Source organism: Pelmatolapia mariae, linkage group LG23, assembly GCF_036321145.2.
Source record: "Pelmatolapia mariae isolate MD_Pm_ZW linkage group LG23, Pm_UMD_F_2, whole genome shotgun sequence".
NCBI lineage: Eukaryota > Metazoa > Chordata > Actinopteri > Cichliformes > Cichlidae > Pelmatolapia > Pelmatolapia mariae.
This window is the reverse complement of record NC_086246.1, coordinates 45,928,463-46,000,551: the sequence shown is the minus strand read 5'-3', so window position 1 is coordinate 46,000,551 and position 72,089 is coordinate 45,928,463. Positions and strand designations below refer to the sequence as shown.

General features: G+C 39.7%; 3 protein-coding genes across 5 annotated transcripts in view; 1 reads left to right on the top strand and 2 right to left on the bottom strand.

Annotated features, from left to right (window-relative positions):
* Positions 1-15,315: 15,315 nt before the first annotated feature.
* Positions 15,316-19,096, top strand: si:ch211-212d10.2 (uncharacterized protein LOC557710 homolog). 2 transcript variants are annotated; one of them, XM_065469720.1, is made up of 4 exons: positions 15,316-15,928; positions 16,253-16,368; positions 16,909-17,022; positions 17,179-19,096. In XM_065469720.1, the coding sequence occupies exons 1-3, from the start codon at positions 15,739-15,741 to the stop codon at positions 17,005-17,007; spliced, it is 405 nt and encodes a 134-aa protein (XP_065325792.1). In that variant the 5' UTR covers positions 15,316-15,738; the 3' UTR covers positions 17,008-17,022; positions 17,179-19,096. The 2 variants fall into 2 exon arrangements, with proteins under 2 accessions (XP_065325792.1, XP_063322341.1); XM_063466271.1 differs by having other exon boundaries at positions 15,319-15,928; positions 16,909-19,096.
* Positions 19,097-21,528: 2,432 nt separating this feature from the next.
* Positions 21,529-37,901, bottom strand: cilp2 (cartilage intermediate layer protein 2). The gene is made up of 10 exons (XM_063466907.1): positions 37,838-37,901; positions 31,361-31,438; positions 29,682-29,951; positions 29,333-29,515; positions 28,710-28,865; positions 28,293-28,610; positions 27,772-27,880; positions 27,256-27,413; positions 22,878-25,306; positions 21,529-22,786 (listed from the first exon to the last, which is right to left on the bottom strand). Exons 1-9 carry the CDS (start codon positions 37,899-37,901, stop codon positions 22,899-22,901), a joined length of 3,744 nt encoding a protein of 1,247 aa, XP_063322977.1. The 3' UTR covers positions 21,529-22,786; positions 22,878-22,898.
* Positions 37,902-43,129: 5,228 nt separating this feature from the next.
* Positions 43,130-72,089, bottom strand: part of yjefn3 (YjeF N-terminal domain containing 3) — a 48,294-nt gene continuing 19,334 nt past the window's right edge. Inside the window, exons 2-6 of one of the 2 annotated variants that reach the window (XM_063467309.1) lie at positions 56,795-56,903; positions 49,570-49,680; positions 45,504-45,617; positions 44,107-44,257; positions 43,130-43,878 (exon numbers count right to left, since the gene is read on the bottom strand). In XM_063467309.1, the coding sequence (XP_063323379.1) occupies positions 43,682-43,878; positions 44,107-44,257; positions 45,504-45,617; positions 49,570-49,680; positions 56,795-56,903 (682 nt within the window). In that variant the 3' untranslated portion in view covers positions 43,130-43,681. The remainder of the gene's footprint in view (positions 43,879-44,106; positions 44,258-45,503; positions 45,618-49,569; positions 49,681-56,794; positions 56,904-72,089) is intronic. The other variant, XM_063467310.1, reaches the window with a different exon arrangement.

Genomic DNA, 72,089 nt, shown 5'->3' with positions numbered 1-72,089 from the left:
TATAATTGAAAGTAAAGCATTCTTACATCAAGCAAAGGGTTACAACTACCCCCTGGAAACCACAGTATTGTTTGTAGTACTTAGTTTGGGCAAAGGGGTTTGGATGCATAGTCAAAGTATCCACTGAAACAATAAGGTCATACTTAATTTAATGAGTTTCTTTATATTGAATGCAAATGATACTTGTGGTTACAAAAAGATGCCTAGTCCTATAGAACAGCGGTCCCCAACCCCCAGGTCATGGACCGGTACCAGGCTGCGAGAGTTGAGGCTCGGGTGTGAAACTTATGGTTTTCAGGGTTTTTATGTTTAACTTGGTTTCCCTGGGTCTTTTTCCGTGTTGTAGTTGCGTGTCTTGTTTTGAAAGAAATATTTACGTGTTACCATAGCGACCAGAGAGGACGATGTTACTCTGAATGTTGTTGGCGCATTTCAGGAGGACGCTGCTAATAAAGTTACACAATTACACAGTGAATTTGTGTTTCAAGATTCAAGATTCTTCATTTATCACATGCAGAGTTATACAAGTACAACACCCAGTCAAATGTATCCTGACACGCTCCTCGACTGTGCAAAAGGGGAGAGAAGAACCTTATATACATTAAGTGAATATATACATGGGGGACATTATCTGCAGTAGTAGCATTGTACGCAGCAATGTAGGTGAATTTTGTACATTAAATGAATTCAATAAAATAGACAATCTGAAAATTTTAAATTAAAAATCTGAAATGTACATTGTGCAGGTGGGTGCTAAAGTGTTGCTGACGTTCAGCTGGAGGTGATTATCCTGGCACGATGATGCCAGATTCTTCACTTCATCAATGTAGGCTGCCTCATCATCATTGTTGCAGGTGGCGCCAAACACCACTGTGTCATCAGCAAACTTCACAATGGTGTTGGAGCCATGGGTGGCCACACAGTCTGAAATATACAGGGAAATATTCACACACTCCCGTTCTCTACTAGCCATCGGGGCGGGGGGGCTGGGAGGAGGTGTTGGCTGTCCGATTGGCCTCCCTGCTGCTGCCTGGGGCGGTCTGCTTGCCTCCACCCCGGGGGAAAGGGTAACATCTCTTGGGTCTGGGTGCCGTTTCCCCCTCTGGGGGCGAGGGTACCTGGACCCGGGGTACAGAGTATGTTTGGGGAGTGTGATTGTGTGTACATGTCCATTTATGTCAATCCTTACGTTGGGTGAGTGCTGAGTGTTTGTATATGTGTGCATGAGGGTGGGAATGCATGTTTGTGTCTGTGTGTGCCTGTTTGTCTGTGTCTATATGTCAGGTCGGGTCTTAGACTCCACCTCTCTGGGAACTCCCAGGCACTCCAAAGTGTGAAGGCCCATCTCTCCTCACCACACTCCCTGCCGGTGACTGATGCCCTCAGGGGTCGGTGCATTGGTGGTTCTTGGTGTCCGGGGCTGGGCGCTCAGGTATGTACCAGCTCACTCCCAGTGGCTACTTGGCAGGACCATTACATGGGGAAACCATTTGACTACAAGCACGCTGATCCACACAGGTGTGCACATGGGTGTTTACTGTTCGTAGACTTAAACTACACCTTTCTTGGCTGCTACTTCAAAGCACATTGTGCGCTGTCTGTCCTGCGTGCTACACAATAACATTCAATATTTAGTATTTACTGCTGTTTACACTTAGCTAGATTAATGAGATGGTGTTGTGTTTAGTATGTTGCTTTGTTTTTTTGCTTGTTTTCTAGTCTTTCTCTCTCAACAGGTGATCCAGGAGATTTTTTTTCCCCCTTTCTCACTGTCCCTCTTCCCTTCTTTTCCTTCCTCTCTTTCTTTCCCCTTTTCCTATCCCACACTCATGTCTGTCCCGTCTGTAACAACTGAAAATAAAATAAAATAAATAATAAAAACAAAGGTCGATCAAATGGACCAATACGGCAATGCCATGATGATCCATTTGGCAAAATAAATCCATTGGGTATCCTTGTTGGTCGTCAGACAACAATTCTGATGGCTAAAGAACCAAATGGGACAGGCAAAAAAAAAAAAAAAAAAAGAAATATACAGGGAGTAGAGCAGTGGCGAGAGTACACACCCCTGTGGTGCTCCCGTGTTGATGGTGATGCTCTTAGAGACGCATCTACCCATGCTCACCACCAGAGTTCTGCCAGTCAGGAGGTCCAACACCCATGCACACAGACGGCTGTTGAGTCCTAGATCCCTCAGCTTTGTGGACAGTCTGCTGTGCACTATTGTGTTAAACGCTAAACTGTAATCAACAAACAGCAGTCTCAAATAGTTACCTTGTTTCTTGTTCACGTGGCTGAGCGTGGTATGCAGGACATGGGCGATGGCATGCTCTGTGGATCTTTTGGGTCGGTAGGTGAACTGGAGCGGATCTGTGCTGTTTGGGATGGAAGAGGAGATGATGTTCTTCAGCAGCCTCTTGAACACCTTCATTACTACTGAGGTCAGTGCAACTGGCCGGTAGTCGTTCAGGCATAAGGGCTTATTGTTCTTGGACACAGGGATGATGGTGGATCTTTTGAAGCATGCGGGGATGACAGACTTCGCCAAGGACTCTGTCAGAATTAATAATTTAAGATTGTCATTTGTGCTAAGATATATGCAACCATTGCTTTTATGTGTCCTAATATGGTTGTCATTGTGCAGAAAGAGCTAGATCAGCTTTAGTTCCATTGCTTGTATGTGTGCTGATTAAAATACTAATGTATCTTGTGCAGACAGGAAGCAGCCTCGACGTTATAATTTTCCATTATAGCTTTAGAAACCAGACTGTTCTGTTCTATTAAAGTGCAAGACTTCACACCTTTAAATGGTCATTTGAGATATGACCTATTGCAAGTTCCTGTTTTTATAAGTTTAGCAGGACTGCTACTTCTGCTTTTGTACAGGTCATGCTCTAAATGAAGTGACTAGAGATGTCATTGAGAGGTCACCGCCATGTATGGTGTGTCAGGAAGTGTCACACACACACACTTTGCTTACAAATGCTTGCCTTAAAACTGTCACGTGGTTAACTGTATTATGTGTAACCTCTGTTGTCAATAAAAGACTGAGGCAGATGCAGAGGAGTTGGAGTTGCTTGGACAGGCGAGTGACAACACTGCTCTCCAACGCTCCCCTTGCAAGTAAAATGTACAGTAGTGTCTATGTGGTTGCTTTCAGTAACAGTTTCTGTTTACCAGCAGGGTTGACTTAAACCCAACAGACTCACTGAAGATGGAATTGAACACACCTGCTAGCTGGTCAGCAGCCGGTGAGGCCGTCTGGCCCCACCGCTTTCCTTGTGTTCACCCTCCTCAGTGCCACTTGGACGTCATGCTCCGCGATGCTGTGTTTATTATTAGATTTATAAAATACCACAGTTTTTGTCTTGGTCATACCATTTTATTTTGTTGTATTTATCCACAACACCTTAAAGGCCGATCTATGAAAATATTTTCTGACATTAAACCAGCAAGTGGTGCAAAAAAGGTTGGGAACTGCTTGCTATAGAAATCTGAGGGAAATCCAAATGCTTTCTTGATTAAAAAAAACAAAAACAAAAAAAACAGCAACAGTGGAAAGTTACCTCTCTTCTCCTCACAACAGGACTTCACAAACCAATGGGTGACAACATGGTGGCTACATCCATCTTCAGGAACAGATTAAAGTACAGGCTACATACAGTAAAATGAAAAAAAAGTTTTCACAGGACTCAGAAAAAATGTACTGCTTCAAAGGAATATAAAGAGTAAACAGCATCCAGGTGCTGCTAATCAAATGCACTTGATGAACTAATCATCAATAAATCTGACCACTTTTGGTAGTTTGTTAGTCTGGATTGTTCAGGCGTGTGTTAATACAATGCCACGATCTTGCTCTAAGGGGGCCTGAACATGTACGGCTTGTTTGGAAAGAGCACCAAGAGAAAGCCTCGTCCCTCTAAAAGGAACATAGCAATATAACTGGAGTTTGCATAGTTGCATCTGTACAATCCACAAGACTTCTAGAGCAGTGTCCTTTGGAGAGACAAGAGCACAGTAGAGATTGTTTGGCCATACTACAAAGTGGTACATTTGCAAAACCCAAACACAACATATCAGTACACACACCTTATACTAACTGTCAGGCACAGTGGATGAAAAATTATGATTTAGGCTTGTTTTGCAGCAACCCTAGTCACATTGAGTTGACCATGAACTTTGGTGTGGAAAGTGGACAGAAATGCAGCTTTTCAGACAGAGTGACATAAACTGACCTTTATTTAGCGAAGCTTGAATTCAAAAATTGGCAAAAACATAAAGAAAGCAAGCTGACAGGCAGACAGCAAACAGTATCATAGAACTAAAAATTGAAGGCAAACTGAGGGCTTAAATACCCACAAGAGGTAATTAGGGAGCGGGAACAAGGAACAGGTGTACTGAATCAAACTAAAGAGATAGATGGGAAGTAAAACCAAATACAAGGCACAAGGAAACATGGCTATCAAACTAACACAGAGAGTAGCATAGCAAAAGAATACCTAACATAGAGATGAAGGGTTGACAAGATGCAAAGAACAAGAGGGAAGTGGAAACTATAGCCAAAATTCCAGTGACTAAACTGAAAGCATAGCCAAGGAGATCTATTATGTTTTTTTAAAAATAGCAAAACCCACCATGTGAAGAATATATAATATATAACTCCACTAAGGACATGGCAAAACCAAGAACCAAGAACTGGAAAAAATTGGTGGTTAAGACAAAAAGTAAACAATAACTGTAAGCAGCTATAAAGCCATCCACAGCAGTTAAATACAAAGGAGAAAACGAAGCAGAAAACAGACTACAATGATGGTTTTTTATCATATAATTATGCTGAGTTTACTCAACATAATTAAGCAAAAATGGAACTTAGGAGTCCAAAAACACAAAATGCCGGATCCAAGACAATGGTAAATGACCTGCATTTGTATAGCGCTTTACTTAGTCCCTAAGGACCCCAAAGCACTTTACACTACATTCAGTTATTCACCCATTCACACACTGGTGATGGCAAGCTACATTGTAGCTGCCCTGGAGAGCACTGACAGAGGCGAGGCTGTCGGACACTGGCGCCACCGGGTCCTCTGACCACCACCAGTAGGCAAACATGGGGTTAGTATCTTGCCCAAGTATATTTGGCATGCAGCGAGGGGGCAGCCTGGGATGAACCACCGACCTTCTGATTAATGGTTGACCTGCTCTGCCACCTGAGCTACAGCCACCCAGATAATGACAGAAGCCCTCTGTACACTAAATTGTTTTAGAGCCAAATGTGCTGCCATCTGTCTGACAGCTAAAGCTTGGATGAAACTGGGTCATGCAACAAGACAATGATTCCAAGCACAGCAACAAATCTACAACAAAAGGCGCTGTAATGACCAATGATTGAAATGCTGTCATGGTACCCTAAGACATAGACAAATGCCCGCAAGCTTCAAATAACATGACGAATCAGTAAACTGAAAAAGTCATACAGAAAACAGTTATGAGTTCTTGCTGCTGAAGCTGGTTCCACAAGTTTCTAAATCATGGGGTGTACTTAGTTTTTCTCATAATTGCAGAGATTCCTGTAAAGGTTCCAAGTATCAACAATACTGGGAGTCTGTAGGAGCGAGACTGGTCACTTCTCTTGGTTGTTGTTGAAATCCTTGGTGTTGAAAGAGTTATTTACACTCTAGAGCCAATTAATGCATTTTTTGTTTGACGCATGTGAAGCGGTTTCTGTGCATATGTAAGATGATAAAATCATAACTGTACAAGCTTGCTGTGCAACATGTTGCTATAGTTACAAACCAAATGTGTTGCGAGTTCAAAACATAGCAAAATTGTGGTGAATTACAACCAATGGAGAGAAGAGACGCGTGTTAGCAACAGTGAAATAACACTTGCAACTTCCCTCCTCAGTGAGACTCCAATGATTACTTATGATGCATATCTTAGCAGTTATATATGGGTCTTGTTTCGATATCACCACACAAAGATGTAGGTGATAGAAAGTGAGCGAGTCGAAAGGTACCCTGCAGAAATATTTCAGTTTGAAAAGAATTGGCCGCATTTTATGAAGCAAAAATAGATATAAAATCAAACAAATCAGAAATAAGTTACCACTGGAACAGTCTGTTTTCTGATGATTAAAAAGAATTTCAAAAACTACATTTTGAGTAAAGTTTCAAGGGTCATATCAATCTATCCATCCATCTTCTTCAGTTATACAATTTAGGGTTGCACAGCCGCCATAGAGTGAGGGGCAGGTTACACTCTGGACAGGTCACCAGTCTGTCATAGGGTTGACACAGAGAGACAGACAATCATTCACACTCACAATCACATCTATGAGCAATTTAGAATCAACAGTTAACCTAACATCACTAACAGCATGTCTTTGGACTGTGGGAGGAAGCTGGAGTGCCCAGAGAGACCCTAAGAAAGAAGTCCCAATACTTTAAATATCTTGAATGTAGAAAACCATTTCGCCAACTATAATAAATCCAAAGCTGTGTGAATGAATAAAGCTGAAAATTTAATGAAACTGTAACTGAAATGAACAAATCTACTTTGAGCCCAGTAAGTGTCCCCAAAACTTTGGTGGAAACGACTCTACCGGTTGCCTGGTGTATCACTTGACCAGAAAGGTTTGAGAAAAGATTATAAAATTTAGTGAAGATGGAGTCAAATTTGATACAAAAGCAATGATTGTAAATGTATCCTCATTTGTCCAAACATTACATGACTCTCCCTGAAGATGCTACAAAAACAGTGAACATGCTGAGCTTCACACCATGAAACCTTTGTCTCTGAGTGCTCACTTTCCCAGATGGAGGGTCCCCCTTTACAAATCGATCCTTCCACCGTAAGCCCTGTGTGCTCTCACACTCTGTGAGACAGCTCGCTTGGAGGGAATGTTTGAACTGAGTGCTGTGATGTGGTTGAAAGCCACGGGCCAACGCAGATTACATCTTTCCTTTCATGGTCTATCAAATGGCCTTTTATAGAGCCAAGCTTTCTTTTCTTAAAACCTAACATTCATTGTAAAAAGCTTATGCATAAGATTGATGGTTATGTCTAGTTTGATGTTGTTTAGTAATCTTTTATATGTCCTCTGACCATTACACCATCATCTCTGATGGAAAACTGGGGAACATTTTAGATATATTGCTGTTGGAATGACATAGAGGCCAGTTTTACTGTGAATAGCTTCTGTTGATCTCCTGTGTAAGTACAGAGCAGAATATGTCTCACAAACCTTTCTTACCAAATGAACTATTTTATCATCTGTTCTATAAAACAAAGCACCCACGTACAAGTTCGATTTTTGTTTACTTTATGAGAAAGTCATTATCCGATCTGATCTATATTGTTCCAGGCTGTAATATTCCCTCATAAAACATCCTCTCTATTTTCGAGGGCAATGGAGAACAGCACGTTCCTGCAGGAGTGCTGTTATGGGACATTTGCACACTTGTGAGGCTTGAAGTATCCTAGGGAGGAAAGTTATAGTCAGTCCTGCTGATTGCAACAGACAGTAACAGACATAGCCTAAACAGCACGTGTGCATGGGTCACTTTTGAATGCAATGTTCCAGGAGCAGTTTCTTTGTTTTTCTTTTTCCTTACTTTTCCTTTTCTTTTGTCCTAACTCAGACCCACATCTGTTTGTGACATATTTAAATGAGATATATACTGTCTTTATAATATCCTACCTCTGGTAAAACTCCAGGAATTTATGTGGACTGGCTCCATGTCATCTGCACTCAAAGGTAAAAAGAGCCGAAGCTAAATTGGCAAATAGCCTCATGGTACCATGAGAAATTATATACCATGACAAATTACAGGTTGTTGGAATGGTACTGTAGAAGCAAAGTTATTAAATATGCTGGCCTCTGTGAGCCTTGGGACTGGAATTTAATAATATATCGCCTGATGTTTTTCAGAGGGTCCAGTGGTGTAGACATCTGTTGACTGAAAGGTGATTTGCTTTCTGTCCTTTTGTGCCAGAAAGTCTACTTATAATTGTGACTCTTGCTTTATAATTGTAGCTTATGCTTCTGTAATAGCAGTATACATGGGTTTATGAAGGTCCTGTTTTTAATACAGTCTGTTTCTGAGTGTTGTGGGATGTTCTGCATGAGTCAAAAGAATGAATGAGAAAGTTAAAGTGTGCATATATTTTATTGTTTTGAACAGGTATGCAAAAACAAACAAATAAATAAATAAAATGTATGCTTGAAGATTATTAGATATATTTGAGTTCAGAATTCAGATCACTAAATCTAGAATAACATAAAAGTGTGTTCATGTATTTGCATGTGACTGCAAGAAGTGACAAAACCAAGAATTTATCAAAACACAGGCAGCACGTTATGACAGCTACAATATGTAGAATATTTTAAATAAATGGAAGAAGAGTTGAAAACTCCTCAGCATGCTGTCTCACAAGTTAAAAGCAGAGATATTACACTCCAGGCCACCAAGGCCAACACAGCTCATTTAAGATAAGATAAGGTAACCTTTATTAGTCCCACACATGGGAAATTTGTTGTTAAATGGCTAAATTACCTCCTCAACATGTCTTGAAGTTCTCCAGAGGCCTGGTAATGAACTAATCATTTGATTCAGGTGTGTTGACCCAGGGTGAGATCTAAAACCTGTAGGACACTGGCCCTTGAGCCCTGGAGTTCCCAACCCCTGCCCTAGGCCAACGGCATACCACTTGGGATGGTGACAAATGGTATGCTGTTTTACAGCACTTTTAGCCTGGACAGAAATATCTCTTTCTATTTATTACAGACATTCATGGTTTTTCAGTGGACGAATCCTGATGACTTTAATGATCATCTGATATTTCCTTATATCTGGCAGCCTATGATGTTTGCATTTTATCATTCATCCATGACAGACACAATGTTTACCTGTCTTTTAATCATTTGGTTGAAGATTGATTTTATCCATTATATATTGGGTACTCTGCAAATATTTAATACGCCTGATGATTTGGCTTTCAGCCCATTAATTAAGGTGAAATTTATGTCAGTAGAGTCCTCATAAACTCAGATTGCAGGTTGCTAATCATAGTATCATTGATTTATGTCAATTTTCCATATTCTGGTTCACAGCCACCAACTGATTACATTCAGCACTGGCTAAAACTATACAAAGTATAGCTGATTTTATTTTCTCCAATTAGCACCATATGTCAACACAATTCAACATAAACCATATGGTGCACTGTAAAATCATCATCACAGAGGCACCCCCATGACAACTAAACATGTCTACATTTTCAGATGGTGAACTCCTGCCTCCCCTCTTCAGACACTACATCCTCAAACAGTCTGTGTGCTGTGCGCTAAGCTGGGAGCCTTGAAGAACAAGATGTATTGTGTCTGGTTATAATCAGGACTGAGGACATGAAGGAAGGAATGTAGCACACTCTGATCTCTCCTGCAGACACGTAAGGAGGTGAAGGTGGGGGGTAGGGGGCACAGACTTTACAGAGAGTGACTCAGCGTCTCAAAGTCATGCTCTTGTTGTCTCACGAGTGCAATTAAATGAGGTCTTTCCTCTACAAACCGGTTGGAGAAAACATCGTAAGATTTAAGATTTTTTGGAAGTTAAATAAGGCACACTTTATGAAGTAATGCCATTTGGAAATCGGTTTGACGCTTTCTCTCCCTCTCTCTCTCTATTATATTGTGTGACTGTTATTTAAGATCTGTGATCTATGATCTGGTTATAGTTATCACTTGAAAATAAAAAGCATGCTTTCTTTATATAAAAACTGCTTTTTACTTTTCTGCACCAATGGTATCACCGACATGATGAATACTTCATGCCTTAAAAGATCAGTAATTCAGATAAAGCTTTCAGTTTGTATCTATCTAGTGCACATCCTTTGTGTGTGGGTGTGTGGGTGTGTGTGTGTGTGTGTGTGTGGGTTGTTGTAACAGAGAGCCTGTTCATTGTCCTGTTTTCTGTAAGTTTCCACAATTCAGACCAAAATTTGGTCTGATGACTTAACTCGCCTTTCACCCGTTTTCCTTTCCTCATGCAGCTTTATGTTTGGGTAAAACCAAATGATGCCTTTAGTCTGCATCAGCTGCCGCCAGCAGTTTAATATTGTAAATCTGTAATGGCGTGAGCAGCCATCTCGTGTCATTAAATCTGATTATGGCTCTGCATGGTAATACAACAGCCAAAGAATGAGAATATTTTACCAATCCAGGTGCAGCAAAAAACACTTTTCCCTGACTATGATCCTGTTTTCCAAGACCCTGATGCACCCATAATGATTGTTAAACAAATCAAAGACCAGTCTCATGAACACTATTAAGAACAAGAATGTGGCCTCCACAGTAACCTTATTCAAACATCATCAAACCTTTATGAAATCTGGAGCAGAGAGTGCAGAGCTGCCTTCATCACAACCCTCAAGCTGAGGATTTCCTTCTTGAAAAAGGATCCAATATCCAACTTCTTTAACTTCAGGATTTGAGTGGCTTCTTTCCAAATACCATTTAGGCTGTTTTCTTTTTATTTACTGTTCTTGGACTTAAGACTGTGTTACACCCTGATCAGAGCTCTCTTGCTCTGTCTTTCTTGGTGTTTGAATCATTTTAGGCCTTTAATTTTTACACAAAGTCCAGTTCTAATTCAATCATCAGTCTGAAGAAGTGACTGAATGTTTGTAAATTATGCACATTTTCTTTTTTAAGAAGGGGTAAATGAATGGACAAATAATCAATTAAAAGACTGCAAATATGAAAACTATAAACATAAAATGTTAAAGACTGGACACAGGATTAACAGATAGCCTCACTCACTGTGAAAGTAACAATATTCACCAACATGCTTTGAACTCATTAAGATCATGTGACAGACTTTTTTTTTGACCAGCAGTGACTTTGTACTATTTTGTTGCCACCTGCTTGTTTTCAATCAAGCCACGACTTCAACTGCATGCACCCCAACTCAAGTGTAGTCTGGAGGATATATCTCCAGACCAATCCAGCCTGGCTCATTTTCCCATTTCCTTTGTACTAAGCTAACTTGCTGGTAGTAGATTAAAATTTAAATTACACATATGAGAGCAGTATTGACCTTCTCATCTAATTAACAGCAAGGAAGCAAAGAGTCTCAAAATACCTCATTAAAAATGGGACAACACAGGATGAAATGCAGGTTTGTGAGTCAGAGACTGAGACTTGGCTGAAGCGTCAGCTGTGGTTTCAGTTGCCTGTCCACTAACGATCAGAGCTGAGTCTGGATTTGCATTTGAATGGTTGCACAGTTATAGGGGATATCACAAACAAAAAAAGCTATACTGTAAATTTCAGGAGTTTTTTATAGGAAATGACACTGTTCTCACTTTAGGCACACTTGAATGACAAGCTCTATTAAAATAAGGAGCAGAGAAAGCAGGGAGTGGTGTTTTAGGTTTGGGCTAAGCATTTGCTTAGCTAATGAAAACCATCTTGGCTGGAGAGCTTGTCTTCCATCCATCCTTGGCGGATGAGTTACAAGTCTAGGGTGGGTGCTGTGTTGTGGACAAGATGAAGCTAATGATGGATGAGGTTTGGCTCCACTCTCAGTCTAGTATCCCATCTGAGCCAGACTTTCTCCACACCGAATTTTGCCCCAAGCAAATAGTTAAACTGTCCAGTGGTCGAAGTGCTGCAATGAGAAGTCAAAGAAATTTATAGACAGTGGAATGCTCCTGCGATCATTTTGGCCTGTTTCTCACTGTCTGCAGCTTTGTTTATTAAGCCCATCCAGCCTACTGATTCAGACTTTCCACAATACATCATTTTCATTTCTATAATTGTTATTTTTTTACTCTCCAAAAACTCAAATCACTTGGAGCTTATTTAATTTATTCCCCACATAAGCGCAGCATGTTTTGTCACCTTTCTCCATACCAAAGCGAAGCTGTTGGTTATGACTGTCAGTTTGTTAGAGCCACCTGAAACCTGCACACTGCCCGCTTCACTGTATGGCTTTTTTTGGCTGAAATCCTCTGCCACCTATTACATAACCTTAGGAATCCAACCTTTTAATAAGTAATTCTTGGAAGCACTGTTGAAAATAAACACCTTTGGTCATTTTCCAATCTACCCCTGCTGTATGAGGTGGAGGCTGCACAACTCAAGTCTACCTGTAATCAGCATGGCAAATTATTTCCAGCTGTGTTTTAATGTTGGGTTTGGGTTTTTTTGTTTTAAGCAGGGTATTTCCAGACAAATGCTGCTATGATTCACTGTTAAACAATCCCTGAAGTTAAATTAACTTGTAGCTGTGATGCTTTTTTAATTTTTCATGTTCAGTAGTTTTCATGTGGAAGTGATTAATTAGTCATGCTTAGATAAATTGGTCTTCTACCAGACTGAATAACAGAGTATCATACACTGTGATATCCTACTTCCTCAGTGAGTTGTAGTTTAAACATGGCACACAAATATTGCATTTGTCTAAATTATAGTTTAATTTGCAGAGAAGGGAAAACCAAATGTCTGTGCAAGTGATATTGAGAAAAAAGAATCAAAGAACACTCTCCATCCATTTTATTTCAGACTGTGAGACTTATGAGAATTATCCCATCTCTTTCCTCATGTGTAATATATCTAGCCTATTTACAAAGTTTTTAAAGTTCACAGCTAGAAAGTTGTACAGAATGGCTTATAATGATAATAATCTCTTTTTTTTTAATATATAAATGCTACCTTTGCCATATAATATTGCACCCTTGTTGTTTTAAATGTTCCTGCAAAGGTGGAGCTTATACTCAGTCACGCTCATGAATACAGACATCTGCAGAAACAGTCAGAACTGTTATAGTTCTTTAAAGTCTTCCTGAGGAGCACATGCAAAGGTGGTGCACTGTAGTGTAGTGTCTGGATGATTCTATTCTGTCACAAAAAGAAACAGAGATGTAATTTAGAGCTATAATACACTTTTAAACATAAAGTGGCAATGAAAATGAAAATTAATTCATTAAGAAATGCCAAAAAGCTACAGTTCTGTGAACGGCCAATAAAAGCTGGTTCCAAAAGAAGGCAAAAAACCAACAGACAGTATAAAAGATTTGGCTGTGTTGCACTGAAAAACAAAACACATTGGTGAAGCAGAGGTAACATTGACCTAACATCTTGTGGATAGGCAAGCAGTTGTGTAGAGAGAGGTAGAAGTAGGCAAAGTGTAGATGCTACCACCACTCACACAGTGCAATTAGACTTGGTTGGCAATATATAGTGTGTATATAGCACTGTGCTGGATGGAGCGCAATTTAGTGATTTTCCGACTACGTTCCTCTGTAATGCTAACATCTTGACGACGGTGCTCAGTTTAAAAAAACAAACAAACTCAGATGTAATGCGGAGCGGAAGGTCTGATTGTGAAAGTGCTTGCGTACCGGCTAATGTGTTGTCAATCGTTACTCAAACAATAAATCTCTAGCCAGTGAGCATTCCCTGGATAATTCTCCTTTTTGAAAATAATCGACCCGTATTTACAAAATAAACAGAATTTTTTGTATTCACTATGACAAAAAATGACTGATTAAACCCATAAACCCACCAGGAAAGTGTTTACAGGTCAATAGCGAAAGCCGTTTTTCCACAGTCTTCTGTAGGACCTAAAGTCTTTTGCAACCATAACTATCGCCATCTGGTGGCCTCCAGATAGGATGCAGGTTTTTAAGGCACACTGACTTCATTTCATTAATCAAAAATCTATGTCCATCTTTTGTAATGGCTATGGTAAAAGCCTACGGGATCCTATGTTAAAGTGTGAAATTTACAGCTTTCACAAACACACACACAAAAAGAATTTGTTCTCAATGGCTCATTTCCCACTTTATAATAATTATACAGTTGTTTCATTTTTGTTTATATATACATAATTTAATAATTTAAACTTTATTAAGGCTTGAAATGTCTCTACTTTGAGTGACAGGTGTGTTGTAATACCAGCAGCAGTTGCTGGTGGCAACTGCTCTTTCTAATATTCAGCGTAAATATGTCTGAGATATTTTTTATTTGCACTGCAGATACACAGTTGGTCCAGGCATATATTAAAGGTACAGATTTTACAGTAATCTAGAGGACAACGCAGCAATTTCTTAGGAGCAAGCAGGCAGAAAGTTTGCTTGACAAGGAATCTCAAACTTTATCTTTCAGTACGACTGCACACAAAATCTAACTAGTGATGTGACTCCGCTGTAGGAACACTGACAGCTGTTCATAAATGGCAGCTGGTAATATTTTTAAATATTAAACTGCAAGGAGAATGAGGTGAATCGTGACTTCAGGCACATTCCGTACGCAGTTTAGCTCAGATTTCTTTGCATTGGCTCTCCCTTGCTTTGCATCTACATTCACAGAGCACCAACTCTTGACAAGATGCAGTTCCATTAGTTCTTCCTGTCCCTGACACATTTTCACAGTATTGCTATTCTGCTCTTCACTCGTGTTGCGCACTTACATGAGTCAGTTTCGCAAAATCACGATTCAGAACAAGTGGCCTCTGTTTTGCATCACTCCAGTCTAGACACTACGGCACATTACTTAAAGGCAAAACTACCACCTGCATAATTACTGGCTCAATAAAGTGATTTCAACAATTTGAATAATAGTTAAAGAAATGCAGGTTATCATTTAATGTGTGCGTTTTTGCTTTTTGCACATTATCATTTCAACAAATTTGTAGATCACAGAAACCTCAAATTTGGTACTACTCTAAAGGTCAGCTTTGTACATAGTGTTAATCATGAGCCCTTGATCTTTGATCAAAGACAGATGGCTGATGTGGACTCACACAATGGTTGTCAGTGTGGTTAAACTGACAGACCAAAGTTGTTCTATATGTTTTTTAATGTCTTTATTTGGTTAAATTGTATATGTTCTTTGTCTGCTGCCGCAAGATCACAGAACTGACATAACAGTTAAGAAAATTGCACCGTGGAAAAAGTTAACCTGAAAATAATCAGTAGAAATACCTGTCTGGAGCACAGTATGGAATGTGCAGTGAAGGAACAATAACCTGCTTTGTACCAAATAACAGAAATTATTTCGAACTATTTGCACAGTACATAAAAACTAATGTTCCACATTTAGCACACTCCTTTGGAAGATGTCCAATACTTGGTAGGCTAAATTTAAGTTTTCCAATACACTCAACGGGCCACCAAGAAAGCTTCCATAATGGGATTTTTTTTTTCTTTGTGTGTGCATTGTTTGAATATAAAAGACTAATAAAAGAGCGACCTGATGTTACAGACTGTAATCAAAGAACATTAAGGCTCTGATCACCGCCCATTCATAATGCAACAGATGCATTTGTGATGGATTTCTGCATCTGCATTTTAAACTCCAATAGCTGCTGCTGCTGTTATTTTTAGAGCATCTGCAGTTCTAACGGATAGCCTGCAAACCTTTAGCAGATTTCGAGTAGCCTAGGCTAACTTTTCTGCTCATTCATCATTTAGGCTACAGTCATATTCATATGTAGCTCTGTGTTTGTGCGCTGTGCTGTCTCCTTTTTTTTGACGGGGTCCCGCGGTTTGCTGGCAGGCTGCAGCAGGGATGGTAGCAGCTCAATCAATCCGATCGGATGAGCGTTGTACCAGTCGGTCTGGTGGTTAATATGGAATATTTGCACAGAGCGATCTGCCAAATCCATTTGCACCGGCGGAAAAGGGAGGCCTGTAGTAGTGCAAAATAGAAAACAGGTCATTTCGCCGTTCTTTATGGCTTCTGGCTCCGGAGATGAAGAGGGAAACACGGGGGGCGTTTCATGGAGACTCATAGGCCCAGCCTCGGAGCTTTCCAAGAAGCGCTGCCGTCTAATGCACTCCTCTCTCGGCTATGATTCCGATGTCTGCCTCTTTTATGTGAAGGGGGAGTTTTTTGCAATGGATGCTCGCTGTTCACACTCCGGTAAAAACAACAACAACAAAAACTCATTCATACCCGCTTAGATTTAGCTTTAGCAGCGCCTTTAAAAAGCGAGAGAAGAGCGCAGTCATAAGTATAACATTGCAAACACGTCACGTAGCGTTTTTATATGCAGCCTATTGAAAATGTCTCTGTGGGTGATTAACTGTTAAAATAAGAGAAGGCTGAGAGGGGAAATAGCATCATGCCCCCTGCTGTCTTAAGTTTTAGTGTTATGAAAGCATCGCATTTTTCCAGAATAAAGATGGCAGCAGGGATTGTTATGAGAATAAACGGTTATTAACAGTTTCCCGTGTGGAAATCCAGGCGGTCCTCTGTGTGACGGGGACATTGAGGAGGCTGACGGAGTCCTGCAGGTCTTCTGTCCCTGGCATGATTATAACTTTGATCTCAGGACTGGGAGATCAGGGACATCACTGCAGGTCAGTAATAAAGTGTGTCCTGATAATGCTGCTTTAGTTTTACACCAAAAACGCTTTTTATAAGGAGTGTTGATTAATCACTGTATTTAACTTGCATGTAGGAGCAGTAAATTTAGGCACCTGAATGTCTATCAGGTTTTTTACATTTACTAAAAGCTGATACTAAGACTTGATTTAAGCATTCACATCAATTATCCTTTCATCTTAGACAGATGGCATGTTTTTGATAGACAGGACAGAAAAATCAAAGCTCGTCAGATGGAGTTCAGGTGATGTTCAGCTTGAGATCTTCTGTTTTGTTTTGTTCCAATGAAAAAATCAAGCTTGACATTTTATCCTCTTTTATATTCATCATTTTCCACATATTATTTAAATATACATCACTTTATGTCACTCATGTCAAATGCTAGAAACAACATCAAACTGTGTGTTGTGACAGGCAGGGTTTTTTTTTTGACTTGGAAGATTACTCCTAAAGTAGCTTAGGGAGTTGTGTTTCTTCTAACTTCTGTTTCTTTTTCTTTTTTTACTTTTTTACAGCAACAAGTGTATGAAGTCAAGCTGGAGGATGGAAATGTTTATGTGAAGCACAGAAGTCATCTGTCCTTACAGCCTTTTCATCCAGATTGGAAAAGCTGATCTACCTCAGAGCAGGTGCTTTGTCCTCCTGTCCATTTGTTAGACTTGTGTAATGAACCTACTGTAGTTTGTTTTGAGACTTGCTCCACAAACCCAAGCCGTCCAAAAACATTCCTAAGCCTTATCTCTCATTTTCTCAGTTTTGTTTCTCTTGGATTTCTGTATTCTCAGGACCAAATCCAGGAGAGTTTCTTGTGTTTTTCTTGCTGCTGGCATTCGAGATGGAGAACCATGCGCAGGCACTTAACCTGCAGAATCAGCAGGTTATTGTTGATTTTTGATAACACAATAGATGCAAGATAAAGGTAGTGGATTTATGCAGTTTCATGTTTTTAAAAGAAAATATCATGATTTTTAGTGGAAATATTGCAGAGTAAATTTGATGTGCACTTTAGTTTTTTGCCTTCAGATTTGAGCCATTTGCACTTTCCATTTCATTGTTGATCAAAACCCAGTAATTGGAGTGGATCTCACCATTTTTCATCTCAGTTCTCAAGCTCTCAGCCTCTCTGCCTTGTTGCACTGATATGCACTAGCAAGCAAAAACAAATCTGTTTAAAGAAACTGAAATGAAGAGAAATGCTGATGGAATTTGAAAATCCTTCCAAATGCTGTTTATAATTCAAATATAATTTACCAAAACTCTCCACTTGTAATCCGAGTTCTGTTGACCAATCGCATTTGAGCAAGCTTCGGTTACACGCAAATAAAGAAATCCATGTGGGGAGCAAAAACAGGAACGCATTCGCCAAACTGCAATCTTGAAACTATCAAGTTGTTGTCTGAAGATAGTTTAATTTTATATTTGCTTTGTTAACTTTATCTTCAGGAACAGAAACGAAAGGCTTGACCTGGATATCCACTGGTTGTACTGCAAGTCTTGAAAAAACGGTTATTGCACCAAGATGCTAAGTCAGCAGACTGACAGTTTGGTTTTCGAATCACAGAGGCAATAGGAGTATCCAAAATGTAGCACTATGAGTTTTTAATTCAATTAAAATTGATAAAATAAAGAGTAAAAATTGAGCACCATCGTCTTGATTTCTTGAAAAGAATCATCATATTTTGCATGTTAGCGTTTTCGAATAACCAGTACAGGTCTCCTTTAGTAAAGCCCACATTTTGCATCTAAGTGTCATTTTCTTTCATGGTTTACTATATTTCCTATTATTCCAGACTTGAGAGGCACACTTGTTTAGTTGTGCCCTTGAAGCGATGTCACATAGGAAGAAACTCTCTTCCGGGATTTATTTTCAAAACTTTTTTTTTAACCCAATTAGAGTTTAAGCAAATAGAAACACATCAAGGACACTGTGGTTACAGTTGGTGGCAATTCCACAGCTAACACGTCTCCATCAGCATTTCTCTTCATTCCTGTCTTCTGCACAGACAGGTTTGTCTGTTACTGACGCAGTGGGATTTACAAGGAACGGTTAGTAAGGCGCCGGAGGAAGGTTCACGACCTGAAATGCACCACTGACTTAAGAAAAATGTGTTTTCCTAGCTGTGCGTGTGTGAGTGTGAGCAGTGATGCCAGTGTGCTTTTTTTGTCTTCGTGGTGAGAGCAGTCACTCACTATATTTTCTGTCAGCTTTGTTTTCTGGCAGACGCACAGAACCCCGTCACGAAGGTGTCAATGACAGTGTGGCTCAACACTCCAGTTTTCCTCCCTACTGTGCTCCCTGTTGTGCAACTTTATTACAATAATAATTCCACTGGCTAAAAATGTTATGTGCACCAGACGTCTCACTGTGTTGTCTTACATTTCATCACCTGAAGGGTAATGTGCAAACAAAGTGGAGATACGGCTATTTTGTGTCAGTAGAAAAGTCAAAGTAACAGTTTGAGGCACATTGGGAAAATTGGGATTCTCATCAGAATTTTGTTATGTTTCCTAAAATGTATTTTATATGCTTTTGTATTTCTGGTGTATGTATCTGGGGTTCATGTTAATAGAGTTAAAAGTCATTCTGGAGACTGCATACACCGATGCATTTAAATTCACCCCTCTGTTGTAAGCTAGTATCATCAGTATCATGTTTGTTGTAAACTTTGCTTATTGCTGTAAGATGGAAAAAGTAAAACTAGATCTATGCATTTTATTTATTAAAAAATATATATGCATGTTAAATAAACTTTTTCCAATTTTCAGACTGTTCATTTGTTAAACTTATATACACAGAGGACAACATCAAACAAAATGTTTACACAAAATCATTTATTTACACTTGTTCGTTCGTACATTTATACCAAATTTAATACAATACACAATTTACACATAAAGACCTAATTCAGAGAGAAACAAAGCATTCAGCATCTCCATGCAATAGTTAGCATTACAGACTATTATCAAGAGCTGATTTATGTAATTCTTTTACTACTCAGGATTGCTTCCTGGGGTGCAGTGGCAAGTATGCAACTCTCTCCATGTCCTCCAGAAAGTGGTGGAAAGGTGTAAGGCTGACCGTCTTGTGAATAAATTATGATCTCCCTGAGACCCTGCTGGACTATACAGAAGAGAAAATGGATATGTCTGTTCACGCTTAAGTTTCTGATAAATTGTAGATGGTTTCTGGTGGATTCAGAGACTTGTGCTTTTCCGCTTTAAAGTCAGAGTGTGCCAGAAACATTTCAGTGACAGAGGCAAACTCAGGTCAAGTATTTTGAATAGAAATCCACTCCTTAGATTCTTTTTTTTCTAATATCAGTTGCCACAAAAAAACTCAAATTTTGCCAGATAGATTGAAATACACTAGAAAATATCCAATTTTCAACCATTCAAGAATTCTGCAAAGCTGTAACTATACCAATAGTATGCTTTAGACATTAGTTCCCTGTTTTGGGAAAAAAACGCTCATTCTCCTCCTTGCCAGAGTTTGGAGATGAGAATAGTGATAATACCCTTACATCAGTGGGTTCATTAAAAAATACAGCCAGTACCCAGCTAACGCCAAATGTCAAACAATTTATTTAGAAGTTTAAAACACATACATAAATCATATTCATGATTCTGACACTAAATAAAGTAAAAGGCTTGCCACTACTACTGCCAACGAGTCAAGATAAACAGTTTCTTTTAATTAAAAAAGGAATATTTTCATCTTCTTTTATCTGTTGGTTTCAGGCTCAAACTGTCTTTATTTGATTTTAAAGTATCTGGAAACTTTTTCGTGAGCGATTAAACCAAACATTGCAGAGGTTCTTTAATCTCCTTTGAAGTTCCCTAAAGACAAAGTGGCTGTTTGGAGAGCACAGCTTATTTTTCCATGCAAAGCCTTACATAATGGTTTACTCAGGCTATTATTGTTACCTTGTCCTTCAAACTCTCCTGATAACTTCTTCTCATGAATAAGCCAATTCTCCTGTCAAAGCATTCCCTGAAGAAAATCTGCATTCTTCCATGTGCAACCACTTTCAAAGCTCAAGATTCTGTAAGTGATGGGCTATGAGGCCAAAGACCACTAATATTTTCCCTTCCCTTTTTTCTTTTTCAAACCGTACCCTGAAATGATTAAACCCATCACTAGATAATCTTGCTTCTCTTCCTTCTGATGTCTTTGGTCTAACATTTCCTTTAGTTGCTCTACATCTGTTTGGCCTCTTCAGCTGACCTCACAAACTATTGCATTTTATAGGACCTATCTCTTCCTACACCTGGATTCAATCATCATCTTTCTTACGGGGTGGAAGCTGTATCTGCTGCTGGGACATGTTTGTTTCCAACTGGACATCTGAACTGTTCGTTCACACACAGCCCACAGGCCTGTGATTAGAGAGGTCAATGATAATGCTGAAGTTTGCACAGGCTGCCAATCTACAGATCTATGTTTGGAGTGCTGTTATGTGCTCCACACAGAAAGATTTACAAGTTTGAAATGATACCATTTACAGCATATTAAATGATAAATCTGTTGCACATCAGAACTAAAAATATAACAGCACAAATGAACTGAGATTAAAAAAAAAAGACATCTTCAAATGTTAAATGTGCAGAGAGCTCGGTAGCAATTTCAAAGGAAATATGTGTCCATAATACTCTTGTGCCCAATTTATTGCTGATTGCTTGAGTTCAATTTGGTTGTTTGTGAAAGTCAAACTGTTTTTACAGTCCTCAAGAGAATATGTAATTTATTTTCTAATTAGCAGCAGGCTTATATTTACTTGTCAGCCTCTTCTGGTTTCTCCAAGGTCCATAGTGCACCTTATTCATTTTGGGATTAGTTCAGCTCGAAGGGTTTCTCCCATGGGTCTGCAAAACCCCATACTGCAGATAAACAATAGATTTTATCGCTGAGTAAACTCCATGACTATTACTTAGTTCAGTTAAAGTAGCCAAATAGTCAATTCATGTGTCTATTTCCATATCCATATGGCGTTATAGTCTACATTTATTTGTATTGCTACTCATACTTTTACATGGCTTAATAAAAACGTGACTTGTAAACACAAGGTGTGTTTATTCTGAATTCTCATGCTTAAGAAATCATGTTTTGTTAATTAAGAAATGACAATGGAGTTTTTTGTCCTACTAACAAGATTGCAAACTGAAGCCAAAAAGATTATTGTAAAATCAGCAGATTCATGCTACAAAGAATGAAAAAAACAAAAAAAAACAGTGACTCAGAGAGTCAAAGAGTTGCACAACACAACTTCAGTTATTGGCTGAAAATCACACAACTAAATCAACAACAAGATTCTTGTGCAAGGTACAAATACCTTAGCCACACAACATGCAACATGAAAAACTTATTTAATTCACCAGCAGCACTTTTCATGAACTGTTATAGTTTGAAACATGCTGAATTTTATTCATTCTCAAGTTTAATGATATTTATTGCACTTCAAGATATAAAGGCAGCTCATAAACACTTTGCCCTAGAACAAAAACAAAGTTCATTTAGACCCTGAAAGAGCTTCTTGCTGAGAATGAAAGTATTGAGGAATAGATTATTATAAGTAACACTTTGTTTGGTGATGTTCTAATGTGGAATGTGCAGAGGGGGGGAAGGAAATTATGTCATGCTTCCAAAAACAGTTATCTTTATTTTGAAGTGCCGGTCTTGCTTGTCATGACGACAACCTCAGTCTTCCACATTTTAAGTAAGTGTGGAAGAACGTCTGTCTGAATCACAGTTGGCAATATGGTACACTAATGAAAAACACTGAGAAGCATGGCTGAAAAGATTCTCTGTTCACTGGGTGGTATGCTTCACCCCACTGTCTCTTTTGCATGTTCCTCCACTTCATGGAGAGTTTCTGAGTTTGTATAAAAAGGGCTCAGTGTCTGCTTCAGACAACAAGGACCTCATGTTGGTTTCTCTCTGATCTTGAGGAAAAGCATGAGTTCAGTGGAAAGCTATGGCCAATTACCAAGTGTTTGGGGTCTACCATAGTATTTATAGTTTTTAAATTTCTGGTTTCGGGTCAAGCATCGAGACATGTCAGCAAAAACACCCACTATGGAAGTGGAATGCCACAGATTAGCTCTATAAAAGTTCCAATTTCAACCCTCAATTTAGTGTATTCATTCATAAAATGAGAGCAAAGTCAATAAATGCCGGTCACCAAGTTATATAAAGACAAATGATACTTGTCTTTTACCGTGGATAGGAGAAATTAATATACCAAATTCTTCAAGTAAACGTCAGACCTAATGAGTTTTCTAAATTGATGTCTGTCTCGGGTTTGTGATTTTCATAGTAAAGGGGGAATTCACACTCATCAGCAGACAGACAATCTTCTGAACTTGATGCCATCATATGACTCTCAACTTGAAGACCTAACAATGTAAAGAAAAGATTATTATAGATATGTCATTTTGATGTGATTGCTAGTGTAAACACTGATCAAATTATATTATTTCAACCTACTTTTTATCACTTCTGTTGGCATTACTGAATGCGTGTAGATACTCTTCTTCTGGTGGTTGAGGTGACTCTGCGATTCTGGGTCCTACCCCGTTGCTCTGAAGGATAAGCAACCACCTGGGTGGATGATCTCCTCATCTGCAGACCATCTAACTCTCTCATGTCCCTCGCCATCTGAGACAAAGTTTGACCTGGGTTGGTCTGCAGACGCTGGAAAAGGCTTTCTCTGTTGATTTTCCTCTCTGGACAACTGAAGGTAAGTGCAACTCCAGAGTCTGACTTCATCTCTCTGGAGAAACCATCTGAGGTGCCATCGAAGCAGCGCCCAATAGCGATCTCTTTGGCCACTCTAGGGTTCTGGTCTGTGACTGTGTAAATACCATAGTTGTGTCCCAAAGGGTCAACGGGTGCTAACATGGTGAAGGCATGAGACTCATTGTTTTGAGCCACCGGTGGATGTTTAATGAGATACTCTTGTAGGAGGTTGTTGGTGTTGATCCTGCGGCAGTTACCTTGTGGAAGGATTGATATGAGGGACCGGTCCACCTCAGCTTGGTCAAATAACATGCCACTGCATTTGAACTCAACACATGCTGCTGAGGTATTGGACTCTCGCATATCCCGAGTGCTGCGAATGTCTCTAATTCCATAAAGCTGGCCCTTTGTCTCTCGGTGTGTTCCTCCCAGATTCCTTGACCTGACCATGACTTCTTTCTGTCCAAGAATTTTGATCTTGATGAAGCATGCTCTAAACTCTTGGGGGTTAGGCCACCAGGACAGGTAATCTCCTGTCCAGGTTGTCAAATCATTCTCCTCAAAGGGAACAACGTTGTATTCATACTTGTCCTTTTCTACTCTAAAAAACCTGAAATGATTAGCATCAACAGGGGCATTTTCACAAGCTATTAAATTCTGATATGGATATATTGGCCCATTGGTCTCATCAAAATTGTTTTGGTTAGGCTTTGCCAAGTTGATTTTGAAGGCAGTTTTCTTTAATGCTGGATCATCATGGTCTGAACGCTGGTAGTCTATTTTATCTAGATAGGGCTGAGAGACTCCAATGATGTTTGGATTCATCTTTGGGGAGGAAGGAGCTGCCTCTAGTTCCTCCCCACCCAGCATTGCTGTGACATAAGCTGTGTAAGCATCAGGCCTCTGGGCATCACAGAAAGCTGGTAAACAGGCCCCATTAGGTCCTGTTATGACACTGTCAAAGCGGCCCCATGCCCTGGGATTAGAAGAATAACCAGGCTTGGGCTCCAAGTTTATCAAGCTAATCACGACACCCTCCAGCTGTTCAGTAGGTAGGAACTTGTCACTCATGTAGGCACGAACTTTGACATAGCAGCGTCTATTTTCAGGCACGTCTAAATTGAAAAGTCTGCGTTCTCTGATTTCCATGTTGCCTATGAGGAATGTGCGCTCCTCGCGCTTGCTCCTTCCATGACCACCAGTAGTTGTTGTGCTGTAAGAAAAGTCGCTCTCCTCTTCCCAGACTCCTGTGTCGGGATTTAAAGACCACAGTTTCATCTGGGGAATGTGTTCTTGCATTTTGACGTGCTGTGTGTCAAGGAGGACTTGGACAGCGCCAGCTCCAAGTACCTCCTTGTTGGACTCATCTCTGAAGTCTACAGAGAACATGCCATAGGTCCTTAAAGGAAGCATGTCACCTTCATCATCCACAAAGTTAAGGTCGCCAGGGGCAGCTGCTGCAGTAGTGATGTTTCTTGGGTCAATGAATGTGACACTGGCTTTGACAGTTCCTTCGTAGATTTCTCCATTGTCCTTATGAAAAGAGTTAGGAGGAATAACCAACTGCCCTATGGGGTCTTCATCTTTAATTTCTCCAAGGTCAATAAAATTGGTCTCTCCTGCATTGATATCAATTGGTGTTTGTTTTCTCATCACTTTCACATCGTGGTAAATAGATCCACTTTTCTTGTCAAAGATGAACACCTTGGGCGTGTCAATAAACTTTTGACTAGGATCAACAAAATTTACAACTAATCTCTGTGTGTCAGGGGTGATTCTTAATGTGAAGCCTCCTTGGTATCCAGTGGTACCCACTCTCTCTTTACCAATGTAGATGTGCCCAAAACGCAGAGGCTCATTATTGTCAGCTGTGACTACTCGACCACGAACCAGCACAGTTGGCTGCACACACTTCTGACAACCACACTGTATCACAGCACGGATGGGGAGGCTGTAGCTACCACAGTCAATAATTCTGCTTTCCATATTTTTAACGCCACAACAGAATCCAGCTCCATCTCTGCAGCCCATATCAAAATCTAGAGAACCAGCACATTTGTTGTGAGGACAGCGGCCAGCATTGTAGTACTTGGAGTCAGTCCCGGGTTGAACACAGTCTGTGGGTAGCCTGATGAGATGTGTTTCAGGGGTAGAATTGCATGCTGGTGCTCCTTTGTCTGTGAAATAGACAATAAATGACATTAAGCTTGTGTTCTTTCATCATCATGAAAGAAATATTGCCATAAATTTTAAGTTGACTGCTGTGTAATGTGACTTTGATGGTGTTTCGGAAGTAAATGCAGAGTTAACATATTAAAAACAGGCCTGTTCATGTTCTATTTGCTTTGCTGTATCTGCTCTTGAAAGTTTGTCAAATATACAATCTAGCATTAAAATAAAATTGCTGGTTTGAGGGTAATTGCATATTGATTTATAAGCATAATGTGGAACAGGTATAGTGAATAGTTAGACCTTGCTGGTGGAATATATAAAAATATTTATACCTTTATTTTTCACACATGGATGCTCACATTATAAACACAGTACACACAAACGCCCAAGGTCTGCATGACCTGAAAGTGCATTTAAGTGGCCAAGTTGGATTGTGAAATATGCATAAAATGGTAATTAGACTTCAAGCTTAAGAAAAGGTTTCTTCACCAACCATCCAACTGGGAGCTGGAAGGAACGACCAATTGTTCAACAACCCACTGGCAGCATAATTATTATGCATAATATCATGGTTGTTTGTAGTTAAGTATCCCTGTCAAGCTCACCATCTCCCACATAAGTCAATAACTGCAAACACATGAAGCAGTTTGATTTGTAGATTGCTGTATTGCTTTGCAAGTTTCCTTTGATCATGAATTATATAACATATAACCTCCTGAACAGTTGTAAACATATTGTGTTATTCAAATTAAACTTCTGCATTGTGTGAAAGGGGAAAAGAAACTATTGGGATGAAGGCATGTTTATCATCCCGCTCTGAGGTGCAGGTGTTGTTCTGCACACATAAAGTGTCTCCAGCCATAATGACTTTTGGAGTACAGGGATTTGTCTGTTGCCTAGAATTGATTGCTTTAGCACTGTTCCATGAAAAGCCTGTTTGTTAATCTGTGTCTTAACTAACAAGCACCTGGAGAATATAAGCTGTGTATGTGGGGTTCTCCCACATGGATGTGGAAAGACATATTTGTCTGAGTCTGAGAGAGAAAAGAAACATAATTTATTGACAATCTTGGGTTTCATCTCAACACTGGGTGTTCTGGAAAAATTGGGTTTGAGGTTTTACAGTGTCCAGAGCCCTCTCACACAATAAAGAATCCCTGTTTAGAAAGCTGTAGTTTCAACCAATGTAAACACAATAAAAACCTATTCCTCCAGGCTCTGCCAGATCGTAAGACTGATATTTTTCATTTTCCCATGTTGGTTTTTTTAATGAAAGATAGTTTATTAACTGACTTTCTCCTCTCTTTCAGTTGTAAGCCACTGTGGTTTTGTTTGATTCCTCTTAATGCGTAGACATGGCTCATGGATGACTTGGTTTGAGCTCAGCACTGACATTCCTCTTTAACTGTGTATTCAATCTCTGAGGCAGCTGCTCTTTATACAGTAGAGTTGCGGTTGTTTGCTTTTTGTCAGTGGTTATACTTGAACCAGTGCAAGACATTGACTAAATACGTCATTGTCAAATGCACTGGGGTGGTAGCCATCCTGAGCTATAATCCCTGTGTGCCGCTTTCTATCATCATAGCAAATTATTTCTTCTCAGTCTGATGAAGATGAATTACATTTTACCAGAACTTTACTATTTTTACTTAAAGAACAACCTTGAAACAGAAAAAACACTGGTATTCAGTACTCTGCATGCAGTACATGTAAATACACTATATAACTTTTTCCAAGGGTCACATATCTGTCATTCTCTTAGCAGGACTACATAAATACTACTAGTCTGCATTTCATAAACTTGGTGCGGAGGTGGCGCATGGGCAAGGGAAAAAACCTATTGGTGCCAATCGAGATCAGTATCTTCACTTACAAAAAAACTAAATGGGGCATTAGCTCTGGCAGAGGAAGTGGTTTCTTTGTTTCTGCCATTCTTGTTTGGTGCTACACATACCAATTACAGTAAGGAAGGCGGGGGAGGACTTGATGCTTCCTGCAGGGCTGCTGGCTTTACAGTAATACTGTCCCGACTGCTCTGGCTTCAGATCTCGCAGTACAAGGTCCTCTTCATACTTGTATACCTTCCTGTCCAGCAGAGTCCCATTGTGATACCTTGATAAACAGACACAAAGAAGGAAACAGAGAGAGTGATTTGTTCTTCACTTTACTTTTTTACATTATTGTGGAATGTTTATTGAACTTTAATCAGCTAAGCAATTATATTTAAAATTATATCTAAAATGTTAGCAAATATACCACCAGTTATACTTATTTTGATGATTTCTGCTAACAATGACTGTACAATGACTTTCATAGGAAGATTTATCCGATGACTTCAGCTTATAGAGCTTATGTTTTAGTTTTATAACCTGTAACTTAAAAACTATGCATTTCATAAGTGTAGGAAGGACTGTAACTATTTTTTGAGTGTTATTCTATGAGAGTGTGCCAACAATGATGTTCATCTCACCAGTAGTATTTGTCAGGTGTTGGTGATCCTGCTGCCTTGCAGCACAACAGCACCCGTCCTCCCTCGTAACGCACTTTATCCTCTGGGTGCTTCACAATGTACGGCTTTTCTGTGGAAAGCAGAAAGGAGCAAATCATCAAGACTTTACTCTGATTGTTGTGAATGGTGCCGCAGGTCATAGAGAGCTCATAAAATTCAAATATTACACTTTATTCGCCCGTCGGTCTCTGAGCTTATGAAAAATGATTGTTGAGGGAATTGCCTTTTCGAAAGCAGCTCAAGTCTATTTTTATTTGGTTTCCATGCAACCAAGTCACTGCTCAAGGCTATGTAAAGTCTCACAATAGTCCAGACTGTTTATGTTGTAGAGCTGTCAATTTCCTGTTTTCAGTCGTCTGAGAATATGATTGAAGGATTTGTAGACTATGTGGAATAATAATAATGCTAGTCTTGTAATAATACCTATTTTAAGAACAATCCAAAAATATGTAATCACTTTTCTTTCATTTATCTGCACTTACCAGCTGATCTAAGAATAGCCCGGACCCAGGACATGCCTGTAGTGTTACTGGAAGTGGACACAGTGATAGGGGCAAACTTCTCCTTCCTGATGGTGATTAAAGTTGGGCTGGAAGAGCAGATTCCTAGGAGCTTAAAGTGACCCATAGCATCTGTACGGGCACGGATGACCTTGGGATGGCTGGCTAGTGACACAAAGGCTCCTGCCACAGGGACACCAGTCACACTGTGGATATCACCATGTAAGATGTGGCCTTTGCACACGCAGTGACTGCAGTCTTCACTGGGATGGCCTTCAGTGCACACATACTGGCATTTGGCTTTTGTAAAGAAAGCATTGAGATTTTAGCAGATACTGATCGAGACACCAAAGTAAAGAAATGCCTCACTACAGCTAAATGCAATGTGGCTTTGCATACCTGGGCATGGAGTCTTTCCACATTTCTGGATTTCAACAGGCCGTCCCACACACTGCACTGTCGCAGAAGTCCTTACGCAGGTCCTTCTTCTAATCCTGCGACCTCCACCACAGGTCACTGAACATGACCCCCAGCCACCCCATGGACTCCATTTAGCTACAAAAAGACACAACGGAAGGGAGTTTCAATGAATCATTCTATCAAATGGATTGTTAACTCCCTTGTGCTGCACTATAGGATTTCTAAAGGATTTAGCTGCATTTAGAACTTTACTGAAACAGCTTCAATCAATAAGACTGCTGTGGAGACGGCTGCCTGAAACCACACAGCAGCAAATGGCACATGGGCATTTAGAATGTCAAGTCTTTACAAAACTAAAGATTTTAATTGAACAGTTTCACTTACACTTATAACTGTATTCATAAGGATGAGGAATACAATATTTTATTCAAAAGCCTACTGAATGGTTTAAAAAGAATGTTTTGGGAAATTCACCAATAAAAAGGGGCATTATGAATCACTTTGTTGATTAAAATATTTTATGTGTAGTTCAAAGACCATATTCTCTACACTAGATTAGGGTCCTGTCCGAAATTTGGTGGTGATAGATTTTTGGCTGTTACCTGTACATGGTGGGGTGGTGCACTCTCTTCTCTCTGAATGGTGCCCCTGACATGCTGGCACCAACAGCAGAGGCATGGGCTGTGCGCTCACACATTTCCTCCGGCGGACTTGGACACCCACGTCATGACAAACTGTGGTTGAACAGGGGCCCCACTCACTCCACTCAGTCCAATAGCTCTGCACTAAAAACATATTACAGAGGACAGAGGGACATTTTAATCTTGATGTAGCTATGCACCAATGTTTACAATGTTTAATATTTGTTTAGTTTTTGTAGTGTTTTGGCTAAATATTCATATCTGTGAAGAAAAAGCTTCCGCAGCCCTGGGCTGCTGTAATCTGCTCTACCTGGGGGGCACTGGAAGCGAACATGGTAGTTAGAACAAACGCGACCATGTGGCTGTTCCTTGTTGATGCACCAGAATCCCTTCTCCAGACTTGAATGAACCACTTCCCCAGTTTCTGCCGCTGCCACCCAGTCTGTAGTACGAGCCTCCATGGCTGTAGGCCGTGCACAAACTCTCTCTCTGTAATAGAAACGAATTGCCTCCAGGCGCTCATAGTCTCCATTTCCCCCAGGATGGTCAATGTTGAACCAAGATGTCCATTCAGTCACGCCTGGAGGCACATGAAGGGAAGACGTGGATGAAAACCACGAAGATAGAACATTAGAAAAAAATAATAATTGTGGTATGGAGGTTGGAGCTAGTTTTACATGGGGGGACACTGTTAAGAATTAAGAAAGACTTGAACAGCAGGGATGGGTTACAAGCTTTCAGAGGTCTGCAACTATCATCTGAAACTGACTTCATATACTCCAGGGAGCTTTGTATTGTTGAGGATCTTTCCATGCCCCCTGGCTTGAGTCATGAGGCATTCTGTTTAGTTTTCCATCTGTGGCATGTTCTGAAACCTGAACAATTTCCTACTGAGAAACATGGGGAATTACAAATAAAAGGAACCCATTAGCCACATGTGATAGATTGTTTTCCTTTTAAAGAAAAGCACTGCTTTACTCCCAAACAATAATGTCCACCAAGAATTGATTATGTGTTACAGACAGCTGTTTCTGTATAGTCAAAAATTGTTGTTTATTGAAAGCTTAATGCTCTCAAACTTTGAAGAAAATGCTGCTAATTGTATTAATGTTGTGGTTTAAAGCTGTTCACATCACGGAAAGCTGACTGAGGCAAGCGATCCTCCCAGTTATGCTAACAGTGAATGATTAGAAAGCAGCTTTGTCATACATCTTTTGTACAGAAAGGTCTTTTAGTGTTACACCTCTATCTGTTCTTAATAACTGCTGAAAAAACTGTGATATTATTCCACTGAGCTGCAAGATAACCTCATCCACATAAGTAATTATAGTTTTAAAAACTCCCACTCTTTGTTTTACTTCACTGATCAGAAACACAGTTTCCATAACAACAGGCCTTTAGGGGAACAAACAGGAATTATTATGGTGCACGGAGTGATTTTTATTTAGCTTTGGGTCCAGACTTGAGCCCTGTCTTTATTTGCTTCTATTATTCCATTGATAAAAGTATCTGTAATTAAGTATTTTTGTAATTAACTATTATTACTACTGTAGCCAAGGATGTCTAGACAGCATCGCTGGATGACTTAGACGAAGTTAAAAGGAGCATCTTTTTTCTATTATTTCCGAGCAGATGTGTTCTTAAAAGCAATGGACACCACACAAAGACAAAACACACTGCGTCTAAAATTATGTCTCGGCCTCATGCCTTGGAGTTTAAAGTTTACTGAGTTATGAGTCTGCAAAGGAGTAAAATCTCTGAGGTAACATCTTTATCAGGCGCTAAAGGATTTACCTTGAGTCTTTAAAGTTTTAGTTACAGCCATTAGTAAGGCTGCTAAATCGGCAAGTCAAATAGCAATAACGAGCGTACTGATAGTTTTATAATACTGGCCGGAATCTGCCTGCACTTTTGCTTTCAGCTGATATTTAAACTCTCACGGTTTGAAAATGTTTGCCAAAGATTTAGCTCTCAATCTCCCGCCGGTACCTGTTGTCTGTGAGTCAGCGTACATGTTGAAGGCCACTCTCCGTCTCTTGTCTGAATGACTCTCAGTTCTCAGTGATTCTGCGTACACAAGAAAACAGCTGGTTATAGAGCGAGCTTACACTTTTTGTCCTTGAGAAACTTTAAGAAGAAAGAAAAGAAATTCTAGAAGTCATGTGTTGGAGATGAGAGTGTGTTACCTTTTTGAAAATATGTATACTTGTGCTTGCTTAAATTACACTACTAATAAAATCAAGTTTTCAATGTGTGTGCGTTTTGAACAGCTGCTGAGATTTACTCCAATTTTATATGGACACGTGCACGTTTTGCTCTTTCTTCGAGGCAAGGAGACTTTCTGCTTAAATGACAACAAACTGAAGATTTATTCCCTTTTCTTTTTCTCCGATGTAAGCTTTCATCAGTCTCTATCCATCACTCTTCTTTTTTCCTATATTTTCCCTTTCCCTCCTCTCTGTCTTCTCTTTTATCATAGCTGTTCTTCAGCAGCTGCACTCTCTAATCCCTCCATCTATCATCTCCCCCAGAAATCTTTGTCATACATCTTTTCATTCTTCAGTCCTTCTTGCCCTCCTCTGTCCTCCCTTCTCCTCTTGATCCATCATTAAGCACCCACTGTTGAGGATGCTAATGAACCTTCAGTTGAGAAAATCTGAACCTGCAGACTCATCTGATATTCTGTGCAGAAGCTTTCTGTTCACCTCTTTCTCTTACTCAAACACATGCAGCAATTTCATGCCAATTGGTTTTATTTGAAGGACATATGACTGTAAAATATGTATTGAACACAAACTGCATGCCTATATCACTAAATAAGTCTTACACCATCTTCTTTTAAGCCCGTGTGTTCATACACACAGCAGTAGATGTAAGCAGTAAGCAAATACTGACCTTTTAGAAAAAGAACAATATTAAAGCTGGCATTCGTGTAATTTTTTTCCCTTTGATTTATTAAGCATGCACCGTACATTTTCACGCATGCTTTGATGTGCAATGATTAATTTTCCTGCTGTACAAATTTTTTTATGTTTTGAAAAGCGTCAGTTGTTTGCTTGACATTTCTTCTTTCGCTTGAAACTCTGGGAAGAAATGTGAAATGTGGCCATGCGGAAAAAATAAATGTCAGTCTGTGACAGAAACAAAAAGTGGCTTATGTCGCTTCAGTGTGCGTGTGTAATATGTGCAAGCGCTTAGAACTGTGGGAAAGACGCTGCTGAGTTTACGAGCAGAGACGCCCAGCACAGAGACCAGTATCAATCCCAGTCCCCGCTGGTTTTACAGCTCACTTCAAGTCTTTAGTTTCATGCCAGCACATTTCTTTTCAAGCCCTGATGGCTTTTGATAGATTTACCAAAAGAAGGATAACAGTTCAACAGAACACACATCAACTTCACATTTTAGGGTAACGTAGACTGTCAGCTGACCTTCATGGTTGTTGATTTTTTTTATGCCCTTGGCTTTAAAAACCATTGATATTTTTCCAGATCAGCTTTGTCTCTCTGATACCCTGGAATGACTTATAAACAGAAGCAAATGCTTTCACACTGATCTGGTGAGCAGATGTGGCTCTTCCTGCAGATTTAGTTTAGTAAATCAGTTCAAATAGTTTTTTCACAATTTTTTTTGTCTCCCGAGCAGGTAAAGCAGTTTTTCTCAGTCACAATGATGTTCACAAATCATCAACACATCCCAGAAACAACATCAGAGATCTCTGTCCAGAAGCGCAGTCCTGGGAACAACTAAGATACTGCGCAGGACCATCAAGCTCCCAGGCCTCTGGTAGAGGACCCGAGCTTGAAGGATAGACCGCCCACAGGGGCAGGAAGGGATTTATTTTTTAATTTATTTTTTTATGTGTGTGTGTGTGTGCACAAAGAAGCCTTTTGTTTCTTTTATTAAAAATGAATTAAAACTCCTGTGGCTAATTAATAATGCTCCCCATCCTGAAGCGCATGTTATTTCCAAGAAGTTCCAAAACACTATTTCGGCTCCTGTTACATAACATTTTTCTTTCCTTTTCACACCAGAGCAAAGGGAATTCACAGCAGAACCGCAGGATTATCATTTCAAGATGTCTGATAATGATGAAAATGAAATGGCAAACAATTCGGTGGATTTTATAGGGTGACTAATGGTTTTAGAAAGCAGACAGAGGAAACCCAGATTAGCTACAGAAGAAGGCAAATGTTGGGGTAGTGACCTTAGTAATGGCTGGGATGAACTGGCTTGGCTCCCACAGCGCACTCAAAGCTTATTGTGCTTCTGAGGGACGTGTTAACACTTTATGAATTTTAAATGCTAGGGGATTTTATTGGGGCACTGCTTCATGCGGCTGGTATGTGAGCGAATTTACCTCATCAAGAGGCAAGTAACACACGTTTTTCAAGCCAACGGGAGCAAAGTTAGAACTTATTATTTCCTTTTTACGCTTTAGGAAAATACACCCTAAAGGGACTGACTGGTGCACTATACCTTGTTCATGTGCTCCTTGTGGGTTTGGTTTTGTGAACAGAAATGTCTTTACGCTTTGACTTTTTGCAGCTGCTGTTACACAACCCAAACGTTGTGTATGTTGCTTCTGATTTTCTGATTTAACGGCCCATTTGGCGCTTGTCAAATCACCGCTGAACAATAAACTTCTTTTATGACATGACATGTTGTGGTTTAGCTTTGTTTAGATCGCATGGTTAAGTTTAGGAAAGAGATGCAGTTTGGTGGAAACGTGAGGCTGTCCTGTTAGAAACAACTGCATTAGTCATTTCAAAATGAAATATGTTTACATTCAAGTGCCAGCAGTTTTAGCCATGCTCACTGTGACCCTCATAAACCTTGGACAAACCTTGGACAAGGTAACAAGATAGCTGCACTGGTGCATTCGAACAAATCTGCATCCTTTTCCACATATAGCAACATGGTAAGTTCCTGAATACCAAGCAATGTCACTTATATGTCTGAAACATAGTTACTGGATTACTTTTCATCTACCGCTGCATTCATTGTCCTCTTTATCCACCATAGGTCTGTTGTGACAACTGCAAGTCTTATTTTAGAGAACTAGCTTTGGGTTCAATGATTTACGTCACAGTGGTTCATTCTGAAATACAGCTGGTTCACTTACAGCCTGGCTGCACAAAGGCAAATCTACTATTAATAAGCCCTGGTGCCTTTGTGAAAGACAGCCTTGCTCTCCTTCACTTTCTGAGTGAGAAATTTCTGCCTTAGCCAAAATCTAATAAAAAAGCTGCTGAAGAGTGGAACTGTGGAGAAAATGGAGGACCTTATGAAGTTGCACCCAACACGATTTCACTCATATTAGGGAGGTATGGTTGTGCCAGATGCAGGCTGGCAGACAGATGAGGCTTAAGTAAAAGGTCTGGATCCTGTTTATTTATAATATTCCAGATCCCTACAAGAAGGAGAAGATGTGAAAACACCAGCATGCTTCCTCGTGTTACATAACCTACTAGACAAAGCAAAGTTCGCTCAAAGAATGGGGTTATGCTTTATTTGTTGATGTTGCTCGTGCTCGGGCTCAGGAGTGTGTGCGACAGCAGCTGCCACAGGAGTCCTCGAATTAAGTTAAAAACAGAGGCATTCCATCCATGAACTGTGTATGTATTGTGTGTGGGGGCCTGTGTATGTGATGATCCGTTTGCCATGTCATCTGGAAGTTGTTTATGCGTTTGGCTAGCTCCTTAGCTGAGGTGTGTGTGGTTTCAGAAAAGTCTGCTCTTTCTCTCAGTGCCTATCACTCTCTCTTTACCCCAAAGTTTCTTCTTCTTCTTCTCAAAAGCCTCTCAAAACTTATAAACATCTGTAGCTCCTTAAAATCAGCAGTTTTATCCGTGACATTAACTAATGGTGGAAACCAACCACATGATTTAAGGATTTACAAAAGTATAACAGAGGATTTGTGTATTTAAAGGAAGGTATTTGTGGAACACCGCATTGTTTCCTTGATTCTATTAAAAACAGTTCGTCAGTGTTGAATTTCTCAAGAAAAAATATCTGGAGGTTGAACTTCTCCACCTGTTCACAGGTACTGAGCCAGAAGCTGAAAATGTAAAGCAGCTGATTACTCCTGCAACAAATAATTTCTTGGCATCTCTTCTTGTGTCTGTACACATGAGTAGAAAAGAAAAGCACTGAAAGATGTGATTGTGGCTTGCAGCATGTCACTAATGGGAGTTTGCGCCTTTTCGTTTGATCCTATGTAATCTCTGTGTCAGTCATTAAAGTCAGCTGGCCAGACAGCTCTGTGCTTTATAGCAGACAGTGGTCAGCATCTGGAGAACTACCCCTCCGTCTGACTAACAGCCCTCCAGCTACTCACCAACTATTTTGGCTTTGCCTGAAATTATGCAGAGAAGAGAAGAGAAGAGAAGAGAAGAGAAGAGAAGAGAAGAGAAGAGAAGAGAAGAGAAGAGAAGAGAAAGATTTACACCCAAAGGTGGTAATACCACTGTTTCCCCCTCTAAGTTACAGTGGGCATTCAGCAGCAACTGCCAACTTTAAATAGAAAAACAGCTTGTAAACCTCTAGCTCTAAGGTGTGTGGTGACTGAGAAACAAGGCGAGGAGAGAATGTTTGATGGAGTAGGACAGGGAGAAGTAGGTGGAGGAGGGAGTGTGATTGAGGGAGAGACAGAAGGGAGAAAGGTGGGGAAAGTATTAGTGGGGAAATACCTGAGGGAGACAGATTAGAAACAAAAGGCGAGCAGATGAAGACGAGCGGACAGATGGAGACACACAGTCGTTACTTAAGCAGTCAATTGAATTCAGTTATGAGGGCTGAACTGGTCATCAAAAGTGAAAAGGAAAGAGTGAAATGCTGGCCAGTGTGACGGTGGAAAAAAGAGGGCAGTAAAGTAATTTTACCTGTGCTCCTATTCCTCTTTTTTATTCCATTTTGTCATTAAGCCGAGCACAAACCAAGCAGGTGGAAAAGTGGGCCACTGGGTTTGTGATTATTGCACCTTGTTTCCAAGGTGACTGCGTTTATATCTTTAGGGACTGCTCCCAATGTTAGAGGGTGAAATAAGGACAAAAATGCACCACCTTACTGCAAGATGTGGATGTACTGCTAAAGGAGCGTGGCATGAGGCGTTAAAATTTTACGATCCATTTTAAGGTTGGAGTGTTCTGTTCAGTCAGAGTCAGTATGAATCACCATTTATACATACACTTTCACTGGTCTCTAATCTTTTGATATATACTCATCAGTGAATGGCACAAAGACGTTTACAGTTCAGAGGCTTCAGAGCCCAACAAGACATGGAGACTATTAAGGTGTATTCACACTCATTTGCTTTTATGAACTGCCAGCTCCTTCACTTTGGAAAAAAAGAGAGAAAAACCTAATGTGAAGCAGCTGTAACGTGAACAGAAAGTGACAGCTCTGGAAAAAGTGCTGCTACTGGTGTCATTCAGGAAGAATGGCAAACTTTCAGTGGATGATAAGAGTGAAGTTTGCTGGGAAGAACTTCTGATCTCATCTGGAAGAAACTGTGTTGTGCTAATGTCTGCAGATAACCAACACTTAACCAGCATTAAAAACTGGGAGCTACATTAGAAAAATAGTGCAAAAAAAGAGCTGTAATTTCAAACTGGATCTTGGTCAAATAATAAAAGCTGGACACAATTTTCATAAAGCAGGCCTTCCGTTTGCTGATAGTGGCGGCTACTGTGCTGGGGTTTTCATAATCACGAAATTGTTGTTGTTTTGTGATTAAACGACACTGCAGGGACAGTTTTCACGACCTCTTCTCCTTAACACCCCACTCCATCTCCATCCATCTCCTTTGTGTTATTAAAAGTGCTGGAGAAACATGCATATGGCTTTAGATTCGAGATTTCAAGATAAAGAGGTAATAAGGCAGTCTTATCGCACATTTCCATCGCTTCAAAGGATGTTACTTTGACTTAGTTTTACATTGCCAGAGACTTATTATACCCATAAAAAGTATTTCTACTTTCCTAAACCTAACCTCAAACCACATCTTCTTTCTCAACATTTTGTGATTTACAATACGGACTTTATGACTTCACATCCCCAGAAGGGAGTAGGCTGACTTTGAACACAGATTAATGTCCCTACAACGTAAGTAATCCAAGTACACACACACTAATCATGCACTACTCTTATCATATGAGCTCATCTTCAGACATTTGTCTAAATTCTTTCAACATCCTGCTCTGACATCCTTAGGGAAATGCCGTCAACTTGGGAAACTCTACAGTTACTGTCAGTTGTGCGGCACATGTGTTAATACTCATAAACTGGCCCTCTTTCTTGTGTGATTATGACAAGAGAACTGAAAATTGCTCAAGGTTCATTTTCAACATTTGCAGTTTCACGAGCATCATTTTGTTGGCAAATCTGTAGTTACAACAATTTTTTGGGATTGTGTCATTCTGACATGATAATAATATATTAGCAGTTCAATCATCAATCTTCACCTACCTTGGCTCAGAGCCACCGAGGCCAGGAAAGACAGCAGCAGCGCCACTTTATTTAATCCCAACATTGTGCTGGCGATTGTCTACAGCATCGATATGAACTAATTCAGCTCTCAGCTGAGCGTAGCTACTTCAGGTCCTCAGGTGTGACTGAGGCTGCTGTTTAGGCAGACTCTTGCCTCTGCTCCTTCGTGTGAGTTGAGTTGCTGAGCTGGAGACAGGAGCTCAGCCGTTTTTAAAAGAAGGGGCATCGGGACTGCACACCAATCCAGCCCCTCTCTCCTCACCATTGGCCAGTGAAATGCAACATCTGGGTCCCCCATATCATGGTCCAAAAAAAGGTAAGGGTATGGTGGGGGGAAGAGAGGGGAAGGAGCACACACACACACACAGGGAAAGAGAAGGCAAATGTGTAAATGTGTCTGTGGTTACTGAAAGTAAGAGGGTGCTTTCCTGTTCTTCTTAGCTTTTTTTTCACTATTTGTGGCTTATTTAAAGCATTACTTGCATTTGTTTAACTCAAGAGTTACATTGATTTGTAACCCCCCTCCACCCTATTGCACCAGCGAATACATATTTAGCAACACAACAGGTGTGTGGCTTCACGTGTGTGTTTCCATCTTTAAATCTCTATTCTAGTTTCTACGTGTGTCTTGTCAAGCAAAGAATTTTAGAACTTTAATTCCGGATGATTGAAAACTCTATTTTTATTTTTTCTCTTGCTTTTTTTAAAAGGCATTTAAAATATGAACGTCTAGCTGACACAATACATTTTCTTGTGATTTGCGATAATAATTCAAGACTGTGTTTATAAATAAGAGATGACAGTTATAATCATCTTCTGTAAATTGTCATGTCCTTCGCTGGCCCCCCTCCCAATCTGTGTTACCTCTGTCTTACCAGCAGACACGGGACAGTGCCAGATGCTGCTCTCCCTCGGGTTCAACTTCTGGTTCAGTTTTGTAACTCTTTAGCAGTTGCTGATTGCTGGGTGATGCACTGCCAAAGAGTGGAAGTGGCGTCATATGGCATGCCATTCAGGAAAGTCCTCAGAGCGCAGACACGAGACATGCTTATGAGGTGCAATGTACTTGGGCTCATTTACAGGATGTGAAGTGTTTTATTTAGTAAAGATCCTCGTAAAAGCAATGGAAATTAAATACACTAATTAGGCTGAACTGTTTAAACATCCCACTGGGTTAAAACTTTTAAAAAGGTATTAAAATGTCTCCAGAGTCCCTGTCTGCATCTGATAAAGACTAAAGATAATTGGCTGAAAAGTAATGAGATTTATGTTTAAGTTCAATTCTGAAACCTAGAAAAAATGTGCTTTTACTGCTAATCTTATTATCAGTTACTTTTCACATTAAGAGTTTCCTGTTAAAATGATACAAAATACAATGCACTCCTAAAGAAAGCACCGGTGTTTTCTGAACCTCCTAACTGCACCAGCCACCCACCTTCACCCTTAGCTCCCTGGCAAATGAAACTGGCTAAGAGGATCGTAAGGTTTCATATGTCAGATGAGCTGTTAGCAGCTCCACCAAACAAACAAGTCCACAAAATAAATACAGATTTGTGTATCAGAACTTTGTTTTTCCTTCTTTCCTCTCTCATTAATCATCTAGTGGCCCCCCACATTTTTCTTGTGACCTGTTAGACAGGCCTGCCCCCTGGGCTGGCAACCAGTGGAGTACCAGCACCAGCTCCATCTCAGACAGCTGAAGTATGAAATACTTCTTAATGAGGTAAAGACTCATTTTCCACCATTGCATGTGGATTACAGTTCAACAAGACAATATTTAGGAAATAGATTCCCACGAGTTCTCGGTTCTGTCACGAAGAAATATTAAGAAATGCATTTTTATTCTATATTTACTCAAGCTGTTTTGTGTTGTTTTGCTTGTAGTTTACTGTTGTTTATAGTACTCATACTTATCCCTAATTTCTTTTGTTTCCAAGGAGCCAGACTTTTTTTGCAAGTTTTTAAAGTGGTCAACAGGAGATTGAGGAATTGTTCTCCAGGCTTTCTAAAGTTCTTTCAAAGTTTTTCTTTGGACATTGGCTGCTTTTTCATTCATTTTGAGTCCAGTCTTTGTACTTGAACACTTCCAGAAGAATGGTTTTTGTTTGTTAAGCCACTTAGCACTGACCTATGAATTCTTCAGGCATAACAGAGATACAAAGATAAGACTGTCTAACTGGCATAAAGCAGAAATTTTACAACACCAAAAAAAACACATTCCGAAACAGTTATTAGTCAAAACCCTGCATGTTTTGGCATGCTATGCTAAGTGCTCTTAAAATTGTGAGGAAACGAGAAGTGGGGGGCCTAAAAAAAATTGGCCAATATCTTAAAGTTGTGTCCTTAAGAAATAGGAAAAAAAATCCAGTAGGCCTAACAAAAGGCCTGAGAGATGTATAATCAGGCTACTGTTCACTAAAACATTACCAAAAATGCTTTCAGTGGAAGGGTGTCTGTGAAGAAGCTATTCTTAATAAGGCAAACAGGTACAAAAGAACTGGACTTACAATTGGTGTGATGGAGCAATGAATCCAAATTTTAAACTTTTAGTCCAAATATATGTACAGAGCCTGGCCCTTAATATTCCTGAAGCACTGTGGGATCCTCTTGACAGAGGACAAAACTAAAAGAAAAGAAAATCCACAGAAGAGCTTTGAATGCCCTTGAAGAAGCCTAAAGAATTATTCCTGAATACTAATTAATGAAATGAAAGGTTTTCCCAAGAGTTCACGCTGAGTTGTTTTATAAAGGTGGTCATACCAAAGATTGGCTTTCAAGCTCATTAGAACTGTACAAACTCTGTTTTTGCCTTATATGCTGTATTTCTGTGTTTGTTTGCACATGATTCAGTAAATCTCTACACCTATTTCACTATTTCCCTAGCATGATATATAAAGAAATGAGTTGTGACTCAATACTTTTCTACAGTACCACGTAGGTAAAGGTAAGATTTTTAAATATGTTTTGAATCTAAGAAATAGTCAATGATTCTCTCTCCTTAAAGATGATAGTTATCATCATGAAAAGGTGCTGGAGTCCTTTCAGAGGCAGATCCTTTAGTTTCTTTAATTTTTTTATGCCATAGACACTCTGGATTTATGTTTCTTATTCGTTGCTGCTCCCTAATTTTTTTATTATTATTTCTTTTTTTTTTTTTTTTGGCCTACATTTCTTACCCATGTATGATTTTATCTCGCTGACTCTTACAAACAAGTGCTAGTGTCAGTTATGGCTGTTCATTTCTCCAGGCCACTGATGACACTAAAGCTCATTATACAGCCACTTTAATGAAAAGCACAAAAGACAGAGTGGCAACAAGTCTTGTTCCCTGACAGCGATTGGACAGGCATGAAAGGGAGGGCTGCTGAGAGCCGAGACATATTTCTACAACGTTTTTCAGTTTGCCTCTGACAGATTTAATACCACGGAGCAAAAAAGAAATGAATCAACATTCCTTTTCACTGACTTTCTACACCCACCCACACATGTGCACCCACACTGGGCATTAGTATGCACTTCATACATATACACATTACTTCATTTGTAAACAGCACAGCAGTTTTAGCATCACTGAAGGCCACAACCTTGAGCTCAGTAATGAGGGATCTTCCTCTACAGCGAATTATAGCCTGATGACACCTCTTTGTGGGTTTCATTACCAAATCAAATCCAGTTTGGAATCTATAAACAGATGTAACAGTGTGTGCACACCTAAGATGCCCGGCAATAATCGCATGAGAAGTGCACATTACATAGCTTGGTGGCCTGGATGCTTTTAACAGAACAGGCAGCGTTCAAGTCTATTTTGGCAGCTATCCTGACACTGAAGGGCATTTCCTGAAGATCAAAGGTAATAAATGAAGCAAAATTACTTTAGTATGGGTATACAGTATATTAGCTAGAATACCAAGACGGAAATGTATGTTGTCTATGTTTCTTTAAAGCCATCATCATTTAGTGTTCTGGCACAAGCTGGACTTGGACTTCTTCAGCTTATAAAACATTATTATTGATGTTGGCATGTAGTTAAAAACATCATTAAAATTATTTTAGACTCCAGTTTCTGGTAAGGTAATGCATTTACCCTTACATACTGTTTATATTTCATGCCTTTGCAGTCAGTTTTGACCCTATTAAAGACATTAATCAATAAAATTAATTAAAATATATCAAGTATGGAAATAAATGTCCATACTGAATGTTGAACTACTGATTTAAAAGGTGTAAATTGCCTGTCAAACATCAATTAATAGATTAATAACTTTACATCTAAGCTAATGGCAGCTCAGATGCCTTTATAATATTTATAGCTCACAATAAATGAATTCAGATTTTTTTATTTTTACATTATTTGTTACATTGCAGGTGCCAATGCACTGTACTCATTCATTCTCTGACCTCTGTATAACCTCTGTTCCTTATGTGCAGCTTGCATTACCAAAGCTATGCTGTGGTTCTAATTCACTGTTTTGAGATTCCCCAAGGACCGTTCAAAGATCAGCAGGTGACCATGACCGTGTGGTGAGAACACAGACAGTTCTCGTGACAGTGTCAAGGTCCCGCTTGAACTTTGACATCACTGTGCTATAAAAACTACACTGAGACATGGCACATAAAATCTATCTGAATAGATATCCGTATATCAGTATAAAAATGTAAAATACTTTTGGTTTTGTGTGCTTTGGATCACTTCAGGAAAAGTCATCCAATTTCAGACTAAAAGAATGACATTTGAGGTATTTTCGCTCCTGTCAAATGAGTCAAGTTTGTCCAATATTCTCTCATAATTTTGGCTTCAATTCTTAATTTCAGAAAAAGTCCTGAGAAATACTACTAAAAAAACTTGATGTATTCACCAGCTGGTTGCAACCTTGGTCCGTTTCCTGTTGGGGTTGGGAAGCTGGCATTCACTGGGTTTCTATTAGATCTTATTTACTGAAAACAGCTGCCCACTGCAGCTGGAAACATAGTTAATGAGAACAGATCAGTAGACCTGAAAACCAAAACAATGAATCAGAATAAACCAAAAGATCACATCAAGCTGGTGTAAACGGCGAGTTGTTTGTAATTTTTCAGGTATTTTGTCATTACAAATGATTTTTTTCACATTGCATAGTTATTTGATATTGACGTTATAAAAAGTGCTGATTGGTGCAGCTTTTATCCATCTGGAGCCCTGATCGTTTCATGATTCTATTTTTTTAAGACAAGCCGTCAGTGCCATTTAAAGTGAAGAAAAGCAAAACACCAGAAATTGGACACTTCTTTGAAATTAGTTCTTTGTTTTTTATTGGACAACAAAAAGCAAATGAGGTAACTGAAACAAAGGTTATGCAAAAGTGCAGCCTGACCACACAAATCAACAACACATCTGAAAAATGTAATTACCAACCTACACCAGTGTGTCTCAGCAGCACACCTCAGTAGAAAGTCAAGCATAAGAATGAAAAAGTATCAGAACATTAAAACATTCCTTAGATTGGCACAATAGAAATCTCACCCTCCTCTGCTGAGCCTCGAGAAAGACATTTGTTTTGCAAAGTAATCAGAAAACAGTGCAATGCTACACCTTTTACAAGTAGACTGACACAAAACTCCTCATGCCATACCCTAAATAGACATGACTCAAACCACAGTTTCTATATATGAATCCTCCTACTGTAGCTCAACAGCACATCTGGCTAATGCATAGCCTGATCTACACAGCTGAGATGTCAACATTAAATCACACCGATAGTCTATAAAATACAAAACAAAAGAATAGATCAGTTGTTTCTTTTCAAAATCAGGAGTGGTCAACATGGGCTCTTGTGGTTCCACATGTTACAATTCTACGAGACAGTCTGTGCCAGGGAAGTCTGGAAGGTTAAGCTCATATTTTTTCTGGATGTCATAGGGTAGGAAGCGTCCGGCCAAGAAATGCTTCCCCGTGAAACTCGTGGCACACTTCTTTGGTGCTGTAAGTGAGATGAGAACTTCTGGGTTTATCCCATCCTGACTTCGCTCTTCTACATCCCAACCTGGAAAAAATGTGTTTAAGGAAAGGAGCTTTTCAATAACTTTGTGCCATTTTCAGCAGATAGTGTATTTGGAGTAGGATGAACTCATAGTGATCTGATTTTAGCGCAAGAGTTATTCTCCAAGTGTGCCTCTAGACTTGGAAAACTGAGAAAGCTGCCTGGAGGGTAATTTATCATCTTATTTTTTGGGCCTCAAGACTTATATCTACAGTTTATATTAACACTTACCTGAGGGCACATCCACACTAGCAATGGGAATCTTGATTTGCTTCAGGGTGACCAGAATACCAGAGTATGGCTCCTTTATGTTGGCACAGTCTGCTTCTGGGCCCAGCATGGCATCAATCACTAGGTTGTAGGCATCGTTTATAAGCTGCACCTAAACAGAAAATACCTCAGTATGAATAAAATGAGAAGCTTACTTCTTGTACACAATTCACTGGAATCACCTTCCAGTGGTTAAAGGCAAGATTAATCTGTATAGAAGTAAAACATTTACCCGTGTGGGGTTTACAGTCTGTGCAGTTGTTATTATCCGTTGTCATTCCTAGACTGACAGATAATCTCAAACCCAATGTTGTCTCAGAGGGTCCAAAATTTTCCAAAATGAAGGGTAAATGTTACGTAGAAGTGTATGAAAAGTGAAATGTGAGCAAAACTTGAAACCAATTAGCAAAAGAAAACAAAGCAAAACAAGTTAACAAAACCCACAAAGATCCCATATGGGAAACAAACCACTTGGAAACTTGTGATTTCCTCCTTTGGCAGACTTCCTCTACTACCAGAACTGTGAACATCCAGTAGTGTTGCAATCAGTGCTCGGACACTAAAGGACCTCTTTTGCATGTCTGCTACATCAATGCCGTCATTAGATTTGCAGTATTTATGAAATATTATGAAGCACAAAATCACAGCAGTGGTTAAAAAGTTTGATTTGATTTTATCATAAACCCATCTGAAAAGGTTGTTTAATAAAATGCAACCACTCATTAAACATGAGAAACAAAGATATATGGTATATAAGTAAATATACCACCGTCTTCTAAACTGCACTTTTTATTTAATAAAAGTGAACAACAGGGGAGGCTGGAGCCTTTCCCAGACAGCATTAGGCGGACAGTTTTGTATGATCTGTAATTAACCCAACCGCTATGTCTTTGGAGAACAAAACCAGAGCACCAAATGGTAACCCACAAAGGTGCAAAGAGAACTTGCAAACTCCATACAGAAAGGTCTCAGTCATATAGCAGTAAGGCAACACCACTAATCACTGCATCACTGTGTCACATCATCTCCTATTTGCTGATTAAATAAAAGTCTAGAGAACGCAGCCAATTAGGTTAACATAGCATAAAGGCTTGAAACGAGGGGAAAGTGTTAGTCTGACTCGGTCCAAAGGTTACAAAAAACAAACAACGGAGCAACCTCTATAGCTCAGTAATTAACTGACTATCTCCTGCAACCAGTAAAGACCCGAGGGAGCTAAAGGTCTCAAAAAAAGTTCAGAAATGAAAAAAGAGAGAATTATTGAAAAACTCTTTTTAAATTAAACTTTACACTCAATCTTTTCAGCAGCATAGCTAAAGTTTCTGTAAAATGTGATGTCCTGTAAAGGAATTGCTGACCTCTGTAGGGAGATAGGAGAGGAAAGGGATGTCCATCTTCTCACATTGAACTGTGAAATCCTGATGTAGACTGTGAGAGGAGCGTTTAGGGTGATAGATGGTGGGCTCATACTCCTGAACCAGATGAGGCAGCAGAGACAAAGGGCAGAAAGAAGGGGAGAAAAACATGAAAATGAAGAAAGTTAATTATGTTGGTTTCAGCCAGCACTGACATGATTCAGTGTGGATAGTGTTTCAGTACATTTAGCGTGCGGTACAACTGAAAATATTGTTGACTGGTGATCAGAAGTTGTGGTTTCTGCAGTCTGCTTTCTGAATGAATACTACCCTCAGGAAGTGGAAGCCATGTAGAGTAGAAATCCAGACCCCCGCAGTCTGAAAGGTCTGTGATGCTCAGCAGGAAGCATCTGTGATCCATGACCTTTTCATAGTCACAAACATAAATCTTAAAACCCGGGAACAGAAGTGTAGTATGTAGTGTCAGTGTCTGACCGAGTGTGTTTGTAAGTTCATCAAGTTAATCTTTTATGTTAAGCATCATAAATATACTTGGAGTGATAAGACACATGCATACGCATAATTTGAATCCAAAGAAGGAGCTGTGGATGATATACAAAAAAGACAAGAAATGTTTTGTTGGAGGTTTTTTGCTAAGATGAAGTACAAAAAAGCTAGGAATATTAATTCTGGATAGTGACATGTGTGGTATGTATTGTTCAGTCACTACTGACAATCTAATCTAATCGCTTTCAAAAGAAAGCATAATACTCCCAGGGATGGTTACAGGGTTTTTTTTGGTAGATAGTACTCCTAATTTTAATTTAAGTAATATTTTAAATTGACTTTTTATCTATAGTCAGTGGCCACTTTAATAGGTACAATTATCTGTTAACGCAAATATCCACTCAGCCAATCACGTGGCAGTGAGTCAATGCATTTATGCATGTAGGCAAGCAGACCCACTAAAGTTCAAACCAAGCATCAGAATATGGAAAATGGTGATTTAAGTGACTTTGACTGTGGCATGGTTGGTGGTGTCAGATGGGCTGCTGATCTACTAGGGATCATTTGCAGGAGATTTGCATCATGGATCTGTGGACAACAAATCTACATCAACTGTGTGATATTGTCCTGCCAAAATGGACTTTGAGGAATGTTTATCACCACCTTGTTGTTGTGCCACACACAAAAAAAAGGTAGCTCAAAAAACAAAAGGGGTCCAAACCAACACTAGCAAGGTGTACCTAATAAAGTGGCTGCTGAGTTTTTTCTTTTTTCTATTTTTAAGTTAAGATATTGGTGAATTTATTAAAATTATTAAAATAGTAGTTTCCTCGTGTGTGGAATTATCCCCTTTCTCAAAAACAAAGTCTCCTCCTGTGCCTTTTATATACCAACTGAACTATTAAATATTGATACATTTTTAGAGTGAGAATGAGTAAATTAATAAGTAAAAGTATATTTTTAAATCTGTTTTAGCTGAGGCTATCCTACAAAGGAGGTGATCTGTCAAGTTAAATACCACTTGGGGGATTTGAAATCAATCATATCAACATTATCACCGATCACTGCCATCATCACCACAGACCAGAGAACAGAGAAGAATACAATCCAGTGCCTGCATCTCTCCTGGGGTTAGCCAGCGCCACTGGGGTGGCCTTGACCTCATCAGCAGTTAGGCCATCAAAATGTGTGAAAGTAAGGGAGAGTGCAAAATGACTGTCAGTGTCATTGAGCGTGAAGAGAAATGAGCCATGAGACAGAAACAAGCACACAGCATAAAAAGGGTCTTTCTCCAGTTAATGCTCAGTTCTAACAGGGTTACACTTGCTCTCCCTGAGGGATCACGGTGTTTTGTAGTACTCTGTTTTTACATGCAGCCCATTAGCAACAAAGGAAAGAGGTCTGCAGAACACAGGACACTCAAATCTTTAAAAGGATACTTGCTATCCTCATTTCCTTACAGTTCCAGGGACCTGTTGTACAGATTGTAATGGTCATGTATGCAGCTGGTCAGCTTATTGTTAATTCTTCTTTCTTTCATTACCCCAAACCATAAAAACACCCCACCTATCTAATGATTGGCTGCCACCTGGTTCGCCTGGCTTGTGAAAAAACAACCCAGTTCTTGTAAGCCTCCTCTTAAGGCCAGACAGAGCTAAACATATAAGGAAATCTGTGGTGAGCTAACATCAGCCCACACAAGAGAAGAGGAAATCTTTGGTAAACAAGCATTCACAGCGGTCTGAGGGTTGATCTTCAGCTTGGATGGATTGCTTTAACACGCACTGACCTCATTTTGATGAACAGTAAAGACTGTAATAGGTATATATGTTAGAAGCATAACATGTCCCCTTTAATTTAAAAAAAATTTTTTTTAAAAAAAGTAGACCTGCAAAAACTTCAAAGAAATGTCTCAAATGTTACTTTGAATGTTAAATTTTACTGAACTGTAATTGCCCAGAGTTAATAAAGGTAACAAAACTGCTAAGCAAAATAGTAGTTTGCATTTTAGTTCATACTGTAACTAATGCCACAAGTTTCCATGCAGTGAATGCGTCAGAGCACATGAACTGAGCCAAACCTAACATGATGTCCACCTGTTTTAATATGAGCAGTGCACCAGAACTAATGACCACTGTAGTTGTTGTTTCTCCTCATCAAACACTGGCTTTGATCAAGGAATATTTGTGCTCTCAGGTATGTGGCAAATATGCGGAAAATATTAAAGAATCCATAACAGATTCAGACACAACCTGTTTTTGTTAACATGGCTGTCTTGGAGTGACGTGGGAAGCAAGCTGGACTATTCTCCTGCAAATGATCATTCATTTCTCTGCTCTGTCTAATCACATTCACAGCTCTGCATCAGAGTTTGTGGCTGTGCATGAGTGTCTGTGTGTGTATGTATTAAAGTGTGTGTCTCGTGTGTATACTTGCATGTCATCCTGCTGACAGGGATCACATCACACCATGAAAAACATACAGTCTTAAACCGAGAGAGCGCTTCACAGTCCAAAGAAAGTATTCAAGTTTCTCAAGTTAGAGCAAGCTCAGACAAGTGTGGTCCCAGATCAGGCTGGTGCAGTGTGCAGACTCTTTAAAAATAATAATAATAAAATTTTATTTATGCAGCACTTTTCAATACGAAGTAAATGTTTCACTTTGGGGAAAAGGGGAAAAAATATACCAGAAATTATGGACACAGAAGGTAAAAACATTAGGAAAAAAAAAGGATACACAAGCAGACATAATAATATCCCACACCCAATATACTTAAAGCAGGGAATCAATACCCAAATCCTTAAGTTAAGTTACAGAAACGTTTCTTATTCATTTCTGGAATTCCAGGGCAAACTATATCTTCTCAAAGCTAACCTCTGGCCTTGTTCTTGGCCTTGAGAAAAAAAGAGAGTGGGAGGTGAAGGAAGATAGAGCCTTCACAGAAAGCCGTTGGGCTTCTTAAATAAAGAGAACATGGTTTTAATCAGAACTATCGATGTGCTGTAAATCTAGTAAGTCAGACACATATGGTAAAGTGTATAGATGCATTCCATTCAAAGCCAAAGATCCCAAAAACACATATCCAAAATGTGTCATAGACCGGGGCTGACCACAGCACCATGTACTCAGAATAAAGGATGCTCAAAGCTGTGATCTGCAGCGGGGTCAGTGAAGATGGATAGCTCCTTGAAGAATAATTTGTAATGTCAGTCAGTATGTGGCCTAAGCTGCAGACATCATGATCATGACATCACATTGTGGCTGCGGAAGCAAGGCGCAAGACGGCTTTAACGAGAGTAACAATACAATGATATCATGACTGTCTGAGAGCTCTTGCAGGGAGGGTAATGGGATAACTGCTTGCAGCCATTTACAGGAGCTGAAATGAAATTCTGTAAAGTGCTGTGGGCCTGTATATGGGATCCCCTGTTAGTCATGATGTAATCATTTGCAAGATTAGCTTTTTGTATTGTCTGAATGGCTCAATAAGTCCCATAATGTCCCATACATGTCATGTTGTTGAATATAACTCCTGCCTTAGTGTACTTCCTAGATTACTTACAAACATGCGCAGGTGTCGGGCACACACCAGGCCAATAGAACCATTTTGATCTGGACCACAGATCACCAGCACTGTTGGCTGCTTCTTTGTTAAAGAGCCAAGAGGGTAGGCCTGGTGGAGAGACAATAAAACAAAGAGAGAGAGAGAGAGAGAGAGAGAGAGAAAGCATTAGAAATAGATTATGAGCTGATGATTGAGGGAAAGCACCGCAATAAGACGAAGTGGATAGAAGAGGTTATTGATAGAGAACAATAGCGACAGGGAGAGGAAGATAAATTCTTGGCAATATTCTTTATCATCCCTCCAACTTAGGCTTCTTATTCAGTCCAGGTTATCCGATCCTCACCTCAGCCTCTCCATCATACTCTGAGTGCCTGGGATGCCAGACGAGGGTGGAAATGGCACCGGCTCCCCTGTCTCTTGTGTCTATGAGAAAAGGTCCAATCTCATTAAAATAACTACAGTGGAAAAAATCCCAGTGTCCTCACCACGGGATGCTTCCATATATATATTTATATATAACACACTTTCTGTCTGCATCCTGGTTACAGCGAGCTGCTGGCATCTGTCTCTTTTACTGGCCGCACATTCCCTTGTAAATCACCCTGCACCTTCTTAAACGAGACAGGTATTTGCCCGCGGAACTGTCATCATGATTGGCTAATCTTCCATCTCCAACACATAGACAGAAGTGCTGTGTGACTGTGTGAGTGTGTGTTTGTGTCTGTGTGTATACACTCCCTGTCTGTGGTTTCTTTTCCCACAGATTATTCACAGCATCAAAATCAGTGCCACAATATACAGACTGTTAGCTGCTGCTAACAATGTTAGGTGGGGGTATAGAAGAGTTTCTGCATTGTGGCATTACACAGGAATTATTATTCATTGTTATAAAGGTTACAGAATGATTTCATGAACCAGAACAAGCTGAATATGAGGAACATTTGAGTTCAGGTCCTGTCCAATTAGAGCCCAATAAATGTGTGTCAGAACACAATTTGTTGGACCAGTTAGCCAAGTTTTATCACTGCCATAAATAGTTTATGACTACAGTTCATAGTAATGTTCAGATCATAACCTACAAATTACAGTCCAAGCGTTTCATAATTACAGGGCACATATAAAGTGATGTATTAATAGAACTGATAGATACTGTAAAATAAGAGTTGTATTAGAAATAGTATAGCTAATAATAAACCAATTATTACTGGGTGTAGTGATACAGTAATGACTCGACCTATTATTATTAAAAGGCAGTTCTTTAAATATATATCTGTAAAATGCTGTGTCATCTAATAATTTTACCATTACTGTACCATAATTACACCTTTATACACCATAATGTACTCATAGGCTTACCCTTTTAGAGTTTTCTCTCTACCTTGTATTTGAGAAACAATTATACCATAACTTTTTGGCTCCCTGTGAATATTTTATTGCACCCTATAATTATTTATTGTTATCATATACATATATATATATATATTAGGGGTGCAACGATACACAAAATTCACGGTTCAGTTCGGTTCGATACTTTGGTGTCACGGTTTGATATTTTTTCGATACAAAAAAATGTTCATGCTTTTTTAATTTGTCATTTATTAAAATTATAAATATATATTTTAACTCAAAAGTACAGTTTTTAAATTTAATGTTGCTGAAACAACAAAGTAATAAAAAAATAAATATCTGATCGAGAAATCCCTCATCTTTGGAAAAGAGAGTTTATTACAGAGAAATGGCTCTTTCCAAAATAAAAGCTATACTATACCCTTCTTCTGGGGTATATTCTCTTTTTTTTTTTTTTTTTTTTTTTTTTTTTTTTTGGTAAACCTGTCCCGTTTGGTTCTTTTGCCATCAGAATTATTGTCTAAAGGCGAAGAAAGATGCCCAACGGATTTACTTTACCAAATGGACCATCCCAGCCTTGCCGTAATGGTCCATTTGATTTACCTTTTATTGTTTATTTTATTTTATTTTATTTTATTTTATTTTTTTTACTTGCTAGATACGGGACAGGGGAAAAGAAAAGGGAGAAAGAAAGAGGGGGGAAAAAACAAAACAAAACAACACAAAAAAAAACAGCGGAGAAGAGGGACGGGGATAAAGGGCAAAAAACAAAAACCAACAAAATAAGCAGACAAAAAATACATATATCGATCACCTGGATCACCTGTTGAGAAAGAAAAAAGAAAACAAGCAGAAGAAAACGAGAGTAATAGAATAAACAACATCACAATGATATATGGGAATATAACACTAAATACTTAATATTAAACATTATTGTGCAGCACGTAAGATCGACAGCGCACAGTGTGCTTTGAGGTAGGAGCCAAAAAGGGTGTAGTTTGTGTGTGTGATCACCTGTGTGTACACCTGTGAGCATGAGCGCGCTTGTATTTAAAAGGTTCCTTAATGTAATGATCTGCTAGAGGGTGTGGGGGGCCACAGTCCCATCCTCCAGGGCATGAAGCAGGTATGGAGGAGATCTCAACACAGACAGCATCGTCAGAAGAAAAGTTGATAAAATAAATTAAAAATTTTGTATTGTTCAATACACATGCGTACCGAACCAAAAACACTGTATCGAACGGTTCAATATCGATACGAGTATCGTTGCACCCCTAATATAGATAGATAGATAGATAGATAGATAGATAGATAGATAGATAGATAGATAGATAGATAGATAGATAGATAGATAGATAGATAGATATTTGTAACATAACAATAAAAAACTGTCTAGTGTATAATTCAGGACGTTAATGAAAGCTCAACCTTTTTGCCATGATGGGCCTCCAAGCATTGGAGATGAACTTCAAGTAGGCCAAAATTCTTCCACTGTGCATAAAACCCGTTTAGTTCCACTTTCACTAATGTATTCCGGACAGGAGAAAGTTCAAATGGAGAGACAGGCAGTTCTCCAGATTGGATAATTGGATATAACAAGACTCAGAGTGCATTAGGTAGAGCGATGAATCCAGGAGAAGAGAGACAGCAGCCATTATCTCTATCGTAACAGCTCGACTGAGAAATCATAACACAGACTCAATGAGATGGAGGACAGGCTGTTACAGCTGCTGAGGGCCACACAGTTCATATTAACAAAAAGAAAGAAGGTAATGATTGATAGGATTAAAAGGTAGAGGAGAGCGAAGTCAGCCAGCGTCTTGTGTCTCCTTATTTAATGAGATGAACCAACCGGTATTTGTATGCAAGTTGTACTACATAGAGTTAAAATACAACTCTGCAGTTTCTCTCAGATATACCAAGAGTGTTTTAGTTTTCCTGGATCTCTGTTGTAGTTTTTGAGCCCACAACTCGGCCCTTTTCCAAGCTGCAGCAGGCAGCTATATTCAGGAAACCTACTGTTTACTACTTGCTTCGTGTCAAGTGTCAAGCAGACAAAGTTAGCTCCCACCGTATAAACTGTGTAGCGTTTATGAAGGTAAATTGTTTGTAAAAAGGGAAACCGAGCTTATACTTAAAGTGGTGGTGAGAACTACAACAGCATATGAATGCCTCCCCCAAATGGACAAAAACACAATAATCATAAATCACAGATTTTTAAATGGATTTCCTGTGTGGAACAAAACCAGCCAGCCCATAATAACTTGGCCATCCTGTGTCTTCCTCACGCTACACGACTCTCTTTTTCTGCTTGTTTTAACAAATTCACATGAGAAGGTTTAATGACATTTTTCTGTAAATGTTGAGGACCATCGGGAGGCTCAATCTTGCTTCTGGTGAAACCATTAAAGATACTCTCTTGACGGTGAGCAGCTATAAAGGGATCAGGCCAGATCAATTCAGGCAGGGTTCTTATTCATTATGAAAAATGTGTGTAATCTTACTGAGAATGCTTAATATTCTACAATATGTGATACTAAAACTTAATAAGTGAAAGAAATTAGCAAGAGAAGGGACACAAAGCATGCTGTATCATGAGGTCAGTACTGTTGATTGCATTTTTTTCATTAGTTTGGAACAAAAAATGAGGTTCTGTTAGAGCAATTTTCCCATAAATATGAAATTTCACAACTACTTTAATTATCATATTAAATCAAGCTTGCCAGTCTGACCCAACATTTGAGTGTTTCTGATGGATTTTGAATGGATTTATAGGCAGCTATGATGATAGCTGTGCTTCTTTGTTTAAATCAACTATATACTTTGGTACAAGTCTAAATAAACATCTGTAACAAATGTACATTTTAAGGTTTCGGTAAACTTTTGATACTAAACAAAGGGGCAAACTTGGAACGAAAGGTCACAAGAGTAGCTAAGCGATTTTACGACCCCCCGTCCCCCCTCCCTATGCTCACACACACACACACAAACACACACCAACTATAGAAAATATGCCTGTCTTGATTGTAATAACGTCTCTAAGGGTATACTGCTTTGAATTAAATGTAAAAGGCACATGAGCCTTCACCTCCAATCAACCTGAAACACACACACTGAGCCTGAGAAAACATTATCAGGCTCCTAAAAACACAAATATACTCACATATCCAGAAAAATATTACCTTTAATATTTGTACTAGAAGACCAAACCAAAGTCCAGGGGCTACTCCAAACTATAGCCTAGACTAATTTATTGCTGTGTGGCAACAAAAATGTCTCCTGTCTCCACTCAGGTGTTGAAAAGTCTCAGACTGATACAGAAAGAGGCACACACACACGCAGACACACACAGTCTGGACCTGGTGGCTGCTGCTGTTGGAACAGTAAAGGGATTACTTACAGAAAACCTATAATCTATCTGGCAAGGTGTAGGTGTGTGTGTGAGGAAGCATATGCCTGTTTGTGTGGTATACTTGGAAGCCAGCAGCAGTAGGCCAGCAAGGTAATCACTAAAATCAGACTGTCTGCATCTCCTTCGACTGTAATTTTCTTTAAATAGCAGTGATGTCATGTAAGCGGTAGCGTGCTGTTGGCGGCTGTGGGCAGCAGTGAGACACCCCATCCAGACCATGTTTGTCTAGTATGGCTTTGCTGTTGGGGGGCTGGTGGTGGAGGGCCAGGCACGGGGCCAGTGACAGCTAATGGTAATAGTCGGGAAGTGGATGTGGTGGGTTTAATCACACACTATGAGGGGAGAATACTAAACCTCCACCTCTGACTGATATTGCCACTCTGCCACTCAGCGTTCACTTTTCTTGTTCCCGCTTCTGTTCTTTTCTTGTTTTGAAGGGGGATATCAAAGGTGTCTCACTGAGGTAATGTTGCCTCTTGTAAGCATAATGCCCCACTTTATGAATGTGTAACTTCCTGTTAGCTGCTCTTTTGTGCTTTTGCTTGTTGTTGTTTTTTTATTTCCTTTTGTCTCTCTCTTCTTGTTTCTTTTTCTTTTCATCCTTCCTCCTGACAGCAAAGCAGGGTTTCATGTGTCTTGTAGCTCAGACTCTTATTCATCCGCCTGCTGAAGAGCCCACTGAGGAAACCAGTGTGGCATTAAACCAAGTCAGCGGTCTGGTCAAAGGGAACCACATGTGTTCCTAACAGCCCTCAACTGACACACACATACACACTCTTCGCTTGACAGAGTCCAGATCACAGCACGATGAAACTGCAGCCACACCAGAGCTGAAAAGTTGCGGTTCTGGACCGGCATGGTTTGGTAAACGGAGCAGTGCCACTGGGTGAGCTCAGGTGTTATGCCGCCCGAGGTGAGCTGCTCACATTTTTGGAAGCAAATGTCACAGAAACTTGGAACATTTCCTCCACACAGTAATCAAACATTTTCTATGAATGTTCATGCAAAATATAAAATTGTAAGAAGCACAACTGTGACTTTTTGCCCCTCGTACAATCACGAGTTTTGCTGTGATTACTGAGGCTCAGAGGGATAGAACGTGAGGAGGATGGGCTGAAATCTGTGACCTTTAGAAATGGTCTGCTGGAGAGACACACGGCGGAGGTTATTAAACTGGGTTGCTGAGGCCGCAGTCTGATGTCATTGGATGTGAGCTTTAAACTGCAGTTTTGGATTGGATTATTTTTCTCAAAAAGTTCTGTAATTGGAAAAATTTGCATGACATAGTTTTACGGAAGAAAAAAAGTGTGAATTTGAAGAAAAACTTTCTCAAAGAAAGTTTTAATTGGATTTGAGCTAATCCCTACAAAACTCTTGAGGAGAAAGAAAAAAACAGCTTTGACACTTTTAAATGGTCATTAAATGTTTGCAGTTTTGCCATTTTCACTAAAGTACAAAGAAAACACTCATATTAATTAAAAATTGAACAATAAGATTGAAATGCTAGTTATATGGAACAGATTGTAGGGATACTGCTAAAACGCAGGAAAATTCAAATACAACACAAACAAAAATTCCACAGTTAATAACCATTGCCCTGTGTTTGATCCCTCTGGTGTAATGGTCCAAAGAAATAAGTTTTTGGAAGCACAACAGCAGATTAAATGTTAATTTCACATTAAAAAGAGAACTGCAAAAACAACTGACTGGAAATATGTTTCTTGTCACCGCTTTCATTCACAGCAATAAATTAAGATAGACTGGATGGATCTGCACCCACAGAAATTTGGATGCTTAGTCTGATTGAGACGGCTGGATAGCGATAGATGGATTGGGGTTTTCCTCGTGCTGTTGTTTTGACTTATACTTCTAGTAAAGTGAAGGCAACAAGCAATGAGGGAAAAAAAGGAAGAAAAATGCAGTGTTTCAAACCTTTCAAATCTATGCTTTCTTTTGAGTGTGTGCTGACTGTGAGAGTGCTTGAGTGCATTTGCAAGTACAGCCACTGGAAGTACAAAGAATATCTTGGTGTTAGAGAAACTCATAATAACAGGCAAAAAAGCTGTGGTTGTCCTGCAGAAAGGAAGTGACCACCACATTATGTGTTCATGAGTATTAAAGTGTCAGCCATGTTCAATTTGAGACACTATCACCTGAAATTCACAGATGCAGTGTACTCATGTGTGAGTAATGAATGCATACACTAATGTAATTTACATAGCAGTTTTCTAGTCAATGAATGCACTTAAGATTATAAGTCACCATATGTTCACACAGCACTTTGTCTACAGTCAATTTAGAATTACCAGTCTGTCTCGCCCAGGCACAGGCAATGATGGTGGAGTGATGGGCTAGGCAAGTAAGTAACAAGTAGGCTATACATGCACTGAACTGAGAATTAGTTGTATATAAAAAGAGAAACAGAACAACACAGTTTATCTGAAAGATGGGAGATACACTAACCTTAGTGATGGCGAGGGCGCACGCTTGTCCCCAGATCTCTATCAGCTGCTGTTGTCCAAACCTGTAGTCCCTCAGTAGTTCTGTCTCTATAGCTGCTGCCTCCCCTTTACTGCCAGACACAAATACAGACATGCTGTAAGCAACATAAGTTCATCATCAGTAAAAGCATCTGCAGCGTGTAGGTGAGGCTGTTTAGAGAGAAGACCGTGCTAGATATGTAGCACATGTGGCATGTTGTCAGTGGTTTGCAATAAGAAATGCTTTACGTTTTATCACTTGTAGCAAATTAAGCTTAACTAGCTCAAATACATTGAAATGTGTATATTTTTTCCTCTCTTGAATCCCAGTAAGGTTGTTTTTTCTGTTTCCACTTTAGATAGTAAGTTTTGTTCTGTTTTTGTTTATTGGGGCAAATAAACCCCATGTTGAACAGAATAATTAAAAAGAGCCTGTGTGCATGTGTGCGTGTGGTGTGTGTGTGTGCTTGTGTGTTAAAATAGACTAAAAGAAGACACAGCAAAATTGGTGTATTTACATGTGTAGCCATTTAAATGGTTGTTGTATACTTACGTTGGTAACAAGTAAGAGCCTCCAGGTTTTTAAGTGTTACTCAAACAGGTGTACACGTCAGTGGTTTCTTATGAGAAAACAGCTTCTGGGAAACATGGTCATGGTCTAAACATGTGATCCATAAACAGCAGCAGCCTTTATACATTATACACATTTGTGCAGAAGTAAACACAGCTTGAGGCTGCTATGTGGTCAATATACTTGTAATCTAATGTTCACTCATGTTCTTTCGGATCTAACTGGCCATTGGCTGCTCAGTGCATGGTGACAGTGTGACTAATGTTGCCGTATTGAAGCTTCTGATGCTGCTTTTACCATAGAGCTGTGAGTGTGTGTGGGTGTGTGGGAGGGTATGTTTGTCAACAGGGCTGTGGGCAAGTGGCATGACCTGTTACTGAGAGAATGAAGACCAAGTAAAACCATTAAGTCTGTAATCTACATTTGAGATCTGAGTCTTTAAAATAGGATACATCTCTATTACTCTACAGACACCTGGTGGTCCTCTGCAGTACTGCAATTCAAAAATAAAACCAAAATTAGTGAAACATTTACTTTGAACTTTAACAGATGGATGTATTAATTGTTCCAGATTCCTGAATGTAGGAATGCTCTACAGTAGAGTACAGTAGAGGCTCCAGTTTTTGGAGGAACTAGAACGACTTAAACCATTTTAGTAATGTGATTGTAATGTGACTGACCGATGCATGTGTATGGGCATTTCTTCTCGTTACATCATTTGTGCTACTTCTCATTACATCATGTGTCGACACAAAAACACCCCACATCGGGAACATGGAAGAAAATAGACCACAGCTAACACTGACATCTACTATACTCCAAGTTTAACTATATAAATCCAGGAATCTAAATATGCATACAGATGACTAAGTTGTCCTAATGAAAAGCAAGGACAATATGCATTAAAAAAATATTTTTTCTGTATTTTTGTATCTAAACACTCAATCATTAGTATCACTGTAATGGAATTATTTTAGTGCTATTCAGCTGTAGTTCTATTCATCTTCCAGGAACAAACTCAAGCACAAGCAAGATAAAGATTATAATTGTTCTGAACGATTACAGTGAAGGCCTGTTTCTGAATCCCTGCATTCTTCCCTGATCTTGCAACAATGTGTGCGTTTTATTGATGTCTATGAAGAAAACAAGGGACACACATAAATTCCTTCTGGGTCATCTGCCTCTGTTCTCTGCGGCTTGTAGTGTGACTAATGCTAAACCTGCTTTTGTTCCATGTAGATTTTTATAAGACACAGCAGTTTGTGTGTGTGTGTGTGTGTGTGTGTGTGTGTGTGTGTGTGTGTGTGTGTGTGTGTGTGTGTGTGTGTGTGTGTGTGTGTGTGTGTGTGTGTGTGTGTAAGTCAGTGTATCCAAGTGGGGCTCCTGGCATTTACCTGTGCCAGTGGAGCGGCAGCAGCTGTCACCCATGGCTCACTTCAGGGATGTTTCCTGAGTCGCTGAGACAAGTTGATCTTTGGAAAGTTCACCTCAGTTCACAGGGTTTACTCTGTGTTTTGCTGTGCCCAAAATATTCAGAACTTCTTATGGCTTTTGTTGAGCAGAATTGATTCTGCGTGAGGATGGGCTATTCTGTGAGTTTGCCTTTAAAACAGAAATGGGAATTATCCAATCTGTGTAAAAATAGCCGTTGATGGGTGTGCGAGTGTGTGTGCGGGGAGGCTAAATCTCAGCCCAGGATTGTTGCGTTAGCGATAATAGTACCGCTGCTGAATGGGCAATTAGTATTGATCCTTAACATCACTGACAGAACAAAATGTTGTGGGTGTGCAAATCAACGACTGGTAGTTTTAGCCAGGAGGCTCTACCACAAGAGGAACAGCACACTGTGTTCAGGACTAAAGACAGATGGCTGCTTCATGCCACATACTGCATGCTCTCTCAATTACCACTTATAATCATGCTTATTAGTATTTGTTTAGCTGAAGCTAGTGAGGAAAATTTGAATGTGCAACAAGTTTTAATAGAAAAGTGCTTCTGAAGAAAAGTGCAAATATATACAAGTTGCGTTAAAACGTAAAAGAAAAAAAAAAGCAACAGCTGTGTCCATGCATGTGTGTGTGTGTGTGTGTGTGTGTGTGTGTGTGTGTGTGTGTGTGTGTGTGTGTGTGTGTGTGTGTGTGTGTGTGTGTGCGTGTGTGTCTTTGTGTGTGTGCATGTCTGTGTTGCAGAAAACAAGGCTTCATGAGTAATAGTTTCTCTTGCACCTGTAGCTACAGTCATGCAACAGCTAGGAGTCTCTCCCTGGAGGGAGAGTTAATTTCCCCATGGTGCATGAGTTGAGCGCCTGCAGTGTGCCACCCTCATTGCAGCAAAGCTTAACTATGATCACAACCTGCTTAATGAGTCTGTTTACCTTGCACACAAGATAAGACAAAATGAAACTTTAAATGGCTGCTGTGGGGAAATTGGGCCAGTGCAGCAGCAGCAAATGGCAGGAGAATATGTAGGAAAGATAAAAAAAGAATTTGAATAATAATGGACAAGTTGGAGGTCATAAAACCATCAAAAAATTTTAACACAAACATTTGAATAAATAATAATGTTTGGATAGATTTGTGGCAAGAGAAAATTACACAAAACAGAAGCAATGTTTGATGTTTGTTGAAAGAAATATTTCAATACATTAGGAGTTTAAATGTATATCATGTAGGCAGTGAATCATATACAGAAAATATTGGAATATCTGGCATGAACAGATGTTAAATATAGACAATCCAATTAAACAGTTTTGCTACAAAAACGATGAAAGTGCCAAAAGCAGCACCCGAGGATGATAAATTTGATACAGGCAAATGAAAAACTCATAAATAATATGTTCTAGTGTGGATTTTCTAGCTGTGAAGCATCCTTGAATCACATGAGAGATGACTATTCCCCTGAATATCAGAAGGGCTTCTATTTTCCCCACACTGGAAGACTGAAATAACCACATTTCACAACCCACGCCCACTCACTTTGCCTAATTTCCACCTTTCAAGAGTGATCTTCTGGCGTGATAAGGAACATGATTAAAATAATAGTGAAAGACTGTGGTTGGCATTTTACTTGCCAGGCAGAGCGGTATATCATGATACAACAATGCAGTGTTTCCCCTACTGCTGCCTTCAGGGCTTCCCGCCAAGAAGAGAAAAAAAAAAGAACTGTATTGCATTTGTTAGCTTAGGATAGGAGCAGGTCGATGTAGATGTGGTCAAGAAAACCTACTAAAGTTCAAACAGAGCATCAGAATGACGAGGTGTAACATTGTGGGGTATATTTTCTTGGCATACTTTCGGTGCTTTAGCACCATCGGACCACCATTTAAACACCACAAACTACCTGAATACTGTTGCCTATGACGGTGCACCCATATTCAGGATAACTCATCGTCACAAAGCTCAAATCAAATAATTTCCACCATGACCAGATTTCAACAGGAGAGTTGAATCATGGGCATCCAGCCAATCCAGTCAAACCTAATGTAGTAATAGCAAGAGGTGCATAACAAAGTTGCCATTGAGTGCATTGTTTATTTGTTATATTTATATAATGTTATTTTTTTCCTAATTTTTCTCCAATTGTTTCATTTCAGTGTCAAAGTATCTTCTGCTTTTTTAGTATTGTGGTCATTGCTTTCTCTTCTCCACAGCCTCTGGACACTGACCACTCCACACACAGGGAATAGAAGAGGCCACTTAAGACAGAGACACAACTTGTTGCTGTAGGTAAAACAGAAGCTTCCCCTACAATGAAGACAAGAATAGGGCTTGGTTTTGGTTTTGGTCAGCCTTTGGGGAAATTTTTTGATTTGTTGTTTTTTGATTTATGACCAGAAAATGAAACACTTCTTCCCGTATTTGGTGTTTCAATACTCAGAACCAGCATTTACTCATAAAAGTGACTGTACAACATCTCTGTTACCTGTCTCAAATTTACTGTTTTGTAATTAACTGAACTAGTAGTAGGCCGTATGTGTCAGGGGGCCATCCCGGTCCAATAATGAGCTGATAATAATTAGTCAGACTCTTGCTTGGAGGGGACAAAAAGAATAAAAAAAGCCACTGTTCATTAGTTCAGTAGCCCTCTTTTCCCTCTCTCGGTCATTATCTGTCCACCTCCTGCTAAGTCTATTACTCGACAGCTGTTAATGATACTTCAGGCCTTTCAAACACAAATAAAGTACATGAAAAAAAACATGTTGATCTGAAGAAAGGCACTCTTTTATGTCTGTTTATGTCCCCTTTACAATACCAGTCTGTGACATTTCCATTAAATTATTATCTATTTTGTTGCAAAGTTAGCAGGAGAGAGCAAATATTCAGCCAGTTCAGTTGAAGCATTTGTCTTCTGTAACTGCCCTTTTAGTCCAGTTCTGTGCAGAAGTATTGAGCCACCTCTCAGTTACTTATATTTTGCTTCCAAGGAGCCAGACTTGACTTTGTAGTTTTTAAACCTATACTGATCAACAGTTCTGCAGACTTTCTGCAATGAAATTCTTTCTTTGCTGTCCACCCACAGATGCAGATTAATATATACAATAGAAATAGAACATATAAATACAAACAGTACAAATAAATAGCTGAAGACAGAAAAGGAGACAAAATATGGAGATTTGAAACAGATGTGTGCAAAAGAGCTATAGCTTAATATGCTCGCTTAATATGTAAGATATATAGAGTTAACTTAAGCCTGGTTAGTTAATCTATGCATATGTCCCATTTTCTTGGCAAAATCTGTTGAAAAAATAACAGTGACTCAAAACATCTGCACAGTATTGTAATGGAAATTCTAACATGCTGATATTAACTGCTTTTCTAATGCCACAAGCTGATAGTTAGCACTTTTCTAATGAGGAATAAATGCAACAGAATTTCATGCAAATGACACAAGGAGACAAACTGGAATTGGGACTTGTAAATATGGCATCTTTTACTGTAATCGATCCAATATACATTTTATTTAAAGCGATAAATGCCAGTCTCAACATAGGGACTAAAAATGAAGTCAGCCTACCTCAAGTGTCAGTAGGGGGAGCATTTTGACTCAAATGTTTAATCTAGTCTGTCTTCAATTGCAAAATATCCCACATTACAAAACAAAACTTTGACCTGCTTGTGGGAGTAGAAAAAAAAGTCCGCGGTGGTAACCATAAATGTCTGCACCGATTACATTATATCCGCTACACTTGTGTGTCTTCTGCTGTATTTTCATTAGGCCCCAGTCACACAGGTGTACTTGGTGAGTGGGAGTCAAAATTGAAAAAACATGATGAAAGCAGAAATGGAAAACATGCAAAGTAAAAAAGCAACAAGCAATGGAGACAACTGGCCTTCAGAGTTTTGCCTTATCATTCCGAGAGAATTGGAAAAAAATTTGTGTGATGCATTTCATAGCGTCACTACAACTCTGCAAATATTGTAGTTGTCAAGTGCAAACTATAGTTGACTGTGACAACAAAAGCAATTTCAAGGAGATTTTTGGTGCAGCACCATATACTTTGCAATTACCGGCAACCACTTGCCAACTCGTGAGTAAACAAATATTTTTCCTCTTGCAACCTGTGATTGCCAAGGAGTCACCTATTGGTCTCTAGGCCTGTATAACTGAGGCCTTAAAGCCAACATGTCAAACTGTACATGTCAGTTGGGGAAAATTCATATCAGCATGATTCATCCTTTAGGGAACAATAATATTGTCATGGTCTCCATGCCTCCCTGGCTGACTCAGGCCACATGTTTTCTGTTTTTGTTTTTCTGCTCTCTCTCTTTCTCCCCTGTCTCTGTTCTGCCTGGGCGGAGCTCACCTCAGGGTCCCGCCTCTGGCCCACGCACCTGCCCTGATTGTCACACATGCTGCTAATCTATCTGTTATTCTGAGTACTACTTAAGATGGCAGTTCTGTGGTTCTCATCACTGGATCATTGAGTAACCTGTGTTAGTTAGCCCGGCAACCAGTATCTGAATCTGTGTGTTTTCCCTAGCCTGTTTCTGACTAAGCTACTCTTGTAAATAGATTTCCCTGGACCTCTTCCCGTTTCCCCATGTGGATCGTATGAGAGTGACTGAGTGGCGAAGTGTGTTAGAGTTGGAGCATGAGTGGCTGCGGAGGAGAATGGAGAGTTTTCTGGAGAGCATCAGTGTGTGGACTTTTCCCCTTTTCCCTCTTGCAGACCCTGGAGCCCTGAACCCCCCCTTGCACATTGTACATATTGCACTTGGTGAATAATGTAAATACATCACAATCTCTTTGCAAAAGGAGGTCTGAGCCTCAGTCTGTCTGAAGCCTGCGACAAATATCTTACAAAAATGTCTGTGCAGTTGTCTAATGAGACAGATGGAGTCTAGTCTGAGTCAAAGTACTAGGTTGCCTAATTGATGAACATTGTTATCCCTAAGTTTATGTCTTGTATGGACATATAAATGACTACAGAAGCATAAAGATACTAGTAGTGATGTATGGACCAGACGAAGGAATATCATAGAAATTCAGGTGAAATCACCAGAAATAGGCAGAGACAAAAAATGTGAAGGTGGGACTGTGTGGATGAATTTCACATTTGTTTTCTGTCACCTTCTTCTTGTAAAACTCTATCTCTCAAGTGTATTAACACATGCTCACACCATTCTGAAGAGTGGAAAACTAAATATGAACCACAAAATTAACCCAAAAAAAGCAAAAACAAAAAAACAGGATCGTTAAGACAAAAAAACACAACACTCTCTTCATGAAAAATTTTGGCAGACATTCTTCTGCTTTTAGCTGCCTACCTTCAATCTCACACCCTGGTAGCACCTTCCCTTCATTTCTGTCCATTCATCTCCAGTTTTGCCAATCTTACTTTATGCCTATCCATTTTTTTTTCTCTGCATTATCTTCCTCTGCCACTCTTGTCCTCCCTTTTTGCCGCAATCCATTTCTCTTCTTCCCTGTTGTTCTGATCGAGGTTTGGACTTCGCTGAACCAGAGTGATGCCACATGGAAAGGTGACAGAATGAAAGAAAGAGAGAGAAAAGAGCGAGAGAGGGAGGGAGAGAGAGACAGGGAGAGGGAGAGCACACACGGGAAATGACTCACCAACAGTTGATTTAATCTGTTTGGCTTTATTATTTTTTTATGTACACGCTTTTTGATCTGAGAAACGCCTTTAGAGGGAGAGTGGAGCAGGTAGATTCAGAGGTAAGTCTACTGTCATCATCCTTCATTGCAAGCATCACTTTAATCATTACTCTGAAGATAATCTCATTATAGACCCTCAGCCATGTTCCGCTAAAAGGTTTTCAGTCATAATTTTGATATCATGCTGATGGTCATCCATGCTTGTACTATGTTACAAAAAGATGACTCCCCTGCAATTATAACAAGATTATCAGTGGGCTTTCTCAGGCCTATGTCTGTATGTGTGCATCTAATTTAACATGTGTCAACTCAGGACACCTTTCATCATCAATTGCACTGCCTGCAGCATGCCTCCAGGAAGTCCCACAGCATCCAAGGAAAGTAGAGAGGGCAGAAGAGAAATGCAGCAAGGTTCACATACAAACTGTCTACATTTAAGAGAAGACAGATGTGTGACTGCTGGTAATAAAAATAAAAGAGAGAGAGAGTATATCTGAATGGATGAATATATAAATGTTTATATATGTTTATGTTTATGAATGTAGACAAAGTAGCACATGTATTTTGGTTTGATAGATGTGAAACAATAAACTCCCTCCAGCTTAAGTGACCACGTTGCAGAATAATCCAGAATAATCATAGCGAGCCAAAATCAAGCGAGCATGACTCATTAGAGGTGTCGAGTGTGTAACTCTATTCAAACTGACATGTGTATATTGCTGAAGGCATAATGATTGTGTTGTTTTATAAGTGGTCCTATAGCTTGTCCAGTTCTATATCCTGTCATATGCTTCAAAATGAAAAACAAATATAAAATTGTAATCATTCACTCTGTATAATTGGCTTGCTGGAGGGATCAGGTGCCACAGCGGTGGAAGCGTCGCTTCAACAGTCTCAGCTGGCAGATAGGAGTTGGCTCTGAGCCGCCATATGGTCCCTTTCTAACTGGCCAGCATGAGCCCGTCATGCTGCTCAATTCTTATCAAATCAGGACGCTACGATTCACTTTTTTCAAGTCTCCTTAGGCGATAATTTTGGACTTGCTGTATGTCGTGTGTCTGTGTCTGTGTGTGTGTATGAGAGAGAGAGAGAAAGACAGCCATAAAAATCACATCCATACAACTATCTCCGGTAGTATCATTCTTTTAAATCTGCCTTAATCAGTTTAGTTGTCTGCTCATGTTTCTCATATCCGGTACAACGAGACAGACATTCTTGAGATAATCTCAATCAGCGGCTCCTCCATTTGCTCTCATAACTCATTTCATCCTCCAGCAGCCATGTACCTGTAGATACAAAAGATGAACAAGGATCATATTAACCTAAAGCCACAGGTGATGGCAAGTTCATTTCGGTGTTACATTTCCTGTATGTGTGAGAGAGTGAGTGTTCTCAGGAGCTAAAAATATCCATGAGTCAAGTCTGCTTATCCCTCATTTTTAGATGTCATGTGATTGCACAAGGAGAAGGGCTTCTATCCAGATGGATGAGCACCCACCTACACACACACACACTCGTATGCATACAGGTCACACAGATATACTGAAGTACACGAGACAAACAGAGGTGCTCGCGCACCCACATACCCACAGGTTACATTATGCCATGCCCCCTCAGTGGTCTTTAATCTCTGCCTCTCCTTTAAGCCCAGTCTCTTCAGTTTGATGCCAGAGGCCATAAGGATCATAAATTATAGGGCATGCGTTGTCACATCCTGTTTCTTTCTCCTGAGACAGATCTTTGTCCTCCAGGTACTGGAGGCAGAGCAGAATGGATAACGCAATTTATAAGGCCACTGGCCAGGACACACAAGAAAGATGACCCATTTATGTTACTAAGTGATCTGAAGTTTAAAAACAACTATGTATCAGATGAATCAGTTGTCCTGAGCTGCTGGAGAAGCTGCTCTTCAGCCTGGCTGTCATGTTTGAATGCACGTACAGTTTATCTACCCATCTTTAGATTAAGCTCAAGACTTATTTTACAAAAAGTAAGCATCCATTTTGTAATGTTTCTGTGCAATACTAATGATGGTCTATACAAGGAAAAGGCGACCTAATTTTTCTCCCTCGTGGGCCCCTTATGCACAGCCCTGGTGTCATAGCAACAGAGTTACCAGAATCACTTGACTGAACATAAAGAAGAAAAAAAGGTCAGTACACCCTTTACTATAGATGCATACATTACTTTACCGACAGCATTCTATGGTTAAATTTATCATCCGCAATGCACAAGCCCTCACCACCACTGAATATGATATGGAAGCTTTAGCTTGCAGTGCTTTTTCGGGTGATTCACATATTTACTGCTTGATTTTCTGAGGTGTTTTCTAGTGGCACCTCTGAACAGGGAAACACGGTCACTACCCGTTTTGAGTCAGCTATATTCTTCAACATTTATCTATACAATATGTATGAAACTATCAGAAAAGTTGGAAAAGCTTCTGGGGTCTAAAGTATTATGGCAACATCCTGAAAGTAAGTGAAGAACAGATAAGGAAAGGTGGGGAGAGAACAGAGGCAGAGAAAGTGACACAGTATAATTAGTACAGCCACTGGCGGTATTGAAATACAAAGAAACAAGTCAGACTAATAAAAACCTGCCATGAAGAGGACAGTCTTCCTACAGCCTTCTCTGCTATATGTGGCTAAATAAACACTTTTCAGCCAGAGTGCAAGCTGAGAGGACCAGGCCTCACCAGGGCATCCTGAGAAAGTGTTTAATCAGTGTCAGCAGTCTATCTTTATGTTCCTTGTGCTGACTGGGAACTGGTAGGACTATTGAAAGCAGCCAAAAAGAAATATGTGGTTTTTCCTCTATTTCAGGTCAGTCTATAATCCCTCTAGGCCTCTGTCTGCAGCTCTAACACCCATTTAGCTCCAGATGTCACGGCTGGTTAACTACAGGACACAGAGTAACAGTGTGTGTGTGTGTGTGTGTGTGTGTGTGTGTGTGTGTGTGTGTGCGTGCGTGTGTGTGTGTGTGTGCGTGTGCGTGTGCGTGTGTGTGTGTCCAGGGGTGAATCACAGGATGATCAATAAGCAGGAAAAGAATGGAAAAATGAAAGCAGGATGTACAATTCACATAGAAAAGATGTAACTTTTAAAATATATATTTCTACAGGTTAAATTACTTTGTACATATTGTATATATAGTTTACCTATAACTGTTCCTGCAAATAGCAAAACACAACCAAGCTGCCAATTGCAAAACTATCCTGTCAAAATTTTTGATATGAAATAAGGACGTAATGTGGTCTACAAAGGTGCTGTGTGGCTAAAATCAGAAAGAAATCTAAAAAAAAACTTCAGCACAATTTTTCCCATAAATTTACTACTTCTACAGTTTACATTTTGCTGCCGGTCTTGGGGAACATGATGACATTAAAAACAAGTTTTAGTTATACAGGCTTTTTGTGAATTCCAGTTCAGGAGTATTAAGACTACATGGTCAATAGTAACCATGGCCATAAAAAAGAATGAAAATATGTGAACGCATCACCATATATATCACAGCACTGACCATATTACTGATATTAGTATAATGGTGATAGGAACCAAGTCTTCCTGGCAGGAGAGTGAACCAGCAGGACCACTCCCTCTCTGGACATGACCAATAAGATCATTATCAGTACATACCAACAGGATACAGCTGGTTTGCAATATGTATGACAAAGTGATATTTTAAGAAATCACATAATTTCATGAGTTCTTTATCATTTTGTGTATGCAAAATATATTAAAATTGAGAATCTTATGTTAATTTAATTGTAAAAGCACCTGAAAAAAGACAAATGTGACCTTCACCTTGATCACTGTGTAAATGATAACCGATATTAGGTATTGGTTATAATTTGGTTCTAGTTCTTGTAAATTGTGGATGAATGGATGAAAGACACTTTACCATTGAATTAGCTCATCGGTCCTTTGGCCAGACAATCTAAAATTGAAAAATAGTGAAATAATAATAATTCTGAAAGACTTTATGGCTGCAAGAGGGATTAAATATTCACTTGTGAGGTACTGTGAAGCTATGCTGTTGTAAAATACTGCTGAAATGTGATCTACGCAATACATGCCTGGGCTTATTCAAACAGAATTAGCAGCAAGGAAGAAATTATTAATATAGTCCACCAATTTCAGCATACTGTGACTGTGAAATGTTGAGTTGTAATCTTTTAATTTATTGTTGACAACAGTGGATATTTGTTACTGGGAAATACAGGTGTCCTAAAAGTTGTTTATCCACTGCATCCACTCCAAAAAACACAGGGAGAAGTGGACATCACCAGACCTTTAGGACATGTATGTTGCAACATTTGCATCTGACCCTCTGTGCAGCTTATGCCCCAGCCAGTTATTCCCATGGGAGCCGTAAGCCAGGTTCAGCTGTCGAGTGGAGAATGCACACTGATTCCACCCAAATATGAATCTGTCAGGTCTGTTTGTGATTTTTGCATTTGTAAGAGTCTTGTTGTAGTCATCAAGTTATTAATCTACAATTGCACTCAGCAAAAAACTTAAAAGTAGCTAATGAGTATAATGAATGGCTCTGTGAATGCATAGTTTGGAGTTCAAGCCTGCAGTTTGGGTAAAGCTGAATATAAAAATCTTTTCAGTGTATTTTGTTGTTGTGTATTTTCATGTGTTGTTGTTGTTTCCATGACGTGTCCCCATTACAGTCTTTGATGGCCCTGGGGGAATGCAGTGGGCCTCAGCTTAGTTGGTTTGGTTACAAAAGACTAATCTCCCTTTTTGCTCTCACTTTTTACGTTTTATTTTGTAGCACGACCAATAAAAGGCAAGTCGAGAGAATCCCCAGGCAGAGCCAGAGGAGGACAAAAAAAGAGAATGATGCTGCTACTGCTGCTGAAAACTCTCCAAGGATGCCTTTGAACTCCCTCCACATAGATTGTTCACTTTCTTCCTACCTAATCATCCTCGGAGTGCATGCATGGGTAAAAGTGTGTGTGCGCTTCTGCCACAAGTACGTGCGTGTGTGATCTAATTCCTTCTCTCCTGAGAAATTCTCTTTCACGGGGCAAACTATGCAGTGTTTCATATGGCAAAAGCAGGTGGGTCAACTGAAAGGCAATTAGATACAGAACACATGCAGCGCATATAAGAACCAGAGAGCATATTAATGAGAAAGCCTCAAACCCACACTGCCACTGTGTCTCAGTGTCTCCCACCTAGTTGCCCATAAGCTGCACGCAAAATGTTGTTTTGTTTCTGACAAAACTGTATCCCCACCCAAGCGCACCTGCATGTGTACACGCACACACATGCACACACACTCAATGTACTAGTTGTTTATAATTGATGAGCCCAGCAGTAGGGGAAACCATGAGAGGGACCAGAGAGACCATCGAATTGAAATTGGCATTCGGCCGACCTTTCATAACTTTGCTGGCATGTGAGCATGCGTGTGTGTGTGTGTGTGTGTGTGTGTGTGTGTGTGTGTGTGTGTGTGTGTGTGTGTGTGTGTGTGTGTGTGTGTGTGTGTGTGTGTGTGTGAGTGTGTTTGTATGGGTGGTTGGGTTTACGATGGCTGGGAGGCAGGTGGCAAAGAAGAAATGTCTCAAAGGTGTAAGGAGATCAAGGCTGATGGCAAGAAATGATGAGCGTATACTTCAGAGATGCTTTGATGATGATGGGAGAGTTGAAAGAAAGCTGAGGAGCTACAGAGTAATATTCCAGCGAGACGCTTCTAACGAGAGCAGAGCGGGCAGGGGTTTCAATAAACCTGGACACAACTTGGAGGGGGGGGCTATCATTCTCTGATGTGTGTCAATCACATAAACCTAACACTCTTCTCTCTGTCAAATGGAGTTTTACACAAGCAATTAGCCTGCCGCTGTGGTGGTGTTGGATTATAGGGCACAGACGCTCACACTTAACAGCCCCACAATGTCAGAAATGACTATCAAATTCCAGCTGCTGCTCAAACATCCTCACAATTCCGCTTGCCCTTGGCACCTTCCATAACTGACAGATGAGTTTGTCTGGTAAAGGTCCGTGCATGCAGCTGTAACCTCAGGCTACTAACGGCTTTTACATTGACAGATTTAGCTGCATAATGTGTGCACATGTGGCATTTCCCATACATTAGGAACAGATTGTCACGCAAGCTGCGCAGCCCGAGGAGCCTGGCAGGGTGTCGTATATGAGAATTGGTGGATTTTTGCATGCAGCTGTGTGATTGTGTGAGTCCTGGGGGGCACACATTTTGTCTTCTGTGACAGTGTATATGTGTGCATAGAGTCAGGCTTCCTCACCACCCTTGAAGATGATTAGGAGGTGAAAGTGCAATAGTAGCAAAAGAGGTAGGCACAGATGTGTCAGCTACATGCTGCAAAGGTGTGATGTGGGGGTGGAGCCATCATGCAGAGCCTGCTTCCGTTGCTGCTGCCCACACAAACAGACCCATCACCTGTTATATTCCACTGATTTACACTAGTACTGCCAGCTCATAGCTAATAGAGTGAAAAATGTCATTGGCAATCATTTTCATTCACAGGTGTCTTTTCATCTTACTACGACATAAAAGTTTATTTATTTAAGTTTATCACTAAAAAGTCTTGCTTTAACTTGCTTCAACAGGAGATACATCTCATGCATGTAAGCAGAGCAGTCAAGTAGATTTTTAGTATTAATATGCATAACTAATTGCATGCTCGTTATTCAATCTCCTCGAGGATGACTAATCTCATTACCTTGACCTTGACTGTGTGGTGAAGGAAAATTCAATTGACAGGGGAGCTTTAACTCTTGCTGCTTTGAAAAATACGTCTCCATTTATTCTCATAGTCCTCCACACAGACCACATTTGCACACTACCGATCAGATATATGGATAGGATGTTGGTCCAATCCGAACTTATAAACTGGAAACTCATACCTTGGGAATATTACATAGTTTGTACACTATCCTTTTTATTTTCCTTTTTTCTTCTTTTTTTACTTAACTGTAAATTGTGGCCAATGTGAGTTGATAAAGCTAAAAATGGATGGGCTGCATTATAAAATTAATAGTGAGCAGAAATGAGTTCAGCTTATTGGTGCAACGTTTCATACCAGTCCCAGTTTCTCACGTGGCCCCATGAGAAAATGAATTATACATCCCTGGTATATAGGACAATAGCTAAAAGGACAGTTCAGCATAATACTTGTTGTGTTTTTATTTCAAATACTTAAACATAATGTGTTTTCAGTAACCTAATTCCTATTATTTCACTTCAGCTCTCTCAGATCAGCTCCACATACTCTTGTATGCTTCTCTTTACACCTCTCTTACTCCTCTAAAGAAAGCAGTGTGGAGCTAGATCAGGCATAAGATGTAAAACTTTGTTTTGTAAAAGTCTGAGGAAGTGATGTACACACAGCACACACACAACAACAGAATTACAGTTTGTCGATAAATCTAAATCAAATCACAAACAGATTATTTTATTTTATTTTTTTTGCTGTCCACCCACACAGTAAAAACAGAATGTGGCAAAACATAACAGACCTGGTTTGTTCAGGGGTTGTGGTGTTTGTTCACACAAACATGTCAGCAGAAATGAAACAGAAACAGGAATGAGTCAACAT

Excerpts from the sequence above, each read along its gene's own strand:
- si:ch211-212d10.2 (XM_065469720.1), top strand. The coding sequence starts at position 15,739 with ATGGCTTCTGGCTCCGGAGATGAAGAGGGAAACACGGGGGGCGTTTCA. Across the intron at positions 15,929-16,252 it reads TGCTCGCTGTTCACACTCCG|GCGGTCCTCTGTGTGACGGG; the intron begins GTAAAAACAACA and ends GTGGAAATCCAG. Across the intron at positions 16,369-16,908 it reads GATCAGGGACATCACTGCAG|CAACAAGTGTATGAAGTCAA; the intron begins GTCAGTAATAAA and ends ACTTTTTTACAG.
- cilp2 (XM_063466907.1), bottom strand. The coding sequence starts at position 37,901 with ATGTTGGGATTAAATAAAGTGGCGCTGCTGCTGTCTTTCCTGGCCTCG. Across the intron at positions 29,952-31,360 it reads CGCTGACTCACAGACAACAG|GCGTGACTGAATGGACATCT; the intron begins GTACCGGCGGGA and ends ATGTGCCTCCAG. Across the intron at positions 27,881-28,292 it reads GGCTATTCTTAGATCAGCTG|AAAAGCCGTACATTGTGAAG; the intron begins GTAAGTGCAGAT and ends TGCTTTCCACAG.